The sequence below is a fragment of the Lathyrus oleraceus genome, chromosome 3 (genome assembly GCF_024323335.1).
Source record: "Lathyrus oleraceus cultivar Zhongwan6 chromosome 3, CAAS_Psat_ZW6_1.0, whole genome shotgun sequence".
NCBI classification, from domain to species: domain Eukaryota; kingdom Viridiplantae; phylum Streptophyta; class Magnoliopsida; order Fabales; family Fabaceae; genus Lathyrus; species Lathyrus oleraceus.
In genome coordinates, this window is record NC_066581.1 from 189,190,088 (window position 1) to 189,262,176 (window position 72,089).

Genomic DNA, 72,089 nt, shown 5'->3' on the forward strand with positions numbered 1-72,089 from the left:
TTTTTCTTGGCATATTTGCTTTGAGATAGAAAAATAGACTTTTCTATCTGCTTGACTTGTAGCCCAAGTCCAACAAAGCTCATCTCAACCTCAGACTACATTTGTCTAACAACATATTCTACCATCTGATATGAACTCCCACCAAACCCAATATTATCCACATCTATTTGAGCCACCATGAGCTTTTCTCCTTCATTTTTCACAGATAGGATCTTGTCAATACCTCCCCTCTTGTAACCATTGTTAGTGAGGAACACTATGAGTCTCTCATACCAAGCCCTAAGAGCTTGCTTCAAACCATGCTTTGGAAGGTTTGAATCTGTGAATCCTTTAGGTTGTTCAACATATACCTCCTCTTTCAAGTAGCCATTCAAGAAGCCATTCATTTGGAACAGTTTGAACTTCAGAATACATGTCACTATATGCAATAATCTAATGGACTCAATGCGAGCTATGACATTTGTTCTTTCAGGTCTAGGAACCAGTTCCCATACTTCATTCCTCTTGAATTGACCTAACTCCTTTTGTATGGCATTGATCCAGAACTCATCAGTCAAGGCTTCCTTGACATTCCTAGGCTTAATCTTGGACACAAAGCAGCCATGTAAGATCACTTCCCTTGATCTAGTTGTGACCCTTTTATTTGGATCTCTTCTAATGAGATCTTTGGGATGATCCTTCTGAACTCTGATGGAGGGTCGTTTGTTGATGTTGTCAGGTTCAACTTGAGGAGGTTCATTCTCCTTGTCTGAGAAATCAGCTGGGGGATCATTCATAGATGTCTCAACATCGTCTGTGACATCAGTCTGTTGGTCATCAACCACAACATTAATAGATTCCATCATTACTTTAGTTCTGGAATTAAAGACTCTATATGCTCTACTGTAGCCCAGAAATAATCCTTCATTACTTTTGGAATTCATCTTCCTTCTTTGTTCACTTCTAATTTTGATAACTTGACTTTCCTTTTCTCCTTGAAGTTTTAGACAAAGATCTTTGAAGACTTCAAACACATCAGATTTGTTTCTTATAAAGTTGATCCAGGTGTATCTGGAGAAGTCATCCACCACTACATATGCATACTTCTTCACACCAAGGCTTTCCACCTGCATGGGTCCCATCAAATCCATATGGAGAAGTTCCAAACCTTTGGAAGTGGTGTCATGTCTGAGTTTCTGGTGTGACATCCTTGTCTGACATTTCCCACAGACTTTTCTTTCATCAATCTTCAAATTGGGAATTCTTCTAACAGCTTCAACAGATATAATCATCTTCATACCTTTAAGATACAGATGGCTCAATCTTTGATGCCATGTCTTTACTCCTTCTTCTTTGACTAAGGTACACTTTGAAGAATAACCAATTTGAGAACTCCACATGTAACAGTTGTCTTTGGACCTGACTCCTTTCATGATCACTTCACTTTCTTTGTTAGTAATCAGACATTCAATTTTAGTGAAGGCAACATTTAGACCTTGGTCACACAGTTGACTGATGCTTATTAGATTTGCAGTCAAGCCCTTAACAAGTAGGACATTGTCAAGATCAGGAACTCCAGGGCAATCAAGCTTACCAATCCCCTTGGTTTCACCCTTTGCTCCATCACCAAAGGTTACATAGCTCGTGGCATGAGGATGAAGCCCAGTTAGCAGGTTTTTGTTTCCAGTTATGTGTCTGGAGCACCCACTATCAAAATACCAATCTTCTTTGGCTGAAACTCTGAAGGAAGGGTGAGCTATTAGACTTGTAACGTTAGTCTTAGGAACCCGTTGTTTTTTGTTGATAGGCCTGTCATGTTTGGGTCTAGGTTGATGGTGAGTCTAATGATGAACAGGGCTAGGATAACCATACAGCTTATAGCAGAAGGGCTTTATGTGGCCAAATTTTCCACAGTAATGGCATCTCCATCTTTGGTGTTTCCCTTTCTGCTGTCTTCCCTTACGATGTTGTGACATATGATGTGACATCTCAGGTTTGCTTTTAATATGGATGCACTTAGGTTTGGATTTAGGTTTGCCACCAATGTAACTGCACTCAAGCTTAGATTCATTGAACCCAATTTCAGATTTGTCTCCTGTTATTTATCCAGTCTGGAGAATCTTGTCTAAGGAGTCAGATCCATTGTTTAACATTCTTACATACTTGGTCATCTCTTCCAGTTTGGAATTCAAGAAAACAACTTCAGTCTTTAACTTGGAGATGGTTTCCACATGTTCTTCCTTCTCATTCTCCAGTTGTGCTGTCACTTTCTTCTGGCTATCAACTTGTTGACTCTCATCTAGTTTGGCATTCAGTAACACTGCTTCAATTTTTAATTTAGAGACGGTTTCCAAGTGTTCTACCTTCTCATTCTCCAGTTAAGTTATCACCTTCTTCTGGTTTTCAACCTGTTTACACACTTCTACACTTCTGTGACACAACTTTCTGTAGGTAGTGGCCAACTCTTCAAAGGTTACTTCATCATAACTTGAGTCTTTGATGACACTGAAATTCACCGTATTTTCGACTCCGATTTCGCATACATTTTAGTAGTTTTATTGTTATTTTGTTGCGTTATTACTATGTTTCTCTTTGTTTTCAGGTTTTTACTTTAATCGGAACCCCAATCGAGAAAAGGAGTGAAAATGAGCTAAAAACCCTAAAATTCAGCATTTTGCACTTGTGGCTCCCACTGTGGCTGGCGCCATAGACCCAACCATGACGTTTCCTAGCTCAACTTCCCTCAACTGCCACGTTCCCCACTACTTCCACTAAGGAGCCACAATTTATCCTTATGGCGGGCGCCACAAGAGGAAAAGTTTTCCCTCCCAAATTCAAACTGAAGGGCACCCTTGTCATCTCCATCATTTTACTTGCCTATAAATAGAGACTCGAATTCATTTGTTTAATCATCCAAACTTAGAGCAGATCCAATCTTAGAGCAAACTTAGTTTCACTTAGGTATATATTCAGTATTTTAAAGTGGTAATCGCTTCGCATTGGGGTGTTACCACAATTGTGTAATCAAGTATGTGATCGAGTCTGTAATCGAGTTTGGAGCACTTTGGAAGGAAGTTAATTTTGCCGCCATTTTCATTTCCGCTTTGCATTTTATTCAACCCTCCGATTGGAGCAGGTTTTTATTGCTTTACCTTTATCTACTTTACTTTCCCGCACTGTCTTTACTTTATTTATTTCTCGCACTCGCTTTACTTTATTTATTTCTCGCACTCGCTTTACTTTTATTTATTTCTCGCACTCGCTTTACTTTATTTATTTCTCGCACTCGTTTTACTTTCTTTATTACTCGCACTCGCTTTACTTTATTTATTTCTCGCACTCGCTTTACTTTATTGATTTCTTGCACTCGCTTTACTTTATTTATTTCTCACACCCGCACTACTTTATTTATTTCTCACACCCGCACTACTTTATTTATTTTCCGCACTCGCACTACTTTCATTTATTTTCCGCACTCGCACTACTTTATTTATTTCTCGCACTCGCTTTACTTTATTTATTTCTCGCACTCGCTTTACTTTTATTTATTTCTCACACTCGCTTTACTTTATTTATTTCTCGCACTCGCTTTACTTTATTTATTTCTCGCACTCGCTTTACTTTATTTATTTCTCGCACTCGCTTTACTTTATTTATTTCTCGCATTCGCTTTACTTTATTTATTTCTCGCACCCGCACTACTTTATTTATTTTCCGCACTCGCACTACTTTCATTTACTTTGCGCACTCGCACTACTTTTATTTAAATTAAAATGCACCTTTACTTTACCATGTCTAACTAAACCTATAAGGTTAGAATGTAAGGATCGTAATTGAACCGATAATCCGTACAATTGTTCGTAGAAACACTTAAGGGCTATTTTGACTTTCAACTTAAGTTTTCCCGCACTTAATTTCCGTTGGGTAAGATCGAAAGCCGTCCAACGTCTATTTAAACTTAATTGTTTTTAACTATTTCAAATACAGCGAAAGCGCTTTGTTTAGTTCATTAGGAGTTTTTAACTTAAAAAGAAAAGTGATTTTAAAACTATTTTCGGACGCGTTTATAAGTTTAGAGTCTGGTTCGTGAGAACCTCTTTTGGTTAAGAAATCCAGGTTACAATACTTTTCAACTTAGTCAAGATACTATATTTCTTAAAATTAGGTTTACTACTCTAACGCAATGCGCGCCTTTTTATAAGTGACAATAAGAGGTTTGATTAGGGAGTACAACTCGGTTCTGAATACGCGAAAGCGACAGTTCCTGTTAAATTGGTTATTTTCAAAGTAGGAAACACTGCACATAAGTAGTTCTATTAGCAAGTACTTGGATTATCAATTGATTATGTAAATTACATTCGAGTCTGTCTTTATTAATTGAATTTAATTTAATACTTTACTTTTCATTGCACACTCTAAAAACCCCTATTTTGATTTCCTTAGATAAACACCATAACAATAGATAACGATAGATTGACACTTGGTCTCTGTGGATTCGACAATCTTTTATATTACTCAGACGCGTTCGTATACTTGCGAAAAGCACGCATCAGTCTTCATCAGAACCCCATCTTCCAGTCAAGGCAGTCACCAGATTTGCAGACTCTTTTGTTTCACTTTCATCAGACCAAGTGGCAGCAAGACTCCTCTTCTGTTTCTTGAGGTAGGTTCCACATTCAGTTCTAATGTGTCCATACCCATCACATTCATGGCACTGAACTCCTTTTCCCTCTTTGGGCTTTTCATCTGACCTTGTTCTTCTTCCAGCATTTTTGGATTTACTGACGTCAGATGAGATGTTCTTGACATTTGCCTTGGATCTTACATCCATCTTTTTCAGAAGTCTGTTGAACTGTCTTCCCAGCATTGCTACATCATTTTCCAGGTCTTCATCAACATCCTGCCCACTTTCCTCCTCTTCCTCCTCAGTGTTTGACATGAAGGTTATGCTTTTGGCTTTCTTTTCATATCCATCACACATTCCCATCTCAAATGTTTGGAGGGGACCAATTAGCTCATCAACTCTCATATTGGAGATGTCTTGAGACTCTTCTATGGCTGTCACCTTCATAGCAAATCTCTTAGGGAGTGACCTGAGTATTTTCCTTACTAATTTTTCATCTGACATCTTCTCTCCCGGGGCTCCTGAGGCATTAGCAATTTCAAGGATACTCATATGAAATTCATGAATATTTTCATCTTCTTTCATCCTTAAATTTTCAAACTTGGTGGTGAGCAGCTGCAGTCTAGACATCTTCACTCTAGAGGTGCCTTCATGAGTGGTTTTGAGAATGTCCCAAGAATCTTTAGCCACCTCACAGTTGCTTATCGATATGAAGATATTCTTGTTTACTCCATTGAATATAACATTCAATGCTTTAGAATTTCCAAGGGCTAGAACCTCCTCCTCCTTGGTCCATTGTTCTTCAGGCTTTTTATCAGTTGTAGCTTCTCCTTCCTTAGCAACTACTGGATGTTCCCAGCCTGTTAACACAGTCTTCCAAGCCTTATTATCCAGATATTTTAGGAAGGCTACCATTCGAGGTTTCCAGTAGTCATAGTTGGATCCATCCAAAATAGGTGGCCTGTGAACAAATCCTCCATCTCTCTCCATAGTACCAGAAAGTATTGTCCCTAGATCTCACCCAGAACCAGAGCAAGATGCCTGCTCTGATACCAATTGAAATTCTGGTATCAGATATGAGATGTCGAAGGTAATGTCACGACACTAATATCTGAATAATACAAATACGATAAAGCTAAAGAACAGTAATGCAAGAGACACAAGCAATTGTTAACCCAGTTCGGTGCAACTCACCTACGTCTGGGGGCTACCAAGCCAGGAAGGAAATCCACTAAATAGAATTAGTTCAAAGACTCTCAGTAAACTACACAAGTTACAGTCTTTTTCACCTAATCTCTACCCGTATGATTTCTACCTAAGAACTCTTAGATATGAGATCCCACTCACTCCCCCTCAATCACACCAGTGATATTAAATAAGAGTTACTTATGAAAAGAAGACACTCTTCAAAGACATACACTTGATCTTACTTAGCAGCTTCAATCAAGTAGACACACACTCATGCTTAAAAGCTTAGAGTGACAAATTACAACTCAAAAATCAGACCAATTCAATCATCTATGGATGAATTGAATGGCTTACAAGTCACACGACCACACAAGACTTAAACCCTTATTCTCTCTCAATATTTCGCTTTGTATTTTTTGTGTCTCAAATCAGGTTTTCCATGTCCTTTTTATAGAAGCATTCAGCTGGGCTTGGACATCATAAAATCCTAAAACTATTTTCCATACAAATCTTCTTATGACAATTGATTAGATCTCTTTGGAAAATAAGTTAATCACGTTGTAATCATTGATTGATAGCGTTTGCAATTAACTCATCAATCAAACATAGATTGCCATTAAAAGCACAATCACATAACACATAACATTCAGACTGAATGTTCAGTGTACAGATGTCATGACATCGGGTCTGACATCCTGGAACAATCCTGCATAATTCCATTTTAAATATCCAACAGGTACATGATATCAGATGTCATGACATCGGGTATGACATCCTGAAACAATCTTGCATAATTATATTTTAAACCTCTAGCAGGTACAAGATATCTTATGTTAAGACATCACATGTAACATCTTGTGAACACTCTTTGTTTTTACCAAAATTGCTGCCAACACTTAGAACCAACACCTTTGGACAAATAAAAGTGAGGTGGCAACTTGAATTGTATGTTTACTTTTGGTTTAGTCAATAAACTTAAAGGTAACAAAAACCCCGCTACAGTGTCGTACAAAAAATACAATTTTGTTGTAAGGGAATACAAAATCAAAAGGCACTCTCATCATCACTCGACTTGTCAGTATTATTGCAAGAAAGGCCATATTATTGCTAAATGCAAATTTATGAGATACTTGGTTTCTAAAGGTGTATTTCAATGGTTGACCAACTGCAAAAATGTTTCCACTCACTCTTAAGGATCCAATGAAAATTGGGTACCTATCGCTTTTGTTTGATCTTATAGATTGAATGTCTTGGTTCCATGCAAATAATGTGGTTTCTTGATAATGGATGCTCAAGGCATATGACCAGTGACATTTCCTTATTTATTGACTTCACACAAAAGAAGAAGGGTTTTGTAACCTACATAGACAACAGTAAGGGTGAAATACTTGGTAAAGGTAATGTAGGTAATCCCTCGTCTACTATTATCGCTGATGTTATACTTGTTGAAAGTCTTAAACATAATCTGCTTAGCATTAGTCAACTATGCGACAAAGGCTATAAAATAACTTTTACAAATAGTTGGTGCATAATTGAACATAATGAAAAGAAAGTTTACTCGTTTAAGGGCTTAAGGGTTAACAACATCTATATGCTTAACTTAAATGATGTATCTTTAACAAGTACTAAGTGTTTACTAACCATGAGTAAAGACTCTTGGTTATGGTATAAACATTTAACACATGTTAACTTTGATTTATTAAATAAAGTGGTTTCAAAGGATCTACTTATCGGTCTACCGAAAATTAAAATTTTAAAATACCACCTATGCGATGCAAACACTGATCTCTTTTAAATTCAAAAAGATTATTTCAACTTCTATACCTCTTGAGCTTTTCCATATGGATCTTTTTGGTACTTCTAGGACAAAAAACTTAGGTGGTAATTACTATGCTTTTGTTATAGTAAATGATTATTCTAGATTTTGTTGGACTATCTTTTTGCGTTCTAAAGATGAGACCTTTTCAGTTTTAACATCCTTTGCAAAGTTGTCCCAAAATAAACTAAGTTCAAACATAGTTGTTATTTGAAGTGATCATGAAGATGAATTTGAAAACCACCTCTTTGAGGATTACTGTGATAAATATGAAACTGAACATAAATTTTTCGCTCTTAGAAATCCACAACAAAATGGTGTTGTGGAGCGCAAAAACAAAATCTTAGAGGAATTGGCAAGAATTATGATCAATGAGAGTATACTACCAAAATATTTTTGGACCGATGCTATTAGTACGAAGTGTTATGTTTTAAATAGGATACTCATTTGTCCTATTTTGAACAAAATACCTTATGAACTTTTAAAAGGTAGAAAACTAAATTTATCACATCTTCATGTATTAGGTTGCAAGTGTTTTATTTTGAATAATGGTAAGGACAACCCTGGAAAGTTTGATGCAAAATATGAAGAATGTATCTTTCTTGGATACTCTCAGTCAAGCAAAGCTTATTGAGTGTATAATAAGAGATTACATATTGTTGAGGAGTCCATGCATGTTACTTTTTATGAATCTTATCCGAGAAATGTCTGGAAAGGTATTTCTTTTCATGACGTAGGTGTGTCTTCAAAAGACATAATCAAAGACACCGAAAAGGGAATTGATCAACATGGAGTGGTGAAACCTGAGGAGGAAGATAACAATTCTGAAAAGGATAATGATGAAAGTCCAACTAAAGTGGATGATCTTACTTTGGCTTGGAGGTCTTCTAAGAACCATCCAATCGACAACATTCTTGGAGACATCACTAAAGGCGTGGCTACACACTCTAAGATAAGTAATTCCTATTATCACTTTACATTCGTGTCATAAGTTGAACCTAAAAATGCAAAAGATACCTTAATTGATGAGCATTGGCTTATGGTCATGCAAGATGATCTAAATCAATTTAAAAGAAATTATGTGCGGGAGTTTGTCCCACCTCCACGAGATCATCAAATTATTGGCACTAAGTGGGTTTTTAGAAAAAAACTACACAAAAACGAGTGATAACAAAGAACAAGGCATGACTAGTGTCTCAAGGATATAACTAATAGGAGGACATATGTTATGAGGAAACTTATGCTATGGTTACCCGCCTTGAGGTTATACGCCTTTTACTAGCGTATGCATGCCCTAAAGATTTCAAATTATTTCAAATGGACATGAAAAGTGTTTTCCTTAATGGTTATATAAATGAGGAAGTGTATGTTTCACAACCTCACGGTTTTGAAAATTATGAGTATCCAAATCATGTTTTAAAACTACAATGAGCTTTGTATAGTCTTAAAAAAAGCCCCTTGTGCTTGGTATGAGCGACTTAGTAAGTTCTTACTTGATTAAGGATACTCTAGAGGGAAGGTAGATATGACACTTTTCATTAAACGTTAAGAAAAACATATTCTTCTAATTCAAATTTATGTTGATGAAATCATATTTGGTTCTACTAACATGCAATTGGTCAAAGAGTTTTCTAAGCTTATGCAGGAAGAATTTGAGATGAGTCTAATGGGTGACTTGAATTACTTTTTTGGACTTCAAATTAAGCAACTTAAAGAAGGGATGTTTGTGTGTCAAACTAAGTACTTCCAAAAGTTGCTTAAATGCTTTATAATGGTAGATGCAAAGTCAATTGACACTCCAATGCCCACAAACAGAAACTTGGACAGAGATAAAAATGGTAAGCATGTTAACGTAAAAAGGTATAGAGGTATGATCAGATCACTCTTATATCTTACTGCATCTAGGCTTGACATTATATTTAGTGTGTGCATGTGTGCTCGATATCAATCCTCTCATAAGGAATCACATTTAAAATTTATAAAATGCATTCTTAGATACCTTCATGGTACATCTAAGTATGGGCTTTGATTTTCCAAAGGTAGCGATTGTAGTTTGGTTGGTTGCTCCGATTTCGATTTTGCCGGTTGCAAATTGGATAGGAAAAGTACTAGTGGTACTTACGACATATTTTCAAACTCCTTAGTTAGTTGGCATAGCAAGAAACAAGTCTTTGTTTTTTGTCAACTGTCGAGGAGGAATACGTTGCAACCTGTAGTTATTGTGCTCAAATTTTATTGCTCAAACAACAACTACTCGACTTCGATATTAAACTTCAATGTATTTTGATCATGTGCGATAATACTAGTGCGATTAACCTAACTAAAAATACAGTGTTACACTCTTGTACTAAACATATTGAGATACGTCATCATTTCTTACGATACCGTATTGAAAAAGGCGATGTCGTTTTTGAATATGTTGATAGTAAAAATCAACTTGTTGATATTTTCACAAAACCTCTTGTGATTGAGCCGTTTTTCAATATTCAGCGGGAATTGGGCATTCTCGATATCTCAAATCTTGCCTAATATATTTTGTTGCGTGCACTCTTTATATTTGTTTTAATCTTCATTCAAAAGTTTCATTTCATATGAGTGCATCCTCCATCTATCATCCTATGAGGTAATATGGTTCTCAATTATCTCTTTGTTCTTAAGTTTTTATATAATATATTGTTTATCTATGAACCTTGTATTTTATTGCATGTTTATGTTCCAACATTGTGTGATATATTTGATGTATGATAAATTTCATGTTTGTTCACTTTCAAAAATTTATTAATTACCATGAGTTTTTCAATTTATATGCTTATACTGACACCATGTTTGATTTCATCATCATATGTATTTCATGTTGTTGTTTCTTCAAATTTGAAGTATTTTTGATGTTATTAGTATTAGAGCGTGCTCCTTATATATACTTGCATGAAAAATATCATTTTTGCATAAAATCTACTAAATCCACGTGTATGCCTTGACTAAATCCATCTTAGGTCTACTAAATGTCTTCATTTGTCAAGTTTATTTTGCGTGCATTTCTGTTTTCATGTTTTTATGTTTATTATTATGTTGTTCTATTGTTACCTTCTTATGACAAATTTGTAATGAATTTCATCTATTTTATCTGACTTGGTTGTGTATTTATGTTTATGCATTGTTTTAATTTAACGTAATTATATGTGAGTGCACGTTATAGTTGAATCTTTTATCTTTGCAACACCTATAAGTGATTTATATGTTGTTGTGAACTTTTAATGATACTTCTCACATTTTGTACCTTTGTCTCTTTTTTATGTTGTCAAAGGGGGAGAAGTACAAGGTCTTAAGATGCACATATTCAGAGGGAATTATGATCAAGACGACAAATACTTCGTAAGTTTTGCCATCATCAAAAAGGAGGAGTATGTGAGTGCAATATCCTCTTAAGAAATGTTTTGAATGATGTTAAAACTAGGACATTTAGTACTTGTGTATATTGGATCTTATTGTCTATGTCTAGATGTGCATTATCATATTAAGACACTTAAAACCAGGTTAGATGGGTCATTACAAGTCAAAATTATGATTTTTCATACTGAAGAAATTGATTTTTTATGGGTCAATACACAGTGAAGGAATTGATTTTTTTATGAAAAACAAGTTTATTGGTCGATACATCAAATATATGGGTCGATACATACTGAAGGATTTTTTAAAATAAATATTTTGCCTTCAATGTATCGATACATAGAGTGTGTGGGTTGATACATAATGCATATGAGTCGACTCATTCGTGTTTGGAGTCGACTCCAACTAAAGGTTTTGGCAAGTCAATGACTCTGCCTTAATTGTATCCACTCCTAGAGTCTATGTATCGACTCCCGAGCTTATGTATTGACTCATATTTGTTTAGAGTCAATATATTATGTTTTATTTTTCAAAAATTGTAATTTTTGCTAAAAATCTATTTTGTTTGATATTTTTCTACACACGCATGCATAAATATAAATATGCATTCATGTATCATTTCTCAATATTGAAACCAATAACATAAAAAGAATTTTCTCATCATATTTAACCGTCTCTCTTCATATATTCAACAATTACACATAATCATTTTTGTTGAGTGTCATCTATATTATATTGATAAGGTCCAATTTAGGATTGTTGTAATCAAATTGGGTTGAGTATTCTTTGGGGGGTTCATTGATAAAACCGGTTAGGGTTTTTCCTCCAAGATCAAGGATTGATTTGTGGGGGTTTTGTACAAGATTTTGCAATGAGGATTTAGTCGAGTGAAAGCTTTGAAGAACATGGTTCTGCCAAAGGAGTAGAGGTAACCAGAGGATCGACTTGGAAGTCTTAGGTCACTTTATCTTGGTTAAGATCAAGGGGAGAGAAGAAGTTTGGATCAACATCAAACATAGGGTTTGGGGATTTGAATTGCTAATTTTTCTCTTGTATGCAACTCTTACAAAGGTTAATTACATATCTCAATTGTATTTGGAATTAGAGGCAGACGTACCCATAGTAAGGACAATTGAGGAACTGCCTAAACAAATCCTTGTGTGTTTTCTCTCTCTCTCTCTCTCTCTCTCTCTCTCTCTCTCTCTCTCTCTCTCTCTCTCTCTCTCTCTCTCTCTCTCTCTCTCTCTCTCTCTCTCTCTCTCTCTCTCTCTCTCTCTCTCTTCTATATATATATATATATATATATATATATATATATATATATATATATATATATATATATATATATATATATATATATATATATATATATATATATATATATATATATATATATATCACACACACATACACACTCTTTACATTTTGATAATACACTTAGTGTGAAATTTGATAAACTGAAAATTCTATTTGTGTTGAAGTAATTCAAACTGTTTTGTAAAGATAATTGCAATTGGTTTTTCATATCTTCAACACAAAGGAAAACCAGCTTGGTGTTTATTGCACACCAAGTGTTTCATAAATTTTCATTGTTAATTTTTGTATTCTATTTGATTGGAAATTGATTGCAAAGTATGACATTGTTAAAACGACTATTTTTGTAAAACATATTGATTTACTTTCTCATCAATGGTATACGTTTCGTTACAGTTTAAACGCATATCTGATTCTTTCGATGACGGTTCGGGATAGACAAGTGTCGATCCAGAATTGCTTTCACTAGCCATAGTAAATATTTTCAAAATAGAATTTTAATTAAAGAAATTTTTATTTGTGATCTATTCACCTCCCCTATAGATTGTTGCCCTCGTCTAAAGAGGGATACAGTTCTAGGGGAATCATAGACATGGGTAAATCAGTAACATACCTTTGATCCCAAACACTCGGTACCACATGCATTTTTGATAAGGAGTTGGTGGCATTAACATTAGCATTCTCATTATTATTTGACTTTAATTGTGTTTTTTGTGCGAATGATGTATTTATGAACTCATTATTACTATCATGTTGTTAAATTTAACCGTTAACATTTGTAAGATGTATTCTCACCCTTTTCTTGTTTGCTTTGTTGGTTGTGTACAAATTGTTGTACAAATACTCAGCAGGAGTAGTCACTTGCGAGTGGAAGACTGCCTTAGAGCTTTCTTCTTTCATTTTTATTTATCACTTTTAGTTGCTTGTCATCTGCTCTAAACTTTAACATTGGGAACAGGGACGTTATTTGTTTTAGAGGTTTATGTTGAAGTTTATTTTCGTTATTTGGTAGTTTAATATATTAATCTGAGGACTATTTGATTTTCTGCAGCGAGTTTGAAAATATTTTATGAAATGCATGATTTGTGTGAAGTAACATTCCTAAACAGTACAATTTTCTCTTTTATATTAAGAGTCGGGGTTTATGGTGTTATAATGTTGATATCTTTAGAGTGTTTTATGGCTACAACTATGTAATCAAACTGAAGAGTTAGCGATCTCAGTACCTTTTCAATGATTACTTATTCAGAGAGCGTTCTCCATAAAACTTCAGCTTATTAGTGACCACAATCACTCTGGAGATGTAATTAGGTACCTTCTCATTGTTATTCATGATGGGATTCTCATACTACTTATGTAGGGATTAAAGCTTGACGTTCTTCACTGATGCGTCAGCACCATAGTATCATACTAGTGTATCCCACGCCGCCTTCATCGTCGTCGAATCAACAATTTTCTCAAACACCTTCGTATCCACACACTGGTGGATATATAATAGCGCCTTTTGATCTTCTTATTCTCGTTGTGCTGTTCTTTGCACTTCTATTGCATTTTATGAAATCGGCGTGTATCTGTCATTGATGATATCAAGAACATCTTGAGCTCCAAATAACACATGCATCTGAATCGACGACCGATTCTAGTTCTTTCTGTTGAACACTGGAAGCTTTGTGTTCAAGCTATTATTTTCTCTGTCGATTATTGGAAGCTTTATGTTCAAGCTACTGTTTTCTCTGTTCATCTTCATTCATGTGCAAATCACTCAGTTATCACCAACACTTGTGTTTCCTAAAACCTGAGAATCAAGATCTATGATTCTCTCTGATTTTGAACTTCAATTAAACGCGATTTTCAGAAATGAAATCAATCACACAAATCACTATACTCGTGTTTCCTTGTGAATTGAACCAGAGCTCTAGATACCAATTGTTGGAGTTCAACAATGAACCTCCATTAATAATGCAAAAGAATTAGAGAAGATGAAGAAATAATGAGAGAGAAAGAGAGAGATTTCTAACTAACTTTTCTCAAATTGAAGAACTATTACAATTTGTAACTAACTATTGATTTATATACTAATCCCAATCTAAATGCAATTGAAATTAAATTCAAATGCAAACTTACAACTTAAAATGAATTACATTTCAACACAAAAAATGTCTAGAATCTCAAAAAGGTTTGTACTGAGTTAACATTTTGACATGAAAGTGTGATGTAAAGGTGGTAAGTTCAACTTGCATGTCAAGTGTTTTAGAACTTAGTATATTATGAAGTCCAAAGATTAGGTGATGCAGAGACGTTTCGACACTATACTATAAGATTCGACAGAAAAGCGCTTCGACAGAGGTAGTTAGAGGTTATAAAGACAGTTTCAAAGGTGTACACCAATTTGGAAGCAGTTCAAAGGCCAAAGGCACATGGAAAAATATTAGAAAATAGAAGTCCACGTAGTGGGATACATGTTGAGTTCTAGGATAGTAATCACTATCGATGATTATTGATGTATATAATATATAAGCAGATTTCATTCATGTAACAATGGTTCACAAATTTTATTCGTATTGTCTATGGAACTCAAGTATCCAAACCACAGAGAGAAAAGAGGTTGTGAGGAAACATATGAATGAATCTGCGTCCCTTTTTCTAATTGTGTAATCAAAGCATTTTTATTTAAATTATTTTTATTGTTTCTTTCATTTATTTCAAGTTCTTAGAAGCATTGTTCTTATTGAATTTTCTATTCAATTTCTTTACATTCAAATATCACATTACCCATGCACAAACGTATTTTCTCGAATCTTTACACAATAGTCTTAGAATTTTTTCGAGTTTAGTCATTTAAGTGAATGAAAACTTGTGATTTGATTTGCTAAAAATACTAGCAAACAAGATGACAATAATGTTATGCAGTGTATATGGGTGCAAGTTAAAGATGACAATAATGTTATGCAGTATATATGAGTGTGAGTTAAAGATGACAATGATGTTAGTGATATGATGTCTGAACCAAATGATACTGTTTTGATTGTTGTAATCTTATACATGTTTTGATGTTAAGCATTTTTATTTGTTGTTTGTGTTGTCGTTTTAGACGTGTTTATGTTCATGTGTTGTCTGCTTTAGGGATGTTTATGTTAATTTTGTTGTAACCAAAAATTGTTATATATATATATATATATAACTTAAAAATTAAAAAAAAAATTATCATGTAAAACTTGTTCCAACATTGAGACAATGTTTCCGAGTGTGTTTGGGATAAGAGCATATACCACATAATCTTATCATTTTATCCGATGTATCAATTTATGCTCTAATACGTGTCAAATTTATGTTCTAGGACAATTTTTTTTCTTTCTTCGCATATTTTCGTTGTGCCAAATTATGTCTCCTTGATATTTAAGCTAATAATCATCATTTGTTACCACCAGAAAGCTATTGTTGTACATATTTATAACTTTGTAAACGGCGGATAGATGCTTGGAAACATCCTGGCGAATGCTGAGGTAATCCGAGATGAATCAACATTGAACGCAACGAGTTAACGTAATTAAAGAGTGTGAAATCGGTGGTCGGTATGACCAATCTGATCGTCCAATGTTAAAAATATTATCTATGTAAAAATAATTTAAATTAAATATTTATATTTTATATTTAGTTTTTTTAATAATTTATTATTTTAATTATAAAAAAATATACCAATGTCGACTCTAGGATTCCAATGGCAATGTCGACTCCATCGCTCACACCCGTCATTAGTTCAACTATTTTGGAAGTTTCTGATGAAACAAGTGGATCATATACATTTATTAAAATCTCATTCTTTTATACGAGCCACCCAAATATCAATATCATAACAAAATCTCTCTCTCGAATTACAGAACAAGTGTTGTGAGGGATCAGTGGATGGGGTGCTGCTAGTTCCTCACTTCATTCCAAAAATGGTGCACAGACTCTCTCTAATGGCTTCTCACGTCTACCCTTCACCCCTCGCCTTCCCCACATCACACATCAAGGTAACAATATAATATCCAAATCTCCTCAGAGATTCATAGCTTATTTAATTTTGTAATTCTTGTTGGTTCAGTGTCATAATTGTGTTATTATTCAGTAAATTAGGGTTTTTATAAGCATACACATAAGGTTTATTAATGGAAATCTTGCTGAATGTGTAACTTTTCAATTCTTATTTTTAGTATTTTTTTATGACAGGACTGTCAAACTTTTGCACCTTCTTCTTTTGCAAAACCAGACATGCTCAATTATCAGTATCCTTTTCTTAAGGCGAGTCCATTTGTAGAGTCGATGAAAACCCAAAATAAATGGTTTGATGAAAGTCAGCTCGTCAATGTTGATTCCTCTGCTCAATGGCCGGTATCAATTGATGCACAAGGTATGTCTGATATCTAACCATTTTGTGGTTAGTTTTTCTATAATGCTTGATTATAGTTTGATCATTATCGTATATTAGAACCAATAAAGGTTGGCTTTGTCCAGAGCCGTCTTAAGTTTTTGGAGGTCATGTTTAGGTTAGCCCCGATTCAACATTAACCAAACAACTAGGGATTCTATTTAGCCATGGTTTAGCAGTGACAAATCTATTATGATGCCTTATTTAGACAAAGTTTAATTGTGGAAAATTTGAGACCATGTGTTGTAGTCCATGTTGCATACCCTCATAGACGTCATTGACTTTGTCTCTAAGATGTTATGTACTAGTACTATGTAGCACTGACACTTAAGATTAAAGGTGTGTCAATGTCTGACACTGGCATACCACTCATACATGTACGTTCGATTTCTTCTAATTTTCAAATCATCATTAGTGTTGTGTTTGTGTTAAATACTTAATATATTATATATTACCATTTTGATTAATTGATGTAAGAAATACGAGAGAAGATGAATGCATGAGATCATTTAAATTGCTAGATCCTTTGTTTTTTATGTTGTATGATTGTATCTAATCGTGGCTTCTGATTAACATTATTTACCTTTCATTTTTACAGAATCCTGCTCAAATGCAGTACTTTTAGGTTTTGGCATTGTTGAGCAATGCACTAAGCATGATACAGTTTCAAATCTCCTAAAATCGGGAACTGCTGAGCCGCGTACAGATGGTGCAAATATATCCTTGTTATTAGACTTGATGAAGTTGCAGTTGTCAGCCATTAATGAACCTCAACAACCATTCTCATCTGACTCGTCATCTCTTTTATACCCTAATGACAAATTCAACATCAAGAAGCCTTTGCTGTATTTTCTTCAAGATTCCGCACTTACTTCAAAGGTTACAGTTCATCTTGATGGCCAAATCACATTTATGGGTGCTGAGATTCAGATGAAAGATCTTCTTTCTGTAGTTGCTGAGTCATACTTGTCAAAGAGCTTACATAAGGGTGAAAAGCACTCAATGCTTGTTCCACACTTCAGCAGGTAAAAGCACTATTATCATCTAAATTTCTTTATAATCTATATTGTATTTGAATTAATGCCAAATGTTTTTATTTACATTTTGACATCAAATTAAGAACTGCATTATGTTTGCAAATGATATGTCTCTTCTCTAGTCTATTGTCAAATTTTATCCTTTTAGATGTGCGAATATGGCATTCAAAAAACGAAACGAAAACATGTTCTGCAAATATCAGAGTCGCTCCAAGTAGGTAGTTCAGGGGTGAGATAAGGGATAATATAGTCATTAGAGCCAATTGTGACGGGTGTATGTGCAGGTGCAGAGCATCCCTAATAAAAACAGTAAACTATGAGAGATCACAGTTCTGAACGGAAATCATACACGTACCATCAATTGCACTTTCACAAGTTTATGCTAGCTCGGCTCAAACATAATTGTTGATATTATCAAGGAACTGGTTAAACAAGACTAATATATGTTGTGAAAAGTTAAACTACACAACCATGTATAGAAAAACACAGTTAGAAAAACAGAAGGCTGTTAAACAACTATTTGTCAATTGGGGTTGTGGAAAAGTGTATTCTGCTTACCTCCTAAAACAGATCAAATCCTTTCCATTTAAATTAGCTTTAATAAAAATAGACTAAAAGGCATAAGTAACTATGTTACTTAACATTGCTAGATTATCTGTCTACTGTAGTTTACCATAAACATGATGCTACAAAGCTCCACCCCTGGCAGGGTCTAGGAAAGGGTCAAATCAATTATTGATCTACTACTTCACATTTAGAATCCATGTTCAAGAAACTGATTCTACTACTTGAATCCATGACCATTTAGGCCACAATTCAGTTGTAACCGACCTTGGTTTGTATAGCATTAACCACTGGGCATATTTTGTGTATTCATGCGAGCTGTGATCAGAAAATATGAAGTTATACTTCCGTGACATCTAGAAATTAATTCTTATTTTACTTGTATTGGTAGGATTAGGATGTTATATTTAGGTACTTTAATTTCAGTTAAATTAAATTATTGGTCCTTATGCTTGACATTTGTTTTCAATTTGATCCATATATGATAAAATAAGATAAAAATAAAAATCAGTACCCACATGCAAACACGCCTATGCACGCAGGCACATACTCATTTCAATTTGATTTCTATTCTTCATAATATTTGATGTCCATCTCACTGTTTTATACTGGCAACTGAGAACAGGGATAACATTAAATATGAATGTAGATATAAGAACTTAATTGTAACCTTTTTCTAATAGGGAGTCTGTGTACTAGGATCAACTATAGACTTTAAATCATTGTAGCTGAATCAGCTTGCTTCTAGAGCTGTTTGCATTGAATTGAACAATATAATACATTTGTGAAACTGTGACATTCTTATTATTATGCTGTTCGGTAAAAAATACCATACATCACTTTTTAGTCTCTTGATTTGACATTTTAAGATTGTTAGTTTTTTATCAAGAAATTGACTTTGCTGAGATTCTATATGGACAGGGTGAATATCGATGAAGCAGAAGTACAGAGTCATTCATCTACAATGAAGATGAAATCTACCTTAACCGCACCTTTAAGGAGGTATGCAAAATATACTTTTTCTTTCTGTTGACATTGCTTCTTACTGTGATATGCTCTGATGTTTGTCGGTGAAAAAAAAAAGACAATTATTTTGATCTGTCAACCTTATTCGGCATTTAAATGTTTGCACTTTCATCTTTCTGTAGTTTTAATTTGAATGTCTTTTTAAGAAAACAAACTTATGTATTCACCATGAAAATATTAAGGCTAATGTTTTTCCTCCATCGCAGAAATAAGAATGTGGGCTGCATTAATAAATCTTATATTAATAAATCTTTTATTCGGCATCTAAGGCTTTGAGGGTTGGTTGAGGCGACAATTGTTAAATTTAGATTAATTGTTATGTGGAGTTTGGCTGTTTGAATATGTTTCTTGTTCCTGTGTTCTAATGAGCTTCACCAAGCACTATCATATGCTAGAGAAAATAGTTGCTGTTGTATTTAAGCTTAACTTGTGTTTAAATAATGAAATAAAAACTGCTTTTTAAGCTTGAGGGGAAACAATGAAAAACATTCCAGTCAATGGAAATAGCTTTTTATCTTCTATATAATAACAATAAATTCTCAAGAACAAATCAAATAAGAAAGGATTATCTTCTATAGAAAGGAGATTGCTTACTGTAATTTCTTGGTCAAGAGGTATAATGTTAATACTTTTTCTCTTTCCTCTGCAGTCCTGAGAAAGTCAAACTCAAACCATCAAAAAAGAAGAATAAGAAAACCAACAGAGGAAGAGATATCTACAAGAACTATTCACACACATGTGAGAGCCTTCTGTCCTTGATGGTCAACAAGAAACAAAATCGGAAAACAATAATTCCTTCGTTGAAGAAATCCGGCCCCGAGCTTCCTGAGCTTCTTATGCAAATTTCTGCTGGGATTGCTGGAACTGGCCTTGCTGTCCTACTATCTGTTATGTGTAAGCTAGCTTGTGGAAGGGTTCTCCTTTCTGCATCCAGCTTTTTCAATACCGGGTTGGGATTTGGGTTGGTTTGGCTTTCTTGGGCAGTAAGTAAGCTAAGGGCCACAATCTTTAGCATCAGCAAGAATGCGGTAAAATCGGGTTTGAAAGAAGAGGTAATGATTCAGAAACTCGATAAGAGGATTAGAGATATTTACTTCGGCTCCGCAGCATTACTAGCAGTGGCAGTGCTAAGTCTTGCTTGAGTAACATCTCCCAAGATGTAGTTTGTTGAACTGTAAATGTGAATGTCTATAGTGATGATTAAACAGTTCTAGTAAGAAATATTTGAAGGTATCAATTGATCAACAATCGTATGTAGTTAATGTGTCATAGTTTCAGGAAGCATTGTTTGGTATTGTAGTTTGTAATGTAGAATTTTGCTATGGAATCAAGCAATTGGCTTTCTCTAGTATAATAAAATTAGTACTTAGGTCAAGACTGAATTGTCAAAATCTCTCATATAAAATCCACTAAAAGCTCTTTCCACCATTAACATGAATCTTCAGATGCAATGGACGTCTGTGCCGCGGACCAAAGTAGAAACAAAGAGCCTAGAAAGTTGTGGGTGTAAGCAAATGATGAGGTAATTCACCATAGTGCACTATTAATATTATCAAACTATACCTGCTACCAAACTATGATGATGTAATTGATTTGAGTGTGCGCTTAGACTTTACTAATTGACCTGTAACATTTTAACCCTTTCTCTTTCTAGTAAGTTAGAGTTATTTATATTTTGAAACCACCTGTTATCGCAAGTTGAATAGATGAGTTTACACACCAATTGGTGATGATTATGTTCTTCCCAAATACTTTGATGGTATCAGTGATCACCGCTCAGCTTCTGTTGTGTTAGAATTTTTTAAATGGCAATCTCTATCAATTCTTTTCAATTTTCTTTCAATTCAAATTTGAGTTGCCATATGGTGAGGGGTCGAGAAAATCGAAATGTGAATCAAAGACCAATCTCATTCCCTAGATCCTTATTACATCCGTCCATTAGAGAATCAAACTATTGTTCATGTTTCACCAACTTTATTTGGAAACAGTCATTCTTATTTGTGTTGCACCAACTTGATTTGGAGAAAACAATCATTCTTGGGTGTTGAAGACGTGTAGAGCTTTAGCAACAAACAAAAATAAAGTCAAGTTTGTGGGCAAATCGATTGAAATTCCAAGAATGTGGATATGAACTTTGCGGCATGGGAGCGATGCAACAATCTCGTGACATGAACATATGTGGTGACTAGCTCCTACCATGAGCCAAGATTTAAGCTGTAACATAAAAAAATATTGCAAGATAAAGTATTAACAAGTTGTATACCTTTGTGATCAGCTGGTATATAACCAGATGGCTGAATTGAGCGAACCCGGTTTGAAGTAACAATTTCATATTGTTGTTTGGTGTTAGATCCTTGAATTAGATTGATGAGTTTTTCATATTGATCATGAGTCAAAGGAGGAGGGGCTCCTTTACGGCCAAGAGTTGCAAATGAACATCGATATCAAATTCACTCCATTCATGTGCAACACCATGAGCAACAGATGAATTGGAACGCTGTAAATGAGAAGACAAACCATGTTTCTTGTAGCAGGTCTCGATCGTATGTCCTGTTCTATTGCAGTAAGTACAGATGCGAGGTTTAAAATTTAGGGAAATTTTCCAAATTTAGGGTTAATCTCCTAGAACTAAAGGCATTAATGATTGCTTTAGAATCATTAGAAAACACAATCATAATTTGTCGCTTATGTTGGAGAACCATGAAAAATATTTTGTTAATTGGTGGTAAGGGATCAAGTTACAGAATCTAGGATTTGACAACCCTAAAGTTCTCATTCAAACCAATCAAGAAACGCATGAAATGCAACAATTGATGATTGCATCTAGTAGCACGCATGGCTTCACAATCACACTTAACTCTACAACAAGTGGGAATTGACATGTATATATCTAATTCTTCCATAGAATTTGATGTATAGAGAAAAATTCGGTTAGTGTTCATGAATCTTGCTTGAGCACGTAAATTTCCTACTAGAGTTCAAAGACACCGTGGATTAAATCACCTTGAGAGCTGCGTTCCTTCAAATTGAGTCAAACATCCATGAAGAACACGATATATTGTGCAATGCATCAACCAACTTCATAATCCAGGAATGGATAAGCATGTTACAACGATTCCGAACACAAAACAAAAGATCAAAAGAATCAATTGGCATCAAGATGGTTCCATCAAGTAGTTCAAACTTCATTTTGGCACCAAAAGAACGTCACATAGATCTCACACATGAATGATAATTCAAACCAGTTAAAACGGGCGTGATGGATACATAGGAAGGACCGTTGTCGAAATATACAAAAATAGATTCATCTATTAAGAGAAGATAAAAAGCCACTGATATAACCATTCGAGATAGCATGACCATTGCAGAAGCAAAGGTCTAGATCAAAAGAGCTAATGATACCAACAAAGTGAAAATTACGGTAAAAGCATATAACAAGATAACTGTCATTTTCATTGATAATCAATATGGAGTTACATACAAACTTCAAGATAAGTGTTGTATTCATTGATAATCAATATGGGAGTTACATACTAGCTAAGTGTTGTTTTCATTGATAATCAATATGTGAGTTACATGCTAAGTGTTGTTTTCATTGATGATCAATGTGGGAGAGATACATAATAACACTTCCAATGCTTCGTAAGACAACAAAGTCTGTTTGAATTGAGTTATTTAAACTTATTTAATGCCATAAATTGCAACACTGTTTGAAAGAACTTACTGAAACAGCTTATAGCATTATTCATAACAAAATTTGAGCTTATTTTTATAAGTTCTCAAAAGTAACTTTCGCAAAAAAATTTATAGCACATATAAAAATTATTTAAATTTATTTTCTCTTTTGTTAGAAAAATAACTTATGCAAACTTTTTCATAAGTACTTATCAAAATAAGCACTTATGCTATAAACTCCAAATAAGCTGTTTATCCAAACAGGCCCTTAGGAAAAGGGGAAAAAACAGAAACTTTGTAGCCCTTAGAAAATGGGAGGGAAAACAGAAACTTTGTAATCAATAACAAAAAGGAAAAGCTAGTGCATTCAACATGCGATCTTTTTAACACACCCTATTTGTGGCAGCTTATTCCTTCGATCTGAGCCACATGATACTTTTGGAAACAAAAGGCTCATGTTAGCTCAATCTTAGAATTCAATCTTACGTTCTAAATAAATTTCAAGCTATATATATAATAAACACAATTAACAATCATATGTTTCAACTTATTGATATATCTGAAACAAATAGAAACAAAGAGCAAAAGAGTCTTGTAGCAGAATGAATAATAATATTTTCAATAAAAAAGATTTGCAAAATCCAACATCAAAACTGTTAACGTATAAAGAGATTACTCATTCACATATTATTTTTCATAAAGCAGGAAGAGTCTGCAGCTACTGAGCTTCTTTTTTTTTTGTGATCAAGAGTATGTTGACAATTTATGAACTAAATAAATGAACCATGAAGATGAGCTTCTCTATAATTTACTCAAATCATCATCCAACCACAGCTGAATATTAATTGATTATCACAGGGATTGTATTTTCAATAGATTAATCGGATCCCAGGGCTTCAAACCCCTTTTGCAAATGTGTAGGACTAAATATTTTTAATGACTTCAGCTCAGCACTTTTGATACCACACCTGCACCAACTGTTCTGCCACCCTCTCTCAAAGCAAATCTTTGCCCTGTAAAATCAAATAAGAAGCATTGAGCTTTCCTCACTCCAGCATAAAGTCCATAATGAATTCAGCCTATCATGAGGCTAACATTGCAGCAGCATATTGGAAAATTTATGAGGAGATTAACATGCAGAAAATTTTTGAAACCATTCTTCTCCCTTTTGTATATTATAATAAATTAAAAATTAAAAATTAAAAATTAAAAATAATGTATCCTTGTTAAATAATATACTGACCTGTTTCAAGAGGAACAGGTAAAATCAATTCAAACACGGCAGTAACATTGTCTCCAGGCATAACCATTTTTACATTTTCCGGCAACTCTACTTTTCCAGTGATATCAGCAGTCCTCAAGTAAAACTGAGGTCTATAGTTAGAAAAGAAAGCAGTGTGTCGACCACCCTCATCCTTTGTGAGCACGTATATCTCTGCCTCAAATTTCTTGGAAGTTTTTACAGAACCAGGTTTAGCAATGACCTAATAAAAACAAGGCAAAGTTAGTAAACTGGTTTCTCAATCTTAGCATTTTTTTTAATTTGAGAACTCGAAAAATATCTACTGAAACAAGTACAGGTTAATATAAAGTTCTCTTGAATCCCGTGACAGTCTCTAACAAAAAGGAAAAGCTAGACCATTGCTTCTAACCTGACCGCGTTGAATGTCTTCACGTTTCAGACCACGGAGAAGAAGACCAACATTATCACCAGCCTAAGAAATGTAAAAAACCAAGTTTAATTTATGCTATGTAAATATCTCTCAATATGAAGATAACAAAAACTTACTTGTCCTTGATCCAATATCTTCTTGAACATCTCAACTCCAGTAACGGTTGTTTTCAGAGGACCACCCTACCAGGTAAATTTTAGTTTTAGGAAACACCATTATAATGCAAGAAATTCATCAAAAACTCATAATAAAAAACCGACCAATATCCAAACAAGAACAAAACATTAATCACCCCCAATAGCAAATAAGATGTACAAGCAAATAAATCAGTAATCAGTAGATTAAGAAAAGGAACTATTAGAATTCAAGGGCAATCCAGGAAATGACTCAATCAACATACCTGCATCAGACCTAAAATCTCAACTTCGTCACCAACTTTGATGATCCCTTGTTCAACACGGCCAGTAGCAACTGTTCCTCGTCCCTTGAGCACAAATTAAAAATATAAATCAGCAGACATGACATTCTGGATATCAATGCTTCTAATTATGATCCTGCTTTGCAACATACCAGATGAAATCGAGGCAGATTGTGATACTTCAGTATTTTCTTTTTAATTTCTTTTTAAAAATAAAACAAATAAATAGACAACAATGTTTTGCAAGGTTTCATATCAAACTGAAATTAGATTGATGCCAGCATTGTGTTGTGTCAATGTCAACAGAAAGGCTTAAGGATAAATTATTAAAAGTACCTCTCGACTAACAAGTAGTGTATAAATACAATAACCAAGTACGTACTTATTTCAATGAGTTGTCATTCTTCAAAAGTGTAAGAAAACAAAAAAGAATCCATGCCCTTTTACCTGAATTGAGAACACATCTTCAATGGGCATCAAGAAAGGCTTATCAAGCTGACGAACAGGGTCAGGAATGTATTCATCTACAGCATCCATTAATTTGAGAATGGCCTTACTGCCAATCTCTTCGTTTGTACCATTTAAAGCAGACAGTGCTGAACCTCTAATGATAGGGATGTCATCCCCAGGGAACTTGTAGAAGCTCAGAAGCTCTGCCAGATACACAATTAACAAAATTCCACTTCAAAATATACCAAAAAGAGGACTACAGAAAGTTACAAAGGTGCGTTTTTATCATGAATATTAATAGGGAAAAGGGAGGGAATGTGCATTGTTAGAGAAACACTCACCACGGAGCTCCATTTCTACAAGCTCTAACAATTCTGGATCATCCACAGCATCAACTTTATTTAAAAAGCACACAAGAGACGGCACACCAACCTGGACAATTCATGTAAAGGTAAATAAGTGTTAATCTAGAACCAAGGAAGTAACGGTAGACCTAAAAGTTTGCTTCTATTGTTTACAAACCACTTCAATAAAATACCTACTTGGCGAGCTAGAAGAATGTGCTCCTTGGTTTGAGGCATTGGTCCATCAGGTGCAGATACAACAAGTATACCACCATCCATTTGGGCAGCTCCGGTAATCATATTCTGCAAAGCAAACAATGGTTCAATATGTGCGATAACTAAACAAGCACAAAATGGCAGCAACATCTTTCATAAAATAGTGTTGATGGTTGAATAAGGACTATTTTGTGCTTTACTTTACTTAAAAGAAAACTGATAGAGAAACGCCTAATAGTACATTAAGGCATGTTGTAATACTAAAGTCACAACATCAGACAAAGACAAAGCAGTTATCTGAGAGACTCAGCAAAGCCATGGCAAATTCTTTAGTAACTTAATTATTTTTCTACATATTTTGGTTAGAATTAGAAATAGATACTAATCTGACTTCTCTTTTGCATATTCAATTCCATTAGAGGATGGAGCCACAAAGCACCCAATTAGACAATATTGATAATTCTATTATGACTTACAACAACAACCAGAGTAGTCAATAGCGGAGCTATCCCGCTATAGCGGAGCGGAGCACAGGGCGACTGCTATGGGAAGAGCCTTAGCGGTGCAGAACACTATAGCGGCTGCTATAGGGTAAATAGCGGGATAGTGAGCTGAGCGATTTCCGGCCCGGAGCAGTTTCTGACCCGCTATCCTTTTCTCCTCTAAAAAACCAAAATTACCACCTTAAAATTACAATGTTTTAAGGCTAATTTTGGGTTTTTCAATGAAATTTGAGTTGAGACTCAACCTTAACCTTCCTTCATAGACGTTTATGCACTTCAAAAGTCATGTGTGCTTTGATTTATGAATATTTTATGAGTTCGGTTATTTGTTTAATTTTAAATTAAATATATGTTTATAACTACTATATGTAATTTGTCCAAAAAATGATCAAATAGAGTGGTCATCCCACTTTTGGGTTGGCCGCTCCGCGCCGCTATTCGGAAATGACTACTCTAACAACAACAACAATAATAATAACAATCAAGTTGTATCCCACAAAGTAGAGTCAGCTACATGGATCAAACAACGCCATAAATTTGGTCATATATTGTATCTCCATTCTACTAATTAATCTTAAAGTCTTTCTTAATAATTTCTTTTAGAGTTTTTCTAGGTCTTCCTCCGCCTCTAGTGATTTGACTACCCTCCATCTAATTTACTCTCCTTATTACATAATCTACACATCTTCTCTTCACGTGCTTAAACCACCTAAAAGCAATATTCCACCATCTTTTCTATAATGGGTGATACCTCATCTCTCTCTCTGATGTTGTCATTCATAACCATATCTTGTATAATCTTACCATACATTCATTTTATTCACGTGATGGTTTTTTCCTGCTCAACACTTTGTCTCAAGACCGAATAAAAGGAGAGGGTTGTGTTAGGAAGTCAACAACCAACGAAAAACTTAATCAATTTTCTCTGACATGGATATCAAATACATGATTTTGTCAAAACATAAAATCACTTAATTTCATTCCACCACCTTTAAATATCAACAATCCTATGTAAAAAATACTCAACCATTTCTTAAAAGTTAATCATCTTAAGATGATTAAGTTTTAAGAAATGGTTGACTACTTAAAACCTAATTTTCAATGTACCAAGATAGTGTATAAACATATTTATAAAGTCGGTGCTTAATATATAAATTAAATACTGAACGGTACAACTCTAGGCTATGTTTAAGAGCAAATTTAAATCTTACTTTGACATAATCTGCATGTCCAGGACAGTCTACATGTGCATAATGTCGTTTTGCAGTCTCATACTCAACATGTGCCTGAAAATTGTATCACCAAACAATTACTTCCATTTTCATACAAATTGATTCACAGAGGCAGAAAAAACAATGTAATATAACATTTGCACCGAACAAATAAGCAATAAAAACAAATCCTAACCGTAGCAATTGTAATTCCTCTTTTCTTCTCTTCAGGAGCCTTATCAATTTCATCAAAAGCTATAGCCTTAGCTTTCCCTTCATCAGCAAGTACCTGCAATCAACCAAAACTTCATTAGCTCTACTAAAACCTAATCGATTGAAACCTAAGCTTCACTTCACTTCAAATTTAAGAAAAAAGACATTGAAGTGTTACTCTGGTGATTGCAGCAGTGAGTGTGGTTTTGCCGTGATCTACGTGACCAATAGTCCCAACGTTAACATGAGGTTTCCTGTATGCAAAACAACAACACATAGTAAATAAATAATTTGCGATTTTAAAAATTGAAGAGTGAGAGAGATAGGAGAGTTACGTTCTGGTGAAAGTAGCCATGGATCTCCACCAAGGGTTTGAAGAAGAAGGAGATGAGGTGGTATTGTCATTGGTGAGAGGGGATTGAGATTGAGGTGAACGAGTGAGGGAAGTGTGAAATTGAGAGGAGAATAGAAGAGGAGAAAGAAGTTTGGAAGATGAAGAGGAAGAATTTCGGAGAAGAAGCGTAGTAGCCATTGATGCTGAGAAGGTGAAGGTTGGTGAATAGAGGCGAGGGTTTTAGATGCAGAGAAAGACTAACGTTAAAAAAGTGAGAAACGAAATGAGAAGGGTTTTAGAATGGGCGCCCAATACCGACCCGGGATATTTGGGCGGCCCAAGTTTTTCGCAACCCTCAGTTTATCTCGGAGCCGGAGTCAACACCATTGGAATATTTTTATTTTTATTTTAAGAAGAAAAAAAACAATTTTCTAATTCACCCCTAACTATATTATTATTGAAGATGCGTAAGAAGGATCATAGTACAAAATTTAAAATTTGACACAATCAATTTTTTTATTTTTAAAATTGATTATTTTGTCACATTTAAATAGTAACTAATTTATATAGGATGTCTAAAAATTTATGACATTTATGACTATAAATACACAGTGATTATCAAAACTCACGCATTTGTATTTTTACAAATTTGAGTATATTATTTGATTGCATAGTTTTGTAAAATTGTTTTTAAAATTTAAACCGGTTTTTTTACACCTCGTCATATTATTTCTCAAGTAATTTAACTTAATGTGTGAATTTGTGCTTTGCTATATGTTGAATATTATGCATAGTATGTTGGTATGAATTTTTAATGTGACTGTTGTCATTGATGTGTTTTGGTGTTATGAACATAACCTTGAATTTGGGATTAATTGATGAAATTGAATGATAATCGATGAGTATGTGATTATTTAATCTCTGTATAATAACATCTGCTTTTTTTTGTGTGTGAATTGGGTGTTGGTGTCAAAATTATAGCTTTTAGTGAGCTCCCCTAGAGGAAAACGCAGAAACTGCCTTTTGTAATAGCGTGACGAGCTGCCCGTCATGCATCATGGTTGGTGATAGTTGTTAGAAGGGTGACAAGAAGACCGTCATGGTCTCTATGCGGGATTTCTCCGATTGGTCGTAATATGGGCAAAGGGTGATGAAGGACCCATCACCCAAGTGACGGGCTTCCCGTCATGGCCGCCATATATCGTTTTTGTATGACTAGTTCGATTTTAGATGTTGTTTTCTCGTGTGGTCGATGGTTAACTATTGTTTTGGGGTTTTTGATGTAATTAATTAATTACAGTGGATTATTAGGAAGATGGAATAATAAATGAATTAATTTGCATAATTATAAGTGGTAAATTAGGATTATATGTATGAGTTGTTATGTTGTAAGGAGTTGTCTAGGTTATGCCCGCAATACAATGGGGTATGAGCTGAAGGTTCTAAGTGTATCAAGTTTTAGAGTGGCTTGCGTCCAGAGATTAAGCAATTCATCAGGTACCAAAAGATTCTTCTTTTCTCTGTGCTGGTTAATAAGTGTTGGATCTACGATGAAGATAGTCGTGCTAGGTATGCTCACTATAAGAGTGTTAGTGAGAAGAAAAGTGGAAATTAAAACCGTGGAAAACCTTATGGGGCTCCAACTAATAAAAGGAAGTGAAAGGCTTCAGGTGGGAAAGAGACAAGTGGGGGAGACACTCATTCTTCAATTAGATATTTTAGTTGTCGAAGGATGGGTCATCGTGATAGTGAATGCAAGAGTTCTAGTGAGAAATGTTTCAAGTGTGGAAAGCCAAGACACCATATTGTTGATTTTAAGATCAATATTATGACTTGATTCAACTATGGAGAACTAGGTAACATTAGTACTAAATGCTAGAAACTGAAGAAGACTTAGTTTAGAGGGAAAGTTTTTGCTTTAAGTGGAGCAGAGACTACTATATGCGATGACTTGATTCGAGGTACATGCTTTATTAATGTTGTTTCTCTGATTGCTATCATTGACACGGGTGTGACATATTCGTTCATGGGTGTGTTTGAATTGTTCGTTGACTCTTGATGGTAAGAACTTTGGTATTGACTTAATATGCTTACCATTAAATCAACTTGATGTTATCCTTGGAATGAACTGGTTGGATTTCAACCATGTTCATATCAATTATTTCGATAAGTCCATGTTGTTTCTAAAGATTGAGGAAGGTGAATATCTGATGTTTATGACTGCTAAGCAAGTGGATGAGTCCTTAAAGGATGAAACTTGAGTGTTTAAGACGTTCGCTTTGTTGAAGTCTGAAATCAAAGTTGTGATTGGTGATCTACCAGTTGTGTGTGATTTTCCATAGGTGTTTCTAGATGATATTTGTGATTTACCGTTGGAACGCGAGGTTGATTTAGCCATTGACTTAGTACCTGGTACTAGTCTTGTGTCAATGGCACTTTATAGGATGTCAGCTTCAGAGCTGAGTGAGTTGAAGAAATAATTAGAGGATCTGCTTGAGAATAAGTTTGTTCGACCTAGTGTTTCACCGCCGGGAGCACCAATGTTGTTAGTTAAGAAGAAAAATGGTAGCATGAGGTTGTGTGTCGATTATCGACAGTTGAATAAGGTTACTATCAATAATAAATATCCTCTTCTTAGGATCGATGATCTGATCAATCAGTTAGTTGGTACTTGCATGTTTAATAAGATTTGTTTGAGATCGAGTTATCATCTAATTCGTGTGAAGCCAGAAGATATAATTTGAAGATTGCGTTTAGAACTTGATATGGTCATTATGAGTATTAAGTGATGTCATTCAATGTGTCTAATGTATAGGGTGTATTCATGGAGTATATGAATAGGATCTTCCATCCTAACTTGGATCAGCTTGTGGTTATGTTCATCGATGATATTTTGGTGTACTCAAAGTCAGATGAATATCATGCATAACATATGAGAGTTGTGCTACAGACTTTGAAAGATAAGAAGTTGTATGTGAAGTTGTCCAAGTGAGAGTTCTAGTTGCGTGAAGTGAGTTTACTTGGTCATGTGATTTCTAGTGGTGGTATTATGGTTGATCCGCCAAAGGTTAGTGTCATGTTGCAGTGGGAGACTTTGAAGTCAGTTACAGAAATCAAAAGTTTTTTGAGCTTGGTTGGTTACTGTAAAAGGTTTATAGAAGGATTTTCAAAGTTGCCTTTCCGTTTGACTCAGTTGACTCAAAAAAGACAAGCTTATGTGTGGGGTGTTCAGTGTGAAGATATTTTTCAAGAGCTCAAGAAGAAATTGACGTTAGCACCACTTTTGATTTTATCGAGACTAAGTGAATCTTTTATCGTGTATTGTGATGCTTCTAATATGGGTTTAGGTGGTGTGCTTATGCAAAAAGGTCAGGTTGTGTGTATGCTTTGAGACAACTGAAGATTCATGAGAGGAATTATCCTACCTGTGATTTAGAGTTGGCAGATGTGGTGTTCATGTTTAAAGTTTGGAGACATTGTCTGTTTGGCGCTATATTCGAAGTGTTCAATGATCATAAGAGATTGAAGTATTTGTTCAATCAAAGGGAACTGAATATGAGGAAGATGAGGTGATTTGAATTTGTGAAGGACTATGATTTTAGTTTGAGTTACCATCTTGGTAAAACAAATCTTGTAGCAGATGCGTTGAGCATGAAGTCCTTGCACGTGTCAACATTGATGGTTAGAGAATTGAATTTGATTGAATAGTTCAAAGATCTTAGTTTTGTGTGTAATATGACTCTCAACAGTGTGACGTTATGTATGTTGAAGTTAATTGGTGGTATTCTTAAAGAGATAAGAGAGGGTCAGAAAGTCGACTTGGGATTGATTGGCTGACCGATATGGATCAATCAAGGTAAAAAGGTAGATTTCAGAATTGATGAGAATGGGTTATGAGGTTCCACGGTAGAGTTTGTATGTCAAATGTGTCAGAGATTTAGAAGAGTATCCTTGAAGAAGGTCATAAGAGTGGTTTTAGTAATCACCCTGATGATACTAAGATGTACCAATATCTTAAGAAGATGTTTTGATGGCCATGTATGAAGAGGGATGTTTATGAGTTTGTTAGTCTTGCTTGACTCAAATATTAAGCATCAGAAGCCGTCCAGATTGATAAAACCGTTGAGTATTTTATAATGGAAATGGGATAATATTTTTATGGATTTTGTGACGAGTTGTGATACGATTTAGGTTGTGGTGAATATGTTGACTAAATCGACTCATTTAATTCCGATAAAGATCAATTATCCGTTTCAGAAACTGATCGAGGTTTCCATCTAGAAGATTGATAGTTTGCATGATATTCCTTCGAGTATGATTCTGGATAGAGATCAGAAGTTTACTTTGAGGTTATGGGAGAGTTTGCAGGAAGAATTGGGAACCAAGTTACAATTGAGTTCTACTTATCACCCACAAACGGACGATCAGTCATAGAGGACTATCTAGTCTTTAAAAGATTTGTTGAGAGCTTGCATGTTGGGGTAAAGAGGTAATTGGGATAGCTACTTTCCGTTGATCGAGTTTATCTACATTAACATTTTCCATTCTAGTATTGGAATTGCACCTTTTGAAGCACTGTATGGTATAAGGTGTAGGACACCTTTATGTTGGTATGATTATGGTGAAAGTGTTGTACTTGGACCATAAATCATTTAGCAGACGACGAAAAAGATCGAGATGATTCAAGAGAAGATGATAGCTTCACAGAGTTGACAAAATAGTTGTCATGACAAAAGGAGAAAAACACTTAATTTCAAGAGGGAAATCATGTGTTCTTGAGAGTCACTCTGGTGACTGGTGTTGGTCGTGCTTTGAAATATCGAAAGCTCACGTCGTGTTTTATTGGTCCTTATCAAATTTTGAAGAGGGTAAGAGAAGTGGCCTATAGAGTTGCTTTATCATCATCTCTTTCAAATCTTCACATTATGTTTCATGTGTCTCAACTTCGAAAGTATGTTCTAGATTCGTCTCATGTGATTCAAATGGATGATGTACAAGTGAGAGATAACCTGACTGTGGAGGCATCATCATTACGAATTGATGATCAAAAGTTGAAACACTTGAGAGGTAAAGAGACCGTCTTGGTAAAGGTTTTGGGGAGGACCTGCTGAAGGAAACATTACGTGGGAGTTGGAGATTCGGATGAGAGAGTCATAGCTGAAGCTTTTTTGTTTAGGTAGTTTTCGAGGGAAAAAATCCTTTAAGTGGGGAGAGTTGTAACACCTCGAATTCGATTAATTTATTTAACTGAACTTTTGTTGTTTTTATTTATTATTTAAGTGATTTAAAATATTTTTAATTATTTATTTTTGCGATAACGCGTGTTATATGACAATTTGGCAATGATGGATATTTTTGGGAGATTTATAAAGAGTGGTAGAAATTAATTAGAATTATTAGTTAGTTTTAAGTGACTAAAATAATAGAATAATAATAAAATAAGAGAAACTGTGAGTTGTGGAGTGGAAAATAGTAAATTAATGAAATTGGTGGACTAAGGTGAGAGTTGGTAAGAATTGAGGGAAAGTTGAGAATTAAGCATATCAATATTAGGTTAAGTATATAGAAAAGGCGATGGAAGTTTTTTTTTCTGCTAAGTAGAAATTGAGAAAGTTGGACAAAAAGAGGCAAAACACTTTCTCTTCTCTATTGTGCGAGGTACTGCTGTGTGGAGCAAAGCTTCAACAGAGGCTAGGTTTTTAGACATAGTTTGTCTTCAATGTGAAGGCAAACTCTTAGGGTTACTTTTGTTGTGTACTCGTGGCCTCTTTTCTGTAGATTTCTTAGGGTTTTTATAGGTAAAATTAGGTTTAGGATTTCAATTAGATTGATTTGTATTAGATTAGATTAACCGTTTGGAACTTAGGGCATAAGTTTGCGTATCCATGGGCTTTTCAAGTGTAACTGAATCCCTTTGTGATCTGAATGAAAAAGATTTGAATATTTTGTGATTAACCCGAAATTGGAAAGTTTGATCTCGTTTTTTTGTGTGGACAAAACGAAATAATAAAAATAAAATTGAAAAATAAATTCAAAGACTGACCTAATCAAAATAATAATAAATAAAATGACTAAATGACTAATTAAATGACTAAATGAAAACGATTAATAAAAATAAAAGAAATAAAAAAGGACTATATTAGAAATAAATATATTAAAAGAGAAATGAATAAAAAGTCAAAATTGTCTCCTTCGACTTTTAGTCAATTGGGTTGACCTTTGACTCATACCAAATGCAAATTATTCTAAATGATTGACTGAGATGAAACATGAGGACTCATATAAAGCAAAATGCACAAACAAAGACACATGTCTCAGATAAAGGCAACTGGCCTAGACATAACTGACTCAAAAAGACCCAAAAGGATATAGATGCACCAAAATGTTTCAGAAAAATCCAAATGACTCAGTCAATAATCAAATACTCAGACAAAATGCAAAGTACATAGTCAGACACTTAATGTCTTAGATAAACTCAAGTGACAAAACATATGACCAAAAATATAAAGATTTGATAAAAATGGTGGATAAAATTTACGATGTGACAATATACAAATGTGGTTATACATAATACTACCTCTGTTTTTTATTATAAGTTATTTTGTAAAAATATTTTGTACCATAATATAAGTCGTTTTATAATACCAATGAATCATTAATGTTATTTTTCATATTATACCCTTAAATATTTATTATTATCTCTGCTTTCAATTATGTTAATTTGTCTTTCCAATACCATTAATGAAGGACAATTTTGTAAAGTCCTTCGTAATTTATCTTTTTCATATTACAATTATTATATTTCTTAATACGTGTGAAAAGTAAAAAACGACTTATGATAAACAACAGAGAGAGTAGTAAATAACATACTTACAATTAATTCAATCTCAATCAATACTAATTGATTGCTACTCTCTCCGTCTCACCATAAATGCACTAGTTGTGAAAAGGAGGGAGTAATAAATTCTTAACATAATTCAAATTTATCATTTTAAACTATTAATTAGACAATTCTGTAATTTTTATAGTACAAGTTGTGATACCTTTACCATTCTTAAACCTAGTCTTTAAAATAAATTAAAGATAAATTTTTGACCTAATATCTTTTTAATCATTAAGTTGTCGGAATGCAAGTTGTATAAGAATGATTTATTTGTTTAATTTATAAATTAAAATATCACTAAAGACTATATCAAATTTATTTTTAATTAAATTATTATTCATATTATTTTCGATAATCATACTAAATTCTCTTTTAATTTTATTATCATAAACATTATCTAATTAATATATATTTTTATTTTATATAAACGGGTCTTTTATTTTGGTTTTAATTCCTATATAATAATAATAAGGAGAAATAAATTTAAGCATCTTATTTAAAAATATTGGGATTAATTACTATGCACTGTCAGTGTAAAAAGATTTACATTGTCGATTCATCATCATCACCCGTTTGCATTACTTTATAGGTTTTTAAAATAAAAGTCAAACTTATTTCAATATTCAACGTTTAGGATTAACTGACGGTGTAAAATCTCTTTAAACTATCAGTGTATTTCAATTAAATCCAAAAATATTTTAGCCCGACGATATACATTTTGACTATTAACAATTTTAGACATCTAATTATAAACATTTTTAATATATATATATATATATATATATATATATATATATATATATATATATATATATATATATATATATATATATATATTTTTATAATTAAGAGATTTGCATAGTAATTAACCATAAATAAATTGCATTCCTTATTGCAAAATTAGAATATGCTTCCTTGTATTCGAGTCATTTGGGTTTTTTTTCTAGTCACTATCATAATCATCATTACCCCCAAGGAATTAATGATGATGGAAATCAAAGAGGATAAACTTAGAAAAATTAGTAACTAAAAGATGCATTTTATTAAGGTTAGGGTGACCCAAGCATTAATGTGTAAGGTCTTGAGAAGCAATAGAAGCATATGCCACCGGTGAAGATAAATGATATAATCCTCCAAAGTCACTCCCGTTCCAATCATTCGTCATGGACATAAACAAAATCATCATTAAAAAGGACTGAACAATCAAGAGTACGGGTGAGGTTGTTAACAAATATTAGAACAATATAAAGAACATAGTCTAAAGACAAGTTCAGAAGTGCATGTGCCTGACCAAGGCCTTGAACTTTGAAGACAAAGAATTAAAATAAGACAAATGAGATAAAATAGATTTATTACCAGTCATATGATCAGAGAAATCAGAGTCAAGGATCCAAGGACCAAGAGAGGATGTAAAGACAAAGGCTAAAAGATTACCGAACCGAGCAACAACAACAAAAGATGATGGTTGTTGAGCTGATTTGAACCGAAGGAATTCATTATAATCAACTACAATAATAATAACATCTACTATAATAGTCGATTGAGCAACAACAATAACATGTGGTTGTCGTTGTTATTCTTTTGCCTTTGTACGACATTCAAATTCAATGTGGCTGTAACAATTGCAATAGTTACAACGAATAACATGGTGTTGGCTGTCGCGCGTTTCGTCCATCACGACCATGATAGTGGGAAGCAAGAACATATTATTCAATGGGAGATGGAGTAGAGACTAGTCTAAAAGTATGAGATGTAACCAAGTGCAATAGTTGTTCAATAACTGCTTCATAGTTAGGAACAATGGATCTTGTTATGAACGAAATCAAGTTCTGGTGGTAGTCCGACAAGTGCCATGATCATGAAAAAATTACTACGATGTTCAACATGAGTTATTGCATCTTTTGTGAAAGGCGTTAGGGTTGTGAAGTTTTCCTTCAACACATCAATAAGCTTACTCAAATAAGCTTTCATATCCATATTCTTCAATTTCAAAGAGTTGACTTTAAGGATGATACTGTAAAGACAATGAACATCGTTGGAGAAGACTTTCTTAGCCTTTTTCCAAACCTCATAGCAAGTGGTATAGGCTTGATACCGTGCTTGGAGATTAGTTTCTATGGAAAACCATAACACATAGAGAGGCATCAATTTGTTTCCACTGATCGAGTTTGGTGGATGAAATATAATATGATTGTGTGGTTAAATGATCTTCAAATCATTGATCTTGAAACCACATTTTGACAGCACCAACCCATATGTTGTAGTTGGATATCCCAGTTAGTTTCTCGCATAAGATAATCAGAACTTTGGTAACTGTGACTGAATTAGTGTCTCCCATGAGAGTTGATGGTTGGAAAAGAAAATCTGAGTACATATTTGGAACGAGGGTGGGAAGGCGACGTTGGCGATGGAAACAACGAAGAAAACAACTGATGGATGCTTTGATCCGCACATCGTAAGACATGCGACGTGTGTGAAGGCGAGTGACATCGAGCTTTTGGGGACTGACCGATCTAAAGGAGGCATTTTTGACGGTATAGGTATCTCACCGGAAGGTCGTCGAGATCAACTAGTGGCGGCGAGCTTTTGGGACCGACCGATCTGGAGGAGGCATTTTTGGTGGTATATGTATCTCGCTGGAAGGTGGTCGAGATAGGTGGCACTAGTGGCGACAATGCTCATTATGGCTGAGAAAATAACATAATTACAATTAACATTATGATTGTCAATGGATTCGTAACATAGTTTATCATTTTAAACAATTAATTAGACGACTCTTGAGTTTTTATAGTGCAAGTTGTAATACCTTTACCATTCTTAAGCCTAGTCTTTAAAATAAATTAAAGAGAGACTATTTTAAAAAATATTTTATTTGACCCAATATCTTTTTAATCATTAAGTTGCCAGAATGCAAGTTGTATAATTTATTTGTTAAATTTATAAATTAAAATATCACCAAAGACTATATCAAATTTATTTTTAATTAAATTATTATTCATATTAATTTTGATAATTATACTAAATTCTATTTTAATTTTATTATCGTAAACATTCTCAAATTAGTATATATTTTTCTTTTATATAAATGTGTCTTTTATTTTGGTTTTAATTCCCATAATAACAATAATAAGGAGAAATAAATTTAAGTATCTTATTAAATATATTTTAGCTCAACGATATACATTTAGATTATTAACAATTTTAGACATTTAATTATAAACCTTTTTAATATATATACTATATTTTATTTTTATTTTTTATAATTAAGAGATTTGCGAAGTAATTAACCATAAATAAATTGCATTCCTTCTATTCCATTGCAAAATTAGAATATGCTTCATTGCATTCAAGTCATTTGGTTTTTTTTCCAGTCACTATCATAGTCATCATTACCCCCAAGGAACTAATGAAGATGGAAATCAAAGGGGATGTTGAGGGTGGTAAACACAAAGGAGTAAGAGAACCATTGATAGGGGAAAAGAATAAGCAACTTGTCAATGAAACCAAAGATTATCATCATCCATGGATGGTTTACTTCACCACATTCATTGCTGTCTGTGGTTCTTTTGAATTTGGTGTTTGTGTAAGTCTTTACTTCTCTCACCACTTCTATGTTTTACTATAAATCTGAAAATCAGCAAAGATAAGCACTTTTTTATATAGCTTCAAGATGCTTGCTATAATTTAGTTGACTAAGAGTTTTATAGAATAATTGTTATTTTTGTTTTATTTTACAGGTTGGATATTCATCTCCAACTCAAGATGCTATCAGGAAGGATCTTAGTCTATCTTTGGCAGAGGTTAGTCAGAAATTATTCAAAATTTGATTTTACTTCATTATCCTTAGATTAATGAAAACATAGGAAATGGACTGAAAATGATTATGAATGTTCTAAAACTGTTTTAAATAAACATTGTCTGCACATTTTTTTAGACGCAAACTCGTGATTACTGTGTACTAAAAAAGTTTGTATAACTTCTACTTAGTGGATTTGATTCCTGTGGTGGATTTGATGTTGTTTTCTTTGGTTTTTGCTGATTGAATGTATGCAGTACTCCTTGTTTGGCTCCATCTTGACTTTTGGTGCGATGATTGGCGCAATAACAAGTGGTCCTATTGCTGATTTAGTTGGACGAAAGGGGGTAATATCACTAAAATGATGAATTAAGTTCCAAATTAATTGGAGTATTCATAAAAAGTTGGCTTTGGAATATATATGCAGGCAATGAGAGTATCAAGTGCTTTCTGTATTGCAGGATGGCTTGTCATTTATTTTTCTAAGGTTCTTACTACAAAACCTATGTGATTTTTGTTGTTGTCATAATTGTTCTCCAAAGATTAACTGAATTTTTCTCATATATTTAGGGTCCAATTCCTTTGGATATTGGGAGACTAGCAACAGGATATGGAATGGGAGTTTTTTCTTATGTGGTTAGTCATATTTCTCAAATATCCATTTTAAAACACTTGCATATGTTCAAGTTATTAAAGTGACAGTATATTTGATGTATTATACATATATAAGGTTCCTGTCTTCATAGCAGAAATTGCGCCAAAAGAACGCCGAGGAGTCTTGACTACCTTAAATCAGGCATAGTTTTGCTACATATTGTAACTTCAAGGTCAAGTATTTGCAATGAAGGTAGCACTGACGTATATGCCTGTTTTTGATATTCTTTTGTAGTTCATGATTGTTATTGGGGGATCCACGGCATTCATATTTGGAACAATACTTTCATGGAGGGCTTTATCTATAATCGGTCAGTAATAAACTTAGAACATTATACATTAACTGAAACTTTTCAATACTAAACAAGTGTTTGCAATTGCAGGCCTTATTCCCACTGCTGTGTTGCTTTTGGGTCTATTCTTCATTCCAGAGTCCCCTAGATGGCTGGTAAGTAACAAATTTCCATATAAAGTGATTAGCACATCATGAGGAGTGCCAAGTACCGACCAATTAATGACTGCAGGCAAAGAGAGGACTCACAAAAGATTTTGTGGCGGCATTGCAAATACTTCACGGTAAAGATGCTGATATATCTCAAGAAGCAAAGGAAATTCAGGTTACTGTGTGTTCATGTTGTTGATATATTTCTGTGACTTTCCTGTCATGCACAATATTAAAGACAAAAAGCATTCCAAGTATAATGCAATTTTATGCTGGTGTATTTGTTACTGCCACACAGGATTATATAACTAGTTTAGAACAGCTCGCAAAACCGAAAGTGCTGGATTTGTTTCAAAAAAGATATTTACGCTCACTCACGGTAGGTAACTATAGTTCCACTATTGATATCAGTTCAGTTTCTCCAAGGGTGTGTGTGGAAAATGATAGTTTATTTTCCACCTTCTCATGTTATTGTTGTATTAAGGCGTATAGATAACTAATTTTGATGTATGACCAGATTGGAGTAGGGCTTATGGTCTGCCAGCAATTTGGTGGAATCAATGGAGTTGGTTTTTATGCTAGCAGTATTTTTGACCTAGCAGGTTCTAATACTTACTTCTCTAATCGCAACTCTTCATTCAAAGTCTGACATTTGCATACAACCTATAACTCCCAATGAAATCATGTTTTAAAACTTAACTTCATGAAGAAGTCAGATTTTTATTTTGTTCCGGTGTATTTGTGTACTTTAATTTCGTTGTAGGATTTCCTTCCGTGACCGGTACTATACTTTTTGCTATCCTTCAGGTTCTTATTTCTAACTTATCGAATAATTCATGAAAAGTCTATTTTTTTCACCCTTCAAATTCAAACCAACTCAATTATGTTTTTTGATTTTGCAGATTGTGATCACAGGTGTTGGAGCAGCCCTCATAGATAAAGCAGGCAGGAAGCCGCTACTATTGGTAATTTTAACGCGCGAAATAACTTATCTTCAACCTTCCGTTTGCTTATCCTCTTCATGTATGACATTGTTATTGTTATTTGTTTGTTTCAATTAGGTATCTGGATCAGGACTGGTTACAGGAAGTATATTTACCGCAGTTGCATTCTATCTAAAGGTACATCTCAACTAAAAATATTACAGCTTCAAGTCTTTAATCCGGATATTTATGTAAAATTGATATAGGCTCATGATTTGGGTGTGGGAGCAGTTCCAGCTCTTGCCCTAGCCGGTTTACTGGTATGGCTGCTACTCTTTCTCTACTGATGTTTTTTCTATGCATCTCAAAAATATGAACTCATTCTCCGTGTGATATTTAATCTTTCTATAATATTAGGTCTACATAGGATCGTTTGCAATAGGAATGGGAGCAGTTCCATGGGTTGTGATGTCTGAGGTACGTCCCGATCCCTTCGAATTCGTCAATTATAAAACATGTCTTCTATATCCGAATCAGTATGATTTTACTTGGCAAAAAGATGGCACAAGTTTTGCTGAAATATTATTATTACCTTGTGTTGCAGATATTTCCTGTGAATATTAAAGGACAGGCGGGAAGCATAGCCACATTGGTGAACTGGTTTGGCGCATGGTTATGCTCCTATACTTTCAACTTTCTCATGAGTTGGAGCTCCTATGGTAAATACATTGTTTTCAGCTTTATTTCATTTAAAGGAGTAATGATAATAAGCATTATTATAGAACATTTTGTAATTATGATTTTCAGGTACTTTCATTCTTTATGCTGCAATCAATGCACTAGCTATATTGTTTATAGTTGTAGCAGTTCCAGAAACCAAAGGTAAAAGCCTTGAACAATTACAGGCAGCCATTAACGCCTAAGAAGTATGCGATTTTCTGTGTTTCGTGGAACAATAAGGATGCAAATTGAAGATTGAATCGTGAGCTGTATTTTTTGTCTGTTTGCTTCTGTATTTGATAGTTGAATTCACAATTGTTTATAACAGTATGCTTTGAAAATAACTTACAAAGTAAGTTTAACCACAAAAGGCACAAATTATGTAGAATGCTTTTTTCCCCCCTAACAGCAGTTTCATAAAGTATTGAAAAACCTTTCCCAAATTAATGTTGAATAACCTCTTGAAATAATACACAATCATGCCTAATGAAGAACTAATCTTTCAATTACAAGATACTTTTTATTGTTGTAAAAAGACACTAAGCTCCTTGTATCTAAAAATGTAATCAGATTGAAATTGAGGTAGTGGTAGATTATCATAGTCATTCATAGATACGGTAACAAAAGCTAAATTTTCCAAAAAAATTTGACACCATTAGATTGACTAGCTGAAGTTCCATTCTTAATGGCCAAATCTGATGACTGATCAAAAGCTCCATGCCTTAGGATGATTATCATTAAATTTCCTGTTGACCTTTATCCCACTGCACCTTGTACAATGCTCCTAAACAGCCCTCAAGAGAGGAAATCCAACTTGTAAACATCTTAACCCAAAGTTGGGGAGGATGAACTAGCTATTTAGTAAATTTGGGTCACAAATTGTTCAACACTTGCAATTTAGGGTCCCAATCTAGATACTATTATTTCTAGAGTCTTCGAAGCTAAATATTACCGGACAAAGGGGTTCTTGGAAGCTTGTTTAGGGCATAATTCAAGTTTTGTTTGGCATAGTATCCACACTTTTCAAGCTACGATTAACGAAGGACTTAGATGGAATGTTGTAGATGGTAGATTGAGTAATGTGTGACACCAACCGTGGTTGAAAACATCCGACTCTGAATTCGCAAGAACTATAATAACAACATGAGCAGAAAATATGATCGACCATCACAATCATATGAGATCCAAACACTTTTTAAATCTAGAGATATGGGGAAAAAAGTACTCACCTGAAAGAGTGACCCAAAATGAATGATCTATTTTAATTTCTATGTACTTTTTATAATTTTATCTTCTAATTAATATTATTTTTTCATTATTCTCAATGATAAAAATAGTTTAGCAAAATTATCATTTTCTCATATTTATTTATTCATTTTTCTTAATCTATGTAAAATAATCAACTAGATAACTCATCTTCATGGGATGAAGAGATTACTAGTTTAAAACATCTCTACGGCTGACGAACCAATCCTGGGACAACAAATATACAGTCAAATCTCTATATTATCATTCTATAGAAAACATTAGAAAATCGTATGATACTTGGGTCACACGCAATTGGAAAGATATTTTCAAGTTTAAAGGTCCAAACAAAATTAATGTATTTTTATAACACTAAAAGGGTGAATATAAATGTTTTTTTTAAACAATCACTTAATTTTTAATAATTACTTGCAGAATCAAATTAGAGCTAAGTGTTTAATAAAATATCAAGAAAATTAAAGGTTTTAATTATGTCGCAATCCACTGTATAAAATAAATTGGGTAAAAGTAATAAAAACTAAAACATAGTAAAAAAAAGGGTAATTATTATTTCAATTAAATAGATGAAAGTTGGTGTACATAATGATACATATTCCTTCAAGTCTCCTTTCTCGCTTTAACTTGGATACTTCGAGTTCTATAGGAATTTTGTAATGATATTGCCGCCTGATTCCTAACGCAAGAATCATTATATATACTAAATACATAAATAACCGCCTATAATAGATATATTTTCAGCGTTCGACACATAATCCTTTGAGTAATTTCTAGTCTTTTAGCTTATTCCCACATGCCTTCGACGACTGGATAAGATAATTTTTTTTTATTCAATTTGATCCTTTTACCTTGTCTCAACAATCACGATTGATGGCTCAACTTGTCGAGTTATAAGGAGAAACATTCTTGTAATTTGGGGAAAATGCTAAGTCAAAAACCATGGTTAATATGTCGAACTCGACATCAATGATCGAACACTACTCTCGTCACACACGTAACCTTATGTCCTCATATTTAACTAAGTATTGTTTCAACGTCATATTCTCTTTATCAAACTCAGCACGTCGATGATTCAATGCTTGTGACTGCAACTTTTCGTTAGATGTATTTTGTATGATGTCAAAATTAGGATACTTTAGCGTTAATGTATATTGGACGATATCCTCTGATTTCCAATGTGCATCTTGGCATTATGAAGCATAAAAGCATTTGGAAATAAGTTGGAAAAAGTTTCATGCATCAAAAATAATTTTTGTAAAAAATTAACTTATAGGTTGACTCATACATATTTCAGGTCGACATATAGAATTTTTTTCTATGTGGCGACACATCCGTTTCATAGGTCGACTCATATACTTCATTATTAAAGCATGTAGGCTATGTTAGATGTGTCGCCTCTACATGTCGGCACATGACATTTACATGTCGATGCATGACCTATACAGGCCGGCACATGCGTCAAACAGGTCGGCTAATGGCTTTCACAGGTTGGCTCACGAAATGAAATTTTTCAAAAATTCACAATTTTTTCAAAAATTCATAATTTTTTCAAATCTTTTGCATTCTTTTTGCCTCCAAACATGCATGCATCATTTCTAGTAAGGTTTCTAGAGAGTAAAACCTATACGAATCTAGGATTTCAAAGCATCTCATCATCTTCAACCTTCATTCTATGTATACACACAAACAAACTACACATAATCATTTTTTGGTTGGGTCTCATATAGAATTAAGGTTGATAACGTCCAATTTAGGATTGGTGAATTGTAAATTGGATTGAGATCTTCGCGGGTTTCAAATAAGAAAACCGAAATGGGGTTTTCCTTCAAAATCGGTTAAGGATTTGAAGGTTTTGGACAAGATTACTAAATTTTGATCCGATCGAGTGAAAACTTTGAAGAACGGTGGTTTCTTGCAAAGGAGTAGCGTGAGACGAGGGATCATATTGGTAAATCTCGGGTTACAACAATTGTGCAATTTGGATTCAATTGAGTGAAAGCTTTGAAAAATAAGGGGTTTCTTGCAAAGGACTAGCGTGAGACGGTGAATCAAATTAGAATTGTTGGGTTACTTGATCAAGTTTGATCAAGGGAAGAGAAAGTGTCAGAATCAACATCAAACTTATGATTTATAGGGTTGGATTGCTACATTTCTCTTGTATACCCTTGTTGCGAAGTAAGGTTAATTTCATTATCTCAATTCGAGTTTGAATTGAGGGCAGACGTACCCATAGCGAGGTCGATTAGGGAATTGCCTAACAAATCCTTGTGTACTCTCTCTCTCTCTCTCTCTCTCTCTCTCTTTTATTTTCCATTTGCAAATTGTTGATTTCATCGATCGTGCGATCAATTTGTTTCGATAATATTTTTTATTACATTTTGAAATTGGTGTTGTTGAGTTGATCATAATTCCTTATGTTTTGATTGGGTTTTAAGATCAACAATACGACATAAAATTCTAAACAATATCGATTACACACTAGGTATTCGACAAATTATCTCAATAGATTTTTTGTATGAATTACCATTGAAAGTAGACTATCCTTGTTGCTTTGCATTCAACTGGATGTGATTAATTATGTTTGGTAAATTTGTGATTCATTATCATACCGTGATTAAAATTACACATATCCGAGCTTTTTGATAGTGGATTCGGTTAGACTATTTTGATCCGGGATACTTCCGCTTGCTTTCGCACGCCATAAATTTTTCAAAATATTTTTTGTCAAAGTTTTTAACTAGTGATCTATTCCCCCTCTAGATCTAAGCATATCGTCTAACAAGTGGTATCACGAGCTCTGGTTGATTCTGTGCTTAATATTTGCTTATTAGATAATGACTACCGAACCTAAAAGGGCATACAATAGAGCACCAATTTTCACCAGCGAAAATTATGGCTATGGGAAAGCTTGTATGCATATCCATATCAACTTGGTTGATAATGGTGTATGGTACATCATCATCAATGGTCCTAATGAAATTATAATGACCACTGGTGAAGGCGTCGTTGTACCAAAATCGGAAAATCAATGAAATGATAATGATAAGAAATTATGGTCATATGATTGGAAAGCACAAAACATTCTCATATTCGTACTCGGTGTTGATTAATTTTATCATATTTCCCATTGTGAGACCTCCAAAGCTATGTGAGACGCATTAGAAGTTGCCCATGAGGAAACTAATTTTATCATGTTTCCCATTGTGAGACCTCCAAAGCTATATGTGTTATATTTGTTTATGCGTGATTTAAGATAATTCCCATGGATTGCTTTGTTTATTTTTGATGTTGTCAAATGAAGTTGGGGTGCGTACATTCAGGGGGAGCCTTCATGAAAATACGATACGCAACGTCTCAAGTTTTTCCATCATAAAAAAAGGGGAGTATGTGAGTGCAACTTTCCATTAGATGTATTTTGCATGATGTCAAAACTAGGATACTTTAGTTTTAATGTATATTGGATGATATCCTCTGATTCTCAATGTGCATCTTATCATTAGGAAGCATACGAGCATTTGGAAACAAGTTGGAAAAGGTTTCATGCATAAAAACTGCATCAAAAACATTTTTTGTGAAAAATTAACCTACAGGTCGACACATATATTTCAGGTCGACAAATAGAAGAAATTTGTTTTCTATGTGTCAACACATCCGTTTTATAGGTTGACTCATATAATGCATTATTAAAGCTTATAGGCTCTGTTAGATGTGTTGCCTTTATAGGTTGGCGCATGCGTCGAACATGTCGGCTAATGGCTTTCACAGGTCGACTCATGCAACAAAATTTTCTAAAAATTCATAATTTTTTCAAATTGTTTGCATTCCTTTTGCCTCTAAACATGCATGCATATAAATACTTCATACATGCATCATTTCTAGTAAGATTTCTAGAGAATAAAACCTCTACGAAACCAGGATTTTAAAGCATCTCATCATCTTCAACCTTCATTCTATGTATACGTACAAACAAACCACACATGATCATTTTTTGGTTGGGTGCCATCTAGAATTAGGGTTAATAACGTCTAATTTATGATTAGTGAATTGTAAATTGGGTTGAGATCTTTGAGGATTTCAAATAAGAAAACCGAGTTGGAGTTTTCCTTTAAGATTGATTAGGGATTTGAAGGTTTTGGTCAAGATTACTCAATTTGGATCCGATTGAGTGAAAGCTTTTAAGAACGGTGGTTTCTTGCAAATGAGTAGCGTGAGACGGTGGATCATATTGGTAAATCTTGGGTTATGTTAGATGCCCAAAAGTGCTTATTTGAGCTATCATATGTGGGCATCTTTCACTCTTTTTCCTTGCTCTTACTGTCAAAACCACATTTGTTTTACATGGAATGCATTACATTGATAAACAAGCTTGGTGCCTTTGATTTGTGTGTTATTGTGCAGGAAAGACATGAACTAATTGAAAATAAAGACACAAGAAAATTGGCAAAGGAACCAAAGAATACATGCATTTCATCAGCCTGCTCGCTAGGCGAGGCTGTGGCGAAGCATTGGTTCGCTAGGCGAGTTCCAGGCGAACAACTCCAGTAAATTGTCAAATTAATTCGCTAGGCGAGCTGAAGGCGAAGGTGGTAGCGAGTTCATTCTGTTTTGGTGAAAAACGCAGCCAGCACTCACTCGCTAGGCGAAGCTCTAGCGAGTCCCCAGCGAGCATTCCAGTAGCAAAACCTCTCAACCTCGCTGGGGCGAAGGTTGAAGCGTGTCCTTCGCTAGGCGAAGGTATGTTCGCTAGGCGAACATGACAGTTCAGTAGGCCCTGTTTTCTCTGGGCGCAGGGGCCTTTTGTGCCCATTTTAGACCCTCGCTAGGCGAGCCATTCTGCTCGCCTAGCGAACATGACTGCCCAGCAGTGGTCTATAAGTAGCAGGTGCCACTTTTGAGCACCATACCTCATTTTTACCAACTTTTTCCACTTTTGTACTTTCTTCTAGATATTTTTGCAGCATTGTTCTTGGGATTTTTTATGCCCTAGTTTCCATTCCTCTTCATCTTAGAACCATCTTCTACAAAAAGAAGGTGGATTCCCATCCAACTTCGATTATCCGACTTGGATGTTGATCAACCTTCTTTCCTTACTTGCCGACCAAGCTACCATGAAAATGAGTAGCTAAGTCATCCATTTGTCAAGGTTAGATGTAGGTGATTACTAGCTTTGTGTGTAAATGTAAGGATCCTCATATGTAAACTCTTTAACGGTAAATATATGATGAAAACTTTGTTTCTATTTAAAACTCTTTGTGTTGGTTTATGATCGAGAGATGTTTACCGACTCTTGACCTAGGTTTTCATCCAAACTTGTTTGTTAGCTAGAGATAGTAACGAATGATTTTGTTCACCATAAGGTTGAACCAAAAAGTTGTCATTTTGATAGATTGTGTTCGAGAGAAACAATGGATCAAAATGGCAAAACTCACAATATGTGTTCGAGAGAAACATATTGAGAGGACTTTGTGAAATGATTTATCATCTAAAGGAGTTTATAAGATTGTTGACCGAGCAAATACATGCAAAGTGATCATTGAAACCTAACTTTGACAATATTTCTCATTTAATCAAACCATAACTTTTACCGCAATTTATTACTTTTTATGCAAGATAACTTGATTAAAACCAAAACCCTATTGTTACATTGAGCTAAGATTAATACAACCATCGAACGGCGGTGATATCTTACAATCCCTGTGGATACGATAACAAAAACCCGACACGAAATATACATCTCAACAAAATGGCGCCGTTGCCGGGGATTGTAAATTGATATTGCGAGCATCGCAATGGTTGTTTAAGTTTTAGCTTGTGAATTTTTGACTTGTGCTTGTAATTTGTTTGGTTTAGTGTGCAGCTTACGTTTTATGCGAGGGCAAATCCCTGTGGACGAACTTCTTTTTGATCCTGAGATCGAGAGAACCGCAAGGAGGCTCAATAGCAAAACGAGACGTAGGAGGCAACAGGCTAGACAACGCCAAGAGCAAGGAGAAAGTTCTTCAACCACAAATCCACACCCATTCATACCAAACATGGAGCCACAACCACCACCACCTATTTCTACTCCATGTATCAATAGTCCAAGGAACACCGCTCAGTTTGCCAACCACACAGGAAGGCAAGCTGAGATGAAGACGGGAACTCTGAATTTATTATATGGGAGTCCATTCACCGGAATGGACCATGAAGACCCATTTGCTTTTCTCACAAAATTTTATGAGATAGCATTGGCTGCCGGAGTGGATCAGGCTTAGGAGCTTCCGTTGTTCAGACGATTATTTCCCCACGCTTTGCTCGGTAAAGCAAAGGATTGGTATCTCGATCAAACACCAGCCGTAATGACAGACTGGAACGTGTTAGAAGAGAAATTCATTGAAAGATTTTTCTCCCATAACCGATTCATGGAATCAAAGATGGCCATCTCGGTGTTTTCTCAAGGAACCAGTGAATCTTTGAATGAAGCGTGGGAGAGATTCAAGTCCGTGCTTAGGAAATGTAAAGGGCATGGATTTGATGAATTAACTCAAATCCATATCTTCAGAAATGGACTTCAACCAAACTGCAAAACGTTGTTGGATGCCACCTCGGGTGGCTCGTTGATGTCAAAAAGTTCCAAAGAAGCCACCAACATTATCAATCGAATGGCTTTGAATGATCTTCAGAGTCAAAGTCGTGGAAATTCTTTGAAGAAGGCGGGAGTGCTTGAGTTAGGGACGAATGATGCCATCCTTGCCCAAAACAAGCTCATCTCACAACAAGTGGAACTCTTAACGCAACAAATCAAAGAGTTAAGAGAACCGTCAAAAGCTAAACAAATAGCTTGTTGTGAACTTTGTAAAGGTGAACATGACACCGGATTTTGTCCACCTCCCGGTTTTGACGAAGTAAACTACATGGCCAATCAACGGGACTATCAACCGAGACAACAACAACCTTATCAACCGCACCCTCAACAACAACAACAACAACAACAACAATTCCAAGGGAACCAAGGGTTCCAACCTAGAAGCAACTATTATCATAACCAAGGTTATGGGGGTGGTTCTTCTAGCCGTCAAAACCCTCCCCAAAATCCGTATCAATCTCAACAACCGCCGGTAGTCAATTCTAAATTGGAAGAGACATTGACGCAATTCATGCAAATGTCAATGGCCAATCAAAAGAGTAATGACGCGGCCATAAAAAATCTTGAAACTCAAGTTGGGCAACTTGCCAAGCAACTCGCTGAACAACAAACCGGTCCTTCTTTTTCGGCTAATACGCAAACAAATCCTAAGGAGCATTGTAAGGCGATTATGACGAGAAGTGGGAGGGAGTTGGGTAGTGAGAATGAAAAAAGAGTTGAGAGTGAACAAAGAGAGAAAGAGAAAGAAATTGAGGAGGAAATAGTGGAGGAAAATGTTGATGGTGAAATAGGAGTGTGGAGTGATGAGGAAGTAGTTGAAAAGAATAAAAATAATGGTGAAGTTGAAAAAGAAAAAGGTGTGGAGATTGAGGAAAATAAAAGTGATGAGGTAATAAGGGAGGTAGTGAAGAAGCCTAGATGGAAAAGTGCTAGAATTGCAAAGGGAAAGGAGGTAGTGAGCGCTACTCCGGTCCAAAATCTTCCTTATCCTCATGCTCCTTCCAAAAGGGAGAATGAACGGCATTACGCCCGGTTCATGGATATTTTTAAACAGTTGCAAATCAACATTCCGTTTGCTGAAGCCTTGGAACAAATGCCAAAGTATGCCAAATTCATGAAGGACATACTAACCAAAAAGCGGAGGTATACGGAACCGGAGACCATCGTCCTTGATGCGAGCTGTAGTGCCATTATTCAAAGGACGCTTCCTAAGAAAGAGGTTGATCCGGGAAGAGTTACATTGCCGGTTAAAATTGGTGACGTTTATGTCGGGAAGGGACTTATTGACTTGGGGTCGAGCATTAATCTTATACCTTTGTCAATTATCAAGAGGCATGGCAACATTGAGATTAAGTCCATCCGAATGACATTGCAATTGGCGGATAAGTCGACGACCCATCCTCATGGCGTAGCCCAAGATGTGTTGGTGAAGGTCGACAAATTCTTTTTCCCGGTGGATTTTATTGTAATTGATATGGAGGAAGATGATGATGCTCCGCTCATATTGGGCCGACCATTCATGAAGACCGCAAGAATGATGATAGATGTTGATGACGATTTAATGAAGGTGCGAGTTCAAAATGAGGAAGTCACATTTGATCTATTCGAGGCGATGAAGCATTCCAAGGATAGAAATGATAGCTTTCGCATCGATGTGATCGAAGACGCTATTATAGAGGTTTCAAAGCATATTCATGAGATATCTCCTATGGAGTTAGCTCTTGACGACTCATTGGAGGTTTTCACTGTTGAAGAGGAGCTAGCTCTTGAGGAATGCTTAAAGGAACTTGATAGTTTGGAAGACCTACAACCGTGGGAAGTAGAGGAAGAAAACTTGAAGAAGGAGGTCATTGACGAGAAAGCGCCAATTGAATTAAAAGAGTTACCTTCGACTTTGAAATATGTGTTTCTAGATGAGACCGAGGCAAAGCCGGTCATCATAAGCAACCTCTTGACAAAAGAAGAAGAAGCCCGTCTAATCATTGTGCTAAAAACCAATCAAGAAGCTATGGGTTGGACTCTTTCCGATCTAAAAGGAATTAGTCCATCCTATTGTATGCACAAGATTTTGATGGAGGAAGATTTTAAGCCGGTGGCTCAACCACAACGCCGCTTAAATCCTACGATGAAGGAGGTTGTAAGAAAGGAAATGGTGAAGCTATTGGATGCGGGAATGATTTACCCGATCTCGGATAGTCCGTGGGTTAGTCCTGTGCACGTGGTTCCGAAGAAGGGTGGAATGACCGTAATCCGAAATGACAAAGACGAATTGATCCCGACTAAAGTTGCCACGGGGTGGAGAATGTGTATAGATTATAGACGGTTGAATACCGCGACTCGTAAGGACCATTTCCCACTCCCATTTATGGATCAAATGCTTGAAAGACTATCGGGCCAACAATACTATTGTTTTTTGGACGGCTACTCCGGGTACAACCAAATTGCGGTTGACCCGGTTGATCATGAGAAGACGGCTTTCACGTGTCCGTTTGGAGTGTTCGCATACAGAAAAATACCCTTTGGGCTGTGCAATGCACCGGCGACCTTCCAACGATGTGTCCAAGCCATTTTTGCCGATCTGATAGAGAAAACAATGGAAGTCTTCATGGATGACTTCTCGGTATTTGGTGGGACGTTTAGTCTATGCTTGGCAAATTTGAAGACGGTGTTGGAAAGGTGTGTGAAGACCAATTTGGTGCTAAATTGGGAAAAGTGTCACTTCATGGTGACCGAGGGGATCGTGCTAGGCCACAAAGTCTCTAAAAGGGGGCTTGAAGTGGATAGAGCTAAGGTTGAAGTAATTGAAAAATTACCCCCTCCGGTGAATGTGAAGGGCATCCGTAGCTTTTTGGGGCACGCGGGGTTCTACCGGCGCTTCATCAAGGACTTCTCAAAGGTGGCTAAACCTTTGAGCAATTTGCTCGCCAAAGACCAGGTATTTCTCTTCACCAAAGATTGTTTGCAAGCTTTTGAGGTTTTAAAAGAAAAATTGGTTACCGCTCCAATAATAGTCGCTCCCGATTGGAATGAAAATTTTGAACTAATGTGTGACGCGAGTGACTATGCTGTTGGAGCGGTACTTGGCCAAAGAAAAGACAAAACTTTTCATGCGATACATTATGCGAGTAAGGTTCTTAACGAGGCTCAAATAAATTATGCCACAACGGAAAAAGAACTACTCGCAATAGTGTATGCGCTAGAAAAGTTTAGGTCTTATCTTATAGGGTCTAAAGTCGTTGTGTATACCGACCACGCGGCGATTAAGTATCTGCTAACCAAGCCGGATTCGAAGCAAAGGCTCATCCGTTGGATCCTCTTGTTACAAGAATTCGATGTCGAAATCAAAGACAAGAAGGGGTCGGAAAACTTGGTAGCGGATCATTTATCCCGCTTAGTGAATGTCGAGGTTACCGCATCTGAAAAGGAAATCCGGGAAGAATTTCCTGATGAAAAACTGTTTAAGGTTCAAGTTAGGCCGTGGTTTGCAGACTTTGCAAACCACAAGGCTAGTGGTTTTGTGCCTGCCGACCTAACTTCGAACCAAAAGAGGAAGTTCCTTTCGGATGCGAAGTATTATGTTTGGGATGACCCATACTTGTTTAAGTTGGGTAGCGATAACCTGTTAAGGAGATGCGTAACTGGTGATGAAGCCCAGAGCATCCTTTGGCATTGTCACAACTCGCCTTATGGCGGACATTATAATGGGGTTAGAACGGCCACTAAAATTCTTCAATCGGGATTTTATTGGCCAACTATTTTCAAAGACGCACATATCCATGCGCAAAGTTGTGACAGCTGCCAAAGAAGCGGTGGGATAGGTAAGAGAGATGAGATGCCTCTCCAAAATATCCAAGAAGTGGAAGTGTTTGATTGTTGGGGCATAGATTTCGTAGGACCTTTCCCACCCTCTTATGGGAATGAGTACATGCTTGTTGCTGTTGATTATGTCTCTAAGTGGGTTGAGGCGATTGCCTCACCTCGGGCGGATGCCAAAACGGTGATAAATTTTTTAAAGAAAAACATATTTTCCCGTTTTGGAACCCCCCGAGTGTTGATAAGTGACGGAGGGTCACACTTTTGCAATGCACCTTTGGAAACAATTCTAAAACATTATGGTGTATCGCATAGGGTGACAACTCCGTACCACCCTCAGGCTAACGGGCAAGCGGAGGTCTCTAATCGAGAGATTAAGAGAATCCTAGAAAAAACCGTGTCTAATTCTAAAAAAGAGTGGTCCCAAAAATTGGACGAAGCATTATGGGCCTACCGTACGGCCTTTAAAGCTCCAATTGGCCTAACTCCCTTTCAAGTGGTATTTGGTAAAACTTGCCATTTGCCGGTTGAATTGGAACACAAGGCCTTGTGGGCCCTAAAGTTTTTAAATTTTGAACATGAGTTGGCCGGTAACAAAAGGAAAGTACAACTACTTGAGTTGGAGGAGATGCGCAATGCCGCATACCACTCAAGTTGGTTGTACAAGGAAAAAGCAAAGAAGTATCACGACAAGAAGATCCGTAACAAAGAATTTGTGCCCGGACAATTGGTCCTATTGTTCAACTCCCGGTTGAAGTTGTTTCCCGGGAAGTTAAAATCAAAATGGTCCGGGCCATTTCGGGTGAAAGAAGTAAAAGAGTACGGGGCCATTGTCATTGAAGACATGGACGAGAAAGATAGTTGGACCGTGAATGGTCAACGATTGAAAGTGTATCTCGGCGGTCATGTGGATCGCGAGAGTTGTGCTCAGCCGCTCGATGCTCCTCTGTGAGCATCGCACCGTCGAGCTTAGCCGACGTTAAACAAGCGCTAGTTGGGAGGCACCCCAACATTGTAAGTATTTACTGCTTTATGTTTTATGTTGTATTGAGTACACTGTGCTAAACCCATGCTGGATGACTTGCAAGTGCTGCATTTGCCAATGCACTTGCTGTCATGCTCGCTTGCAGCTCGCTAGGCGAGACAGTAGCGAGCATGCTCGCTAGCAGCTCGCTAGGCGAGGCAGCAGCGAGCGCTGCAGTACTGTTCACTATTTAAATCTCAGCAGGGCCATTTTGCCCCAAACCTTCAAAAAAATTTCTGAACGGCTCTGCTGAGGAATTTGTGCTAGGCTTCTCAAACTCTTTCATTTGCATCTTTATCACCAACACTTGTTCGTTTCGGTCGATTGCGAACTCTTCTCACTTCACATTTCTGAATCCGTGTACCTAAGGTTTGCCCTACTACATTTTTTCTTTTTGTTTGAACTCTTAATTTCCAAATGTGAATGGCAAATAAGATGAGTGTGGTATGGGAACATTTAGGTTGCATGTGGTATTTTGGAGTTTGCAATTTTTGGAGATTTAGGTTTTCAAATTGGGGATTTAGTGTTACTTTAGGTTTTGCATGCAATTAGGCAATCCCCAATAGCATAGAACGATTAATTTTCATGAGAAATCATTAGGTTCTGATGTGGGAACCATTAGAGTATGGGTATTGGGGGAAAAAACTTTGAAAATGCAGAAAACCCCAAAATCCGTAAGGTTCGCTAGCACTCGCTAGGCGAACCTGGGGCGAGCGTTCGCTGCCACTTCGCTAGGCGAAGCAGCAGCGAGCAAGGCAGTATTTTCAATTATGCTTTGTTGGCTAATCTGTTGTTTGGTGTGTGTTGTTTCTTTGTATATTTTGCAGATGGAGTCAAGGTCTGGAGCTGGTAAGAAAAGAAAGGGAGCAGCTACTTCCCGGACCGTGCCTATTCAATTCGATACCGACAAGTTTGTCGGTCCAAAACAGGCTGCACGGTACATCGCTCTGGAGAAGCGAAAGATACTTCCAGAGAAGCGATTTCTGATCAACCCACAGGGCACTTACAGAACTTTCGCCGGGTTGATAGACGCAAAGAAGTGGGATAGGTTGATAAGTCCCATAGAGCATTACGACATTGCGACAGTGCGGGAGTTTTATGCTAACGCACTGCCCGACGACGACGAGCCCTTTACTTGGGTTTCTAGAGTTGCCGGGCGTGCAATTCCATTTGACCGGGATGCTATCAACCGAATCCTTGGGGAACCGCTCCAGCTGGGAGCTGACCAGAGAGACCAATACCACACCGACCTAAGGCTTCACCGAGATGTCCCTGCCATTACCGCCGACCTGCTTTTACCTGGGAAATCGGTTGAGCCGAACCCATCTGGGGTTCCAGTGAGGTATCACCGGGAGGACATGACTCCCATGGCTCAGCTGATACTGCTCTTGGTTTTGACCAACATCCAGCCTAAATCACACACCTCTACTGTGCCGATCCCAGTGGCACATTTGGTCCATTCCATCCTCACAAATGTTGAGATAGATGTGGCGAGGATAATCGCCAATGAGCTGAAGACGGTGGTCGAGAGCGGGCTTAAGTCGGGGGCTCGTGTTAATTGTCCCCTGGCTTTCCCGTGTTTGATCATGAGCTTATGCGTTCAGGCAAGGGTGAGACTTCCGTCTCGTGGGCAGGTTAGGATCCCGGCACCTATCGATGATCGGTATGTGGCTAAATATTGTAGACCAAAGACTACCGGTGGCAATGCAGCCTCAGGAAGTACTCGGGCTTCTGATGGTCCTAGTGCTTCTACTCCCGGGCTTGATCCCTACCTACGAGCGGTGTGTGACTACAATTTTGAGTGGATGGCGGCATTCTAGAGAGCTATGATTGATATGCACAACAGTATGCAGAGGTTGGAACTGCAAGGTAATGACCCCTCCGGTGCTCGAGCATTGTTGGCGCGTGAGCAGTTTATGCTTAACGCTAATTGGCCTGTGGACAGGCCAGTCTATGGTGAGGGGGTGGGCGATGATGCTGATGATGCTGATGATGATGATGAGGCTACCGGTTCTGAGGCCGGTAGCGAGGAGGAGTCCTGAGCCCTTAGTGGGTTAAGTTTTTGTATTTTTTCAGTTTTTATGTTAATTCTATTTGTATCTTCGGATTTTGTATTTTGACCATGGTGTTGTACTATTGGGGTGTTTTGTCCCCCATGAACAAATTTATATTTTCAGTTAATGTTATTTAGTTATGTTTTAATGTTGTGTGTTTAATAAATTTTTGGTTGATTGAGTGGCAAACCCTTCTAGATTGGTTGCTCCTCAAGAAGTACCCAATGAAGGTGCATCCGAGCTTAGATGGAAATGATAAGAATAAACAAGTGAATGAAGCTAAGGTACATGGTTACCGTCGGCTAGAATTTTAGAATGCATTAGGAACTTTACTCTTTTTGGTAAATTGAATATTGTCTTTTTGCAACATAATTGAATGAATGCTTCATCTAGAACTTAAAACCACAAATTGTGAGGAAACCTCCATTGTTCACTTAAATGCTGGATTCTAATAAGTTTTGTTGATTCATGTGATTCATTATTTGTCTTTTATTATTGTGAAATTGTGGAAGCAATTAGAAATGATCAAGGCACTTGTTTTCTTTCGAGCACAACTACATCCAAAAACAACTTACCTGTGAGCAGAGAGAGTATTTGTTAACCCCTTTGAGCCTAAACAGTTGAATCTCGGCTTGAAATAAAGCGAGATCTCAAAAATCTTTTTTTTACAACCCGGAAAATCTTGATTATTGTTCTTTTGCCGTAAAAAGTTAAGAGCATTCACTTAGGGTGTGGAAGAAATAAGTTGGGGAGAACGAAAAAGAATTGGTAAGTACCACAACTCTTGAAAAAGAAAAGAAAAACCGAGCAAGCATAGAAAACTATATGTATAGAAAATATAGAAAAGAAACATCTGTTTTGTATATTTGATGAGAAAGAAAAGAACAAAAAATAGAAAAAAATGAAAATGAGTGCTTGCTTGGAAGAAAAATAGTGAAAAATAAAAATTGAGTTGTGGAATTTGTGTTGTGAAGGTTTCAAATAAGAAACAAATGAAACAAAGTCGAGTAGTGTGAATAATACTGTGAATGTCTCTTTTGCATCGGCACTTTCGTTTCAATGGCCTTAGAAATGACCCTTGTTTGTTAACCTAACCAAGCTTCAACCGAAAAGCCCTTAGTGATCTTTATGCTTCCACAGTACCATTTTTAATTGTTAGACATTGTATGAATCTATTTGATTTCTTCATTATTTGTTAGAGAGTGAGATTAGTCCCGCGGTTGCAAACGCGCAAAATCTTCATTCCTTATTCGAAGAGGAGAGATAGGATGATTCATTCAGAATAGTATTGTTGTAGATAGATAAATATTTTGCATTACTATTTAAGTTTTAGTTCTTATGTATTATTTTATTCGAACCGTTGGGAACTTGTATTTGCTGATTTCGCTTGTGTTTGAGCCGTTTATCCAACTTCGGAGAAACCAGTTTCTTAAGCAAATCCTCTTGTCCTTCAAGAGGCATACTTTGCTTGAGGACAAGCAAGAATCTAGTTGGGGAGAGTTGTTAGATGCCCAAAAGTGCTTATTTGAGCTATCATATGTGGGCATCTTTCACTCTTTTTCCTTGCTCTTACTGTCAAAACCACATTTGTTTTACATGGAATGCATTACATTGATAAACAAGCTTGGTGCCTTTGATTTGTGTGTTATTGTGCAGGAAAGACATGAACTAATTGAAAATAAAGACACAAGAAAATTGGCAAAGGAACCAAAGAATACATGCATTTCATCAGCCTGCTCGCTAGGCGAGGCTGTGGCGAAGCATTGGTTCGCTAGGCGAGTTCCAGGCGAACAGCTCCAGTAAATTGTCAAATTAATTCGCTAGGCGAGCTGAAGGCGAAGGTGGTAGCGAGTTCATTCTGTTTTGGTGAAAAATGCAGCCAGCACTCACTCGCTAGGCGAAGCTCTAGCGAGTCCCCAGCGAGCATTCCAGTAGCAAAACCTCTCAACCTCGCTGGGGCGAAGGTTGAAGCGTGTCCTTCGCTAGGCGAAGGTATGTTCGCTAGGCGAACATGACAGTTCAGTAGGCCCTGTTTTCTCTGGGCGCAGGGGCCTTTTGTGCCCATTTTAGACCCTCGCTAGGCGAGCCATTCTGCTCGCCTAGCGAACATGACTGCCCAGCAGTGGTCTATAAGTAGCAGGTGCCACTTTTGAGCACCATACCTCATTTTTACCAACTTTTTCCACTTTTGTACTTTCTTCTAGATATTTTTGCAGCATTGTTCTTGGGATTTTTTATGCCCTAGTTTCCATTTCTCTTCATCTTAGAACCATCTTCTACAAAAAGAAGGTGGATTCCCATCCAACTTCGATTATCCGACTTGGATGTTGATCAACCTTCTTTCCTTACTTGCCGACCAAGCTACCATGAAAATGAGTAGCTAAGTCATCCATTTGTCAAGGTTAGATGTAGGTGATTACTAGCTTTGTGTGTAAATGTAAGGATCCTCATATGTAAACTCTTTAACGGTAAATATATGATGAAAACTTTGTTTCTATTTAAAACTCTTTGTGTTGGTTTATGATCGAGAGATGTTTACCGACTCTTGACCTAGGTTTTCATCCAAACTTGTTTGTTAGCTAGAGATAGTAACAAATGATTTTGTCCACCATAAGGTTGAACCAAAAAGTTGTCATTTTGATAGATTGTGTTCGAGAGAAACAATGGATCAAAATGGCAAAACTCACAATATGTGTTCGAGAGAAACATATTGAGAGGACTTTGTGAAATGATTTATCATCTAAAGGAGTTTATAAGATTGTTGACCGAGCAAATACATGCAAAGTGATCATTGAAACCTAACTTTGACAATATTTCTCATTTAATCAAACCATAACTTTTACCGCAATTTATTACTTTTTATGCAAGATAACTTGATTAAAACCAAAACCCTATTGTTACATTGAGCTAAGATTAATACAACCATCGAACGGCGGTGATATCTTACAATCCCTGTGGATACGATAACAAAAACCCGATACGAAATATACATTTCAACAGGTTACAACAATTGTGTAATTTAGATTCGATCGAGTGAAAGCTTTGAAGAACAAGGGGTTTCTTGAAGAGGAGTAATGTGAGATGGTGAATCAAATTGGCATTGTTGTATTACTTGATCAAGTTTGATCAAGGTAAGATAAAGTGTCAGAATCAACATCAAACTTAAGGTTTGTAGGGTTGGATTTTATCTTGTATACGCTTTTTGTGAAGTAAGGTTAATTTTATTATCTTAATTTGAGTTCGAGTTAAGGGCAAACATACCCATAGCAAGGTTGATTGGGGAACTTCCTAAACAAATTGTGTACTCTCTCTCTATCTCTCTTTTATTTTCTGTTTGCAAATTGTTGATTTCATCGATCGTGCGATCAATTTGTTTGGATAATATTGTTGATTACATTTTGAAATTGGTGTTATTAAGGTGATCACAATTCCTTAGGTTGTGATTGTGTTTTTAGATCAACAATACCACATAAAATTCCAAACAATATCGATTACACACTAGGTGTTTGACAAATTTTCTAAATAGATATTTTGTGTGAATTATCATTGGAAGTAAATCATCCTTGTTGATTTGCATTCAATTGGTTATGATTAATTGTGTTTGGAAAATTTGTGATTCATTATCATATAGTGATTACAATTACGCAATTTCCGAGATTTTTGATAGCGGGTTCAGTTAGACGATTTTGATTCGGGATACATCCGTTTGCTTTCGCGCGCCATAAAATTTTCAAAACTATTTTTTGTCAAATTTTTTTAACTAGTGATATATTCACCATTTCCCTAGATCTAAGCCTATCGTCTAACAATGCTAATAAATTGCCCCCCAAAAATGTCACTTTCGACCATCTGAGAGACATGTGGCATTTTTTAACCTACCAAATACTATTTAGAGTGGTACGTTGATGTCATCATCATCATAATTTTTTTTATCAAAACGTCTTTTCGAGACGTGCACCTAAAAGATTTTGATCATGGCTTCGTTTTCTTAGGAAGAACATGGGCTACACGTTAAATAACCTTTCATATTCCACCTTTGAATGAAAATATATGTGGAAACTAAAGAGTGTCGACCATTTACTTTCAAGAGAGAGAAAAGGAGAAATGACAAGTCTTTCTCACATGACTATAAATATCCCCTCTTTCACAATTTTTTTCCTTTTCCACACTTAATCTTCTACTTCCTAGTATTTAGAAGAAACAACAAACTTCTTCAAAACTCCATCTTCTCTAAAGCTACTCACCAACTCTGAACAATATCGTCTTCATCAAACCCAGAGAAGACACTACCACTTGCTGCAACCATTAAAGCTCCAATTCTTGTTGGGAACCAAACTTATGTTTCCGAGCCACCAATGAAGGAGGAAAAAGCTGTAATATAGATATCTTAGGTACTGGTTCTCTTTTCCATTTCTGATAATATACATGTATTTATTGGTCCAGTTCCTGACCCTATTGTGAATATTAAGAAAGTGAGGAAAGTCTTCCCTTGCTATTATCGCACCAAACCTCATGTTTGCTTGAATCAAAAATATGATATGAGCTTCATGAGTGTCTCTTCTTGCGTCTTACTCTATGCACCATACACCCATAAAAAAGAGTACATCCAGTGGCTAGACAAGGTGAAGTCGAAGACAACACAAATTTGGAAGAAACAAGGTCTCTTTGACTTTATCCAATTGTCTAGGGTTTTCCCTACACATAGTTCAGATATGCTTATCGCATCACTGTAATTCTGGGAGAGTTCGACAAATTCCTTTCAGCTCCACTGTGGGATGATCCTACCTTGCGAGAAGAATGTACCATCGACTTCAACTTCAGACGCGCTAGCTGTAACAACTTCATCATTGGCCATTTGAAGACCAAACTGAAAATATGTCAGATGAAGAACATATTGCATTTTTGACACTTTCGTTATCACACTACATTTTCTGTTCTAATCTCTGAAAGTAGTTAAGAAGTTTGTTACTTTGGCTAACCAAACACATGAAGGGCAAAACATTTGTTTATGCTAGTTGATCTTAGGTTCCCTCTATGAATCATTGGGGCTCGCATCTCATGCCCTAAAAAAATTTGAACCTAAAGTCAACCTCTTGTTTGCTGGCCCTTTTTGGCTTCTACAACTTTGGCTCAATGCCACGTTTGAGTCCTCTTTTAAGGCAAACATACCAATCGGCCATGCTAAAGAAATTGAAAACCAACATATTGAAGGCACCAGACTTGCCATACATACCCCAACTGACACAGTGTGTTCGATACAAGAAGTCTTTACTAAGTATTTTTATGATGTTCGCAAGGCTCCTTTCGTTAGTCGGAGTCATGAGCCAGATTGGTTTAGACGAGAATCTCATGCCCTTGCTGCTGAACACCATTCTAATGAGATTTGGAGAGCCTTTCTCACCCCCAAATTGCTGTCGACGAGGCTTGGAACTAGCAAAGATACCTTAGGGTTGATTGGCTACCAACCTAATCCGGTAGCTTGACAGTTTGGCTTCAACCAATGTTTACCCAAATCTCTTTTCAGTCGAAAAATGGATCTTTGTCTGAGTACTGTTGGAATAACTAAGGAAGAGTACCTTGCGCATTTCGCTCAACAGGCCAATGAGCACATCGATATTACACCCTTTCAATTTCAAGCTTCCTTCTATTGCACTTAGCAATTCGACACATGGTGGAAAGACTGCACTGCACCTTGGGCACAACATCACTTCAAAATCCTTCAACTTAGATTTGTTGAGAAATCTATCAATTCTTCTTCAGCATGTGGATATACCACCTTAATTTTCTCAGAATATTCTGACTCAGACATAACCTCCATGGTCATGTTAGGGCCTTCAGTAGCCTCGACAACCAAGCATTCGACTGGTTCAGCATAATGGGAGTCCTTGATCTACAAGGGGTCAACATCCACTTGCATCGGAGTCTTGGCTTTGTCGCCAAGTTTCAGTCTTCCCTCTTTCAATGCTCCTTGCACCAGATCCCTGAAAAGGACACATTGAGAAGTTTTATAACCAAGAAAATTATGGAGTTTACAAAACCCTATTTTCTTTCGTTGCTATAAAGGAGGCGTTTTAAACCCATATGGGACTATAATTTGGCCGTCGGCAACTAAAAGATCAAATATCCCGTAGCACATAGTTATGTCAAATGTATAAGTTTTTGCGATAAATTTATCATTTTTGGGTTCGGCATGATTCTTCACATCAGGCGGGATTAACAGTTTACATACATAAGGAGGTCATGGATTTAGTTCCACTATGTTACCATCAATTTCTTCGACCTCTTCATACCCTATGTCATATTCTTGGTCTTTTTGGTCTGCTTCTATATAAACAACTTTTCCTTTTTTATGAAATTTATTCAACATAAACTTTTAAGCTTTTAAGCGTTCGACCTGTCAAACTCTATCCTCTATTTGAGCCATGCCTCTTAGATGTTGGGTGTCTAGTTTCTTTCTAATGGAATAATCCATCTCTCTGGCAGCTATTTCGACTAGTTCATGTTCAGGCACTTGGGTGAAACACCTTGCCTTCAACAGCCTAAATCTATTCAAATAACCGTCTATTGATTCAGGCATTTTGCACCTCACGCTGGCCAATTCCTTGAGGATGATCTTCAACTTCCCCATATAGAATTGTTCATGAAATACTCTCTATAACTAAATCCAGTTATGTATGGAATATGAAGGGAGTGTAGTAAACCATATGAAGACATTTTTAGTCAGAGAATTAGGAAAGTATTTCATCTTCAAATTCTCGTTGCTTTCCATATCGTCTACCTCAGTTAGGTATCAAGCGATATGTTCGATGATTGATTCACTTATATCACCTGCAAAGTTGGTGAATTTGGGAACTTTCCAGCCCATAGGAAGTTTGGTTTGCAGTACATCTTCTGATAGCGCAAACACAAAATTTGGCCTATGTAGGCTTATACTGAAGCTGTTATGGGCTAGGGCACTTTCGACCATATGGGCCAAATTATTTTGCCCACCAAGGTTGTTATATTGAACATTTATGACCACTTCCTCTGCATCTTGGCTTCTAGTTAGCAACACAACTCTCAGGTTGTTTTGACCTATATACTCTTTGTACTCTATATGTGTGGGAGGTTCTATAGGTCGAAACCCCAACTGTGGTTGTCCTTGGTTAATAGGGTCCGCCCCATTGTCAAGCGTTTCTATTGGCCTGACATTTGAGATTTGAGGAGTTGGTCGTGCCTGGGCCTGAGGAGCACCAAAGAAATAGGCTATTCGACCCATTTGGTTGACTAATAATTCATAACTTTGGTTGGTGTTTGAAATCAAGAAATTGAACATTGTACCAATCTGCCGATTCAACATGTTAACCATCTCATTGTTACTCTCATCCATCTGCTGCCTCATAAACATGAGAGACGTCATATTTAGCGCTAGTGTTACTTGAGGGATATAACCTAAACCTCCTAGTGGTGGCACCGTTCGACTAGGATTATTTATGGTTGAAGATGAGGCAGAAGGCAAATTATAGGGTGACACAGTAGCCACTACGTTCTCTGCATATGTTAACGTACTAGTTTGTAGGTCTGCCATCATCGCTAGTGGCATACCATATGGATACTTTCTGCTATCCATAGGAAATGAAAACTTGGAATATAAGGCAGCCTAAGGCCCCCTAACGTTTGTCTTATGGTTGTGTAATTAATTAAGAGACTCACTGATTGTGGCGGGGAAACCGCCCCATCAGATAGTATCGACGATATTGGAGTCTATGAAACTGTAGAAGCAGTTGTTCCAACAGGGGTCAAAACAATCACATCTCCAGCCGTTGATCCGACTGATTGTTCTCCTGCATTTTGGGGATTGTTCTGTATGTTAGAAGTAGGAAGGTGGTTCGAAGGTGGACACGTCATTTCAGAGAGGGCTTTACCACTTCTCAAACGCATACATACTTAAACATTGGGAATATTTCATGCATGAAGAACAATTTGTAATAGAAAAGACACAACATTCATGATTTTTTTTTGTTTTTGCACAAAAGGGTACCACTGGACGTGCCAATCTGTTTCCAGTGTTTTTGATAAACAATCACTTAGTTTTGAATAATTACTTGCATGATCAAACTAGAAAATCCTAATACATTTGGTGCATAATTTTTGGAGAAAGAGAGAGTCTAAGTGTCGTTGTGAGTTTAAAGTTAAGTGTTTGATAAAGTAACAAGGAAAAAGTTTGAAGGTAAAAAGAAATTAATAAATTGGAAAAAGTGATCAAGGCTAAAACAAAGTAAAGTAAAAAAAAGTTAATAGTTATTCCGATTAAATAGATGAAAGTTGGTGTACAAAATCATACATATTCCTCATAAACTCGTTTCTCGCTTTAACTTGTGTATTTTTAGTTCTATAGAGATTTTGTAACGATATTGCAACCTGATTCCTAATGCTAGAACCACTATATACACTAATACATAAATAACCGCCTATAACGAATATATCTTAAGCGTTCTACACATAATCCTTTGAGTAACTTCTAGTCTTTCAACTTATTCCCACGTGTCTTCGATGTCTAGATAAGATAAAAAAAACAATTATTCAATCTGATCTTTTTATTTCGTCTCAACTTATCGAGTTATGAGGAGAAACATTCTCATAATTTGAGAAAAATGCTAAGTCCAAAATCCATGGTCAATATATCAAACTCAACATCAATGGTCGAACATTACTCTCGTTCCACACATAATTATATGTCCTTAAATTTAATTAAGTATTGTTTCAACATCATGCTCTCTTTTTCGAACCCAACAAGTCGAGGATGAATTCCATGGTATCATGGGTCCCCCTCCCTTCTCTCATACACAACTATCGCAAAAATGGTACATTATGTGGGACATGTAAATCATACGGATAACTAGTTGCACGGTTTTCTACAATGTGCATCAACGACAACAAAATTTGGCGAGATGTGAGACTATGAACACTATGCATGCATTAGATAATAAATACTTTAGTACGTTTTATAGAAGCAATCTTTAAGTTGATGTCCTAAGGCATTTGTTTTAAAAAACAATTATTCTAATTAATTATATAAAATAAGTTCTAAATGATTTATTTTTCCATGTTATTAAATGAATTGAAATTAAGAAATATTTATATGTAAAAGATATAATTTTCAAGTGAAGAGTTCCATTAAGTCCCTAATCCATGTAACACTTATTTTGGCCATTAGATTAAAAAGACCTTCATGATTGTGTTATTCATTACCAATTACCACTCTGAATTTTAGCCTTTTTCTCTCTATACCACTTATTTCTCTCATGGAACAAATCTCGTGTTTTATCTACCTCTCATGAATGTATCCGTTTCTCTGTTCTAATCCTCATGCAAAGAAAAACTATAGCAACATAAATAGATCAAAATTCCCCAAATTAACTCGTGTTGTGTAATACCCTATAGAAATTAATAATTCAATGATTCTCCAAGACAAACAATTGTACAAAAACATATAAATATCAAATTTGGTCATTTTTAAATTGGTTTGCAGGGATAGTGTGACCACAAAAGAGATATGGAATCTCATGAGAGCGTTACCGTAAACAACCCGGAATAGAGGAAGAACCATGCCGGAATGAGAGATTTGATAGTGATTACGGTGGAGGAACGCTTTGTCAGATGGTCTTAGGAGCAACGGTTACGCCATTATTTGATATACCTGTGCTCGATTGTTTTCTTAATTCATCTAAACCGTTAGATAAATCTATTGGTATATAAAAGTGATTCATCAATGAACTGTTTATTTGATATTTACATTTAAATTATTAACAAATTTAGATATTTAATTATAATTCAGAGATTTTGAAAGTAATAAAATAAATAGCATTCCTTGTATAGCAAAAACAGCACATGCTTACTTGCATTCGAGTCACTTGGTATTTTTTTATGCAAAGCCAGACACCGTCGTAATCGTTGACAGAAGTGAAGATGGAAATCAAAGGGGATGTTGAGGGTGGTAAGCAGAAAGGAGTAAGAGAACCATTGTTAGGGGAAAAGAATAAGCAACTTGTCAATGAAACCAAAGATCATCATCATCCATGGATGGTTTACTTCACCACATTCATTGCTGTCTGTGGTTCTTTTGAATTTGGTACTTGTGTAAGTCCTTATTTCACCACATCTATCTTGATAGTTTAATTGGTTTAACAGTTTTATAGAATAGTTGTTATTTTTATTTTCCAGACTGGATATTCATCTCCAACTCAAGAAGCTATCAGGAAGGATCTTAATCTGTCTTTGGCAGAGGTTAGCCATAAATGCTTCAAAGTTTGATTTAACTTCATAATCCTTAGATTAATGGAAACATAGGAAATGGACTGAAAATGATTAATAATGATCTAAAAATGATTCAATTAAATATTGACTGTACGTTTTTTTAGCGGCAAACTCATGATTATCATGCACTGAAAATGTTTGTGTTATATCCTACTTAGTGGATTTGATTCCTGTGATGGATTTGATGTATATTGGTTTTTGGTGATTGAATGAATGCAGTACTCGTTGTTTGGCTCCATCTTGACTTTCGGTGCGATGATTGGCGCAATAACAAGTGGACCAATTGCTGATTTCGTTGGTCGAAAGGGGGTAATTACAGGAAAATGATTATGGTTGTTTTGAAATTGGCTTCCAAATCATTAATTATCTTTATTATTTGAGGTATTCATAAAAAGTTGGTTTTGGAATATATATGCAGGCAATGAGAGTTTCAAGTGCTTTCTGCATTGCAGGATGGCTTGTTATTTATTTCTCTAAGGTTCTTACTACAAAACTTATGTTATTTGTTTTGTCATATTTCTTTTCCAAGGATTAACTGAATAGCTTTTTTCTTGTTCTCTTATGTATTATATTTAGGGTCCAGTTCCTTTGGATATCGGCAGACTAGCAACAGGATATGGAATGGGAGTCTTTTCATTTGTGGTTCGTTGTAGTTTTAGTTGTTCAATGATATGATTCTCAAATTTTCATTTTTAAACACTTGCATATGTTCAATTTATTGAAGTATGACTTATATTTGATGTATTATTATCATATAAGGTTCCTATCTTCGTAGCAGAAATCTCACCAAAAGAACTCCGAGGAGCCCTCACTACCTTAAATCAGGTATATTTTTGCCACACATTGTGACTATGTGATCATGATAATAACTTAATAACTAGTATTTTTTATGTATCTAAATCAGTATGCAATGAAGGTAGCATTATCACATAAGTTTGTTTTTCTTCTTCTTTTGTAGTTCATGATTGTTACTGGGGCATCCATGTCATTCGTAATTGGAACAGTACTTTCATGGAGGGCTTTATCCTTAATCAGTCAGTTTTCTTCGCAATTTGAATATAATTTCACTAAAAAATAAAAATAAGACTATATGAAGAGTACACAAATTTAGAACATTATAAATTAAATGAAACTTGTAAGTGCTAAATAAATGTATGCAATTGTGCAGGCCTGATACCCACTGCTGTGTTGCTTTTGGGTCTATTCTTCATTCCAGAGTCTCCGAGATGGCTTGTAAGTAATAAATTTCTATATAAATGTATTTAGAGTAAAATATGAAGCGTTTAGCGCAACACCAAGAGTGTCAAGTACTGACCAAATAATGACTGCAGGCAAAGAGAGGACGCGCGGATGATTTTGTGGCTGCATTGCAAATACTTCGCGGTAAAGATTATGATATATCTCAAGAAGCAGAAGAAATTCAGGTTACTATGTGTTGGATATATTTCTGTAACTTTGCCTTCATGAACAATTTCAAAGACAGAATTTCAAATATAATGCAATTTTACTTAAGCTGGTGTATTTGTTACTGCCACACAGGACTATATAACTAGTTTAGAAAAACTCGCAAAACCGAAGGTGCTGGATTTGTTTCAGAAAAGATATTTACGCTCACTCACGGTAGGTAACTATAGTTCCACTATTGATATCAGTTCAGTTTCTCTAAGGGTGTGTGTGGAAAATGATAGTTTATTTTCCACCTTCTCATGTTATTGCTGTATTACACAAATCTCATGGGCTTTCCATTCAAAATTTTTATCTTATTTTTCTTTAATCCAACTAGTGCAAATTTTGATGTATTCATGACCAGATCGCAATAGGACTAATGGTCTGCCAGCAATTTGGTGGAATCAATGGAATTGTTTTTTATGCCAGCAGTATTTTTGACCTAGCAGGTACTTACTATTCTAATCATAAATCTTCATGCAAAATCTGACATTTGCCTATGACCTATAATTCCCAATGAAATCGCGTTTTAAAACTTTATGAAGAACTCAGTTTCTTATTTTGTTCGGGTTTATTTATGTATTTTAATTTTGTTGTAGGATTTCCTTCCACGGCCGGGAGTATATATTTTGCTATTATTCAGGTTCTTATTTTTAACTTGACTAGTAGTCATTGGAAAGTTTTGCTTTTTTTAACCTTCCTAACTAATTCAATCATGTTTTTTAACTTCGCAGATTGTGATCACAGGTGTTGGAGCAACCCTCATAGATAAAGCAGGCAGGAAGCCCCTACTATTGGTAAATTTAACGCGCAAAACAACTTATCTTCAAACTTTCGTTTGCTTATCCTCTTCATGTATGATATTGTTATGTTATTTCCTTGTTTGCAATTAGGCATCTGGGTCAGGACTGGTTGCAGGATGTATATTTATTGCAGTTGCATTCTATCTTAAGGTACATCCCAGCTAAAAGCATTATAGCTTCAAGTTTTTGGTCAGGATATTTATGTAAAAGTGATATCTTGTGAGTAACAGGTTTATGATGTGGCTGTTGGGGCAGTCCCAGCACTCGCTGTAACCGGCATACTCGTATGGCTACTACTACTCTTTCTCTGTTGATGCTTTCATGTTTTACACATCTCCCAAATGCGAAGCCATTCTCCATGTGACATTTACTCTTTATATGATATTAGGTCTACATAGGATCATTTGCGATAGGAATGGGAGCAGTTCCATGGGTTGTGATGTCCGAGGTATACACCCGATCCCTTCATATTCGTCTGTTATAAAACATGTCTGATATATCAGAATTAGTATGATTTTACTTGTCAAAAAGATGGTACAAATTTTGCTGAAATATTATTACCTTGTGTTGCAGATATTTCCTGTGAACATTAAAGGACAGGCGGGAAGCATAGCCACATTAGTGAACTGGTTTGGTGCATGGTTATGCTCCTACACTTTCAACTTTCTCATGAGTTGGAGCTCCTATGGTAAATACATTGTTTTTCAGCTTTATTTCATTTAAAGGAGTAATGATAATAAGCATTATTATACAACATTTTGTAATTATGATTTTCAGCATTACAATATGACAATCATTTTGTCATTTATGTTCAAGAAACCTATAGAACGTGCAAGTTTACATGTATTACTGATTTTCAGGTATCTTCGTTCTTTATGCCGCGCTCAATGCAGTAGCGATATTATTTATAGTTTTAGTAGTTCCAGAAACCAAAGGTAAAAGCCTTGAACAATTGCAAGCAGCCATCAACACGTAGGAAGTTAGCAATTTGCAGTGTTTGGTAAAACAACAAGAATGCAAGTTGGTGGTTGAATAACTAGCCTCATTTTTTTTAGTCTGTTTGATTCTATATTTGATTATTGAATTCACTATTGTTATGATGCACATTAGTTTATCTCCAAAAATGTAATTCACATTCATTGTGTTGATGTCATTGATTCATGAAATGTACTTCAGAAACAACTTTAAAAAATCCTATTAGAGTTTTCATTTTTATTTTTGTCACAAGAGTATATATAGTTATCAGCTACAAATACTCAGATTATGTATGTGAGAATAATTGAGACCGGTAGAATGAGACTGAGATTCACTTCTGTAAAAAATCTTTCCGGTGACACATTCAAGCATTAATAGCCGTCCGATTAAGATTGGTGGTTCTGATTCAAAAATGGTAATTCCAAAACTATAAAATAAAAATAAATCTGTCTTTTTTTAACTATGTAATTAAGATCCAACTACTGATAAGGGCGTGATATTTAATCTCCAACACATTTATAAAGTTATTCAAATTGAAGATAAAACCTATTGAAAATGAAAAGAAGGAAAAACACTATGAATTGCAAAGTTCCTTGATGGTTCATGAACAAAAAATTAACCAGCAGGAGAAAGAAGAACAAGCATTGAATGCCGTATTAAAAAATCACACCACACTAATGGAGGTGATAAAGGACGAGGTGGAGGAAGACATCGAGGCTGAGGAGGAAAAAATAACTATGAATTTTAGAACGGTTGAATTGTAATTCATTATGTCGAAGCAGGTTGCTCGACAGAGCAAGAAAGTGTCCAACAACCTAGTGTGTTAAGTAGTGTTAACTATTTTGGGCTTTTATAGTTTTGTGCTTTGACTTGAGGTCCAAGTTAACCTAAATCTATAAATAGAGGGAGTAACCCTTATTTTGTAATAGAGGTGAATAGAGTATTCACAACACATTGTATTCACAGTATTTTGCAGTTGGAAGTGAATAACAAATTTTCCACAATTTGTGGACAGAGAGAAACTCTGCAGAATTTAATTCTTCTTCTCCTTCATCGTTCTATACACTCTTTCTTTCTCCATTGTTCTTCTCTTTTCGTTGTTATTGTGTGGGTAATTACAATCTTGTTCATCAAGATTGATTGAAATTCTCCATAGGTTTTGGGGGATTTCCAACATCTGGTATCAAGAGCTCCGGTTAATCGATTTGTGGGAAGAAAATCACCATGGCAACGAATCATCCAAACGGGCATATTCCAGCAAATCTTCCAATTCTCAAGAACACCAATTATGAGAATTGGTGCAAGCAGATGAAGGTTGTGTTCTGTTATCAAGATCTTTGGGATCTTGTGAAGGAAGAAGTAGCAACGCTTACAGAAGCCGTGAAAGATTTGTCAAATTTGATAAAGGAAGAGCTTCAAGGGACGCTTGAATCTCATGAACAAAGAATGGCTGAAAGAGCTGCAGGAAAGTCGAAGAGTGATATGGCTTTGCAGACTCAATCAGCAAAAGAAAGAAAATGCAAAGGAAGCTGGAATGACAACAAAGGCAAAAGAGGCTACAACAATTCGACTGGTCGAAATCAGCAAGAAGGAAACTGGTCGAATCAGAGAAAACCCCAGAACCAAGGCAACCAAAGAGGTGGTGTTGCAGGTAGAGGAAGAGGTGGTGGTCAAAAGCCAGACAAGAGTCACATTCAGTGTTACAATTGTCAGAAGTATGGTCACTACTCTAGTGATTGTCCATAAAAGCAAAAGAATCAAGAAACTTATGCAAAGCTGGCGAAACACGAAGAAGAAGAGACGTTGTTGATGGTTACAGCAAGAGAAGAAGAGAGATTCAAGGACCAGTGGTACTTGGACTCAGGATGCTCATCGCACATGTCTGAAAGAAAAGTTTGGTTTGTCAACATAAAACCCTCAATGAAGAACATGGTGAAATTTGCAAATGACAACACTCTAGCAGTTGAAGGTGTTGGTGATATTCTGATTATG

General features: G+C 35.8%; 4 protein-coding genes across 6 annotated transcripts; 3 read left to right on the forward strand and 1 right to left on the reverse strand.

Annotated features, from left to right (window-relative positions):
* The first annotated feature begins 16,057 nt into the window (after positions 1-16,057).
* LOC127126184 (uncharacterized) lies at positions 16,058-20,718 on the forward strand. Of its 2 annotated transcripts, none has more exons than XM_051055066.1 (5): positions 16,058-16,321; positions 16,518-16,698; positions 17,315-17,741; positions 19,239-19,319; positions 19,993-20,718. In XM_051055066.1, the coding sequence occupies exons 1-5, from the start codon at positions 16,247-16,249 to the stop codon at positions 20,483-20,485; spliced, it is 1,257 nt and encodes a 418-aa protein (XP_050911023.1). In that variant the 5' UTR covers positions 16,058-16,246; the 3' UTR covers positions 20,486-20,718. The 2 variants fall into 2 exon arrangements, with proteins under 2 accessions (XP_050911023.1, XP_050911024.1); XM_051055067.1 differs by having other exon boundaries at positions 16,073-16,321; positions 16,502-16,698.
* A 2,892-nt stretch (positions 20,719-23,610) lies between these two features.
* LOC127126185 (elongation factor Tu, mitochondrial) lies at positions 23,611-28,691 on the reverse strand. Its single transcript, XM_051055069.1, has 12 exons — positions 28,382-28,691; positions 28,225-28,300; positions 28,030-28,122; positions 27,834-27,908; positions 26,102-26,206; positions 25,901-25,991; positions 25,557-25,762; positions 25,092-25,175; positions 24,808-24,873; positions 24,671-24,733; positions 24,262-24,502; positions 23,611-24,031 (listed from the first exon to the last, which is right to left on the reverse strand). The coding sequence occupies exons 1-12, from the start codon at positions 28,576-28,578 to the stop codon at positions 23,961-23,963; spliced, it is 1,368 nt and encodes a 455-aa protein (XP_050911026.1). The 5' UTR covers positions 28,579-28,691; the 3' UTR covers positions 23,611-23,960.
* Positions 28,692-38,568: 9,877 nt separating this feature from the next.
* On the forward strand, positions 38,569-42,241 carry LOC127126186 (sugar transporter ERD6-like 7). Of its 2 annotated transcripts, XM_051055070.1 has the most exons (18): positions 38,570-38,846; positions 39,001-39,063; positions 39,317-39,406; positions 39,487-39,546; positions 39,630-39,695; positions 39,790-39,855; positions 39,949-40,024; positions 40,097-40,161; positions 40,238-40,330; positions 40,454-40,534; positions 40,673-40,757; positions 40,919-40,962; positions 41,058-41,120; positions 41,217-41,276; positions 41,345-41,398; positions 41,496-41,555; positions 41,683-41,797; positions 41,886-42,241. In XM_051055070.1, exons 1-18 carry the CDS (start codon positions 38,670-38,672, stop codon positions 41,999-42,001), a joined length of 1,434 nt encoding a protein of 477 aa, XP_050911027.1. In that variant the 5' UTR covers positions 38,570-38,669; the 3' UTR covers positions 42,002-42,241. The 2 variants fall into 2 exon arrangements, with proteins under 2 accessions (XP_050911028.1, XP_050911027.1); XM_051055071.1 differs by lacking the exon at positions 39,790-39,855 and having other exon boundaries at positions 38,569-38,846.
* Positions 42,242-65,824: 23,583 nt separating this feature from the next.
* On the forward strand, positions 65,825-70,317 carry LOC127126187 (sugar transporter ERD6-like 7). Its single transcript, XM_051055072.1, has 19 exons — positions 65,825-66,307; positions 66,496-66,696; positions 66,781-66,843; positions 67,093-67,182; positions 67,292-67,351; positions 67,450-67,515; positions 67,633-67,698; positions 67,832-67,907; positions 68,042-68,106; positions 68,205-68,297; positions 68,413-68,493; positions 68,684-68,768; positions 68,919-68,962; positions 69,054-69,116; positions 69,213-69,272; positions 69,353-69,406; positions 69,511-69,570; positions 69,696-69,810; positions 69,983-70,317. The coding sequence occupies exons 2-19, from the start codon at positions 66,526-66,528 to the stop codon at positions 70,096-70,098; spliced, it is 1,428 nt and encodes a 475-aa protein (XP_050911029.1). The 5' UTR covers positions 65,825-66,307; positions 66,496-66,525; the 3' UTR covers positions 70,099-70,317.
* Positions 70,318-72,089: the final 1,772 nt, after the last annotated feature.

Excerpts from the sequence above, each read along its gene's own strand:
- LOC127126184 (XM_051055066.1), top strand. The coding sequence starts at position 16,247 with ATGGTGCACAGACTCTCTCTAATGGCTTCTCACGTCTACCCTTCACCC. Across the intron at positions 16,699-17,314 it reads GGTATCAATTGATGCACAAG|AATCCTGCTCAAATGCAGTA; the intron begins GTATGTCTGATA and ends TCATTTTTACAG. Across the intron at positions 17,742-19,238 it reads CTTGTTCCACACTTCAGCAG|GGTGAATATCGATGAAGCAG; the intron begins GTAAAAGCACTA and ends CTATATGGACAG.
- LOC127126187 (XM_051055072.1), top strand. The coding sequence starts at position 66,526 with ATGGAAATCAAAGGGGATGTTGAGGGTGGTAAGCAGAAAGGAGTAAGA. Across the intron at positions 66,697-66,780 it reads CTTTTGAATTTGGTACTTGT|ACTGGATATTCATCTCCAAC; the intron begins GTAAGTCCTTAT and ends TTTATTTTCCAG. Across the intron at positions 67,352-67,449 it reads TTGTTATTTATTTCTCTAAG|GGTCCAGTTCCTTTGGATAT; the intron begins GTTCTTACTACA and ends TATTATATTTAG.
- LOC127126185 (XM_051055069.1), bottom strand. The coding sequence starts at position 28,578 with ATGGCTACTACGCTTCTTCTCCGAAATTCTTCCTCTTCATCTTCCAAA. Across the intron at positions 28,301-28,381 it reads ATGGCTACTTTCACCAGAAC|GAAACCTCATGTTAACGTTG; the intron begins GTAACTCTCCTA and ends TTTTGCATACAG. Across the intron at positions 26,207-27,833 it reads GACATGCAGATTATGTCAAA|AATATGATTACCGGAGCTGC; the intron begins GTAAGATTTAAA and ends TTTGCTTTGCAG.
- LOC127126186 (XM_051055070.1), top strand. The coding sequence starts at position 38,670 with ATGAAGATGGAAATCAAAGGGGATGTTGAGGGTGGTAAACACAAAGGA. Across the intron at positions 41,277-41,344 it reads CAGTTGCATTCTATCTAAAG|GCTCATGATTTGGGTGTGGG; the intron begins GTACATCTCAAC and ends AAATTGATATAG. Across the intron at positions 41,399-41,495 it reads TTGCCCTAGCCGGTTTACTG|GTCTACATAGGATCGTTTGC; the intron begins GTATGGCTGCTA and ends CTATAATATTAG.